At 41.0% G+C, this 72,089-nt stretch overlaps 2 protein-coding genes across 2 annotated transcripts; one reads left to right on the top strand and one right to left on the bottom strand.

Annotated features, from left to right (window-relative positions):
• Positions 1-24,172: 24,172 nt before the first annotated feature.
• On the bottom strand, positions 24,173-57,649 carry LOC116981408 (pancreatic triacylglycerol lipase). The gene is made up of 13 exons (XM_033034461.1): positions 57,571-57,649; positions 49,406-49,524; positions 41,415-41,463; positions 37,951-38,105; positions 33,376-33,501; positions 31,952-32,086; positions 31,751-31,859; positions 30,507-30,626; positions 30,302-30,421; positions 30,039-30,157; positions 25,565-25,694; positions 25,359-25,470; positions 24,173-24,362 (listed from the first exon to the last, which is right to left on the bottom strand). The coding sequence occupies exons 1-13, from the start codon at positions 57,647-57,649 to the stop codon at positions 24,173-24,175; spliced, it is 1,563 nt and encodes a 520-aa protein (XP_032890352.1).
• A 4,127-nt stretch (positions 57,650-61,776) lies between these two features.
• Positions 61,777-69,575, top strand: LOC116981407 (docking protein 2-like). The gene is made up of 4 exons (XM_033034460.1): positions 61,777-61,833; positions 62,631-62,924; positions 68,452-68,524; positions 69,538-69,575. Exons 1-4 carry the CDS (start codon positions 61,777-61,779, stop codon positions 69,573-69,575), a joined length of 462 nt encoding a protein of 153 aa, XP_032890351.1.
• The last annotated feature ends 2,514 nt before the right edge of the window (positions 69,576-72,089 follow it).

The raw sequence follows: 72,089 nt of genomic DNA, 5'->3' as shown, positions 1-72,089 counted from the left end.
GAGGAAGTGCAAGTGAACCTCTGCCTCGCCTGAAAAGACTGTTGGGGTCCTTGGACGGAGTCGAGGGGGGAGGTATAGGGACAGGTGTTGAATCTCCTGCGATTGGGGGGTAAAGTACCTGGGGGGTGGTTAGGGTGGGAAGGGACGAGTTAAACAGGGGGTTGCGGTGGGAACGGTCTCTGTGAAAAGCACAAATGGGTGGAGATGGGAAGATGTGGCAAATGGTGGGTGGGTTCACAGTTCAGGGCAAACTGCACCCTTGTGGCATCGAGGCATGATTCAGCAGGAAAAGGGCAACAATTTCACTGAAGTGGGTCCAAACCACTAGGTTCACAAGTCACGATTATGCAGAGAATTTTCATTGAATAATATGTAAATTGGTATTGTGGTCTAATACAATATAACAGAATGTAATTTGATGTAATTCCAAGTACAACCTTCTGATATTGTGCAATTTCCTTCTCTTAAATGCAGTAAACCAGAGGCTAATTTCCATTTGAAACCGGCAGCACAATTTAGAAAACAAAATGCAAAATGTATTGAAATTGATTTTTTTTTATAGGTAAGATGGGAAATGAGCTGTGGTTTAAAGGTTTGCAAAGCTCTTTTATTATCTGTGGTTTGCAGGAAAGCAAACTTGAAAGTTTGACATTCCTTGACAAACTACATGACACACAAGTTAACTGTATAATGCTTTATACAAGGGGTATAAGATGAAAGCATTCAATTAGTCATGGTAGGTGATTTTATATGAACCTACGATGGGTTTTGCATATAAATGACCATTTTTTGTTGAGCACCATACCCATAATATAAATTTGCTGCTAATGACAACTAAGTTGATGCTATTTTCCCTTTGCTTGTTTCATCTATCATAGGTAGAAGAAATATTTATGAGGAAATATTCATGGAAGTGACAACCCTGATTCACTAATGCTCATGCTGCAAGTGAAAGTCTGTCCCCAAAATGCATAATTTATAACAATTTCTCTGAGAAAAAAGTCTCCACTTACTGTTTATGGACACAGATTTATTTTTTCCTTTTCTCATATTGCAAAAATTCAGAAGCCAATCTGGTATTTGACATTGTGCATGTATCTTTGGGTCTAGTATATATATAATTGATATTTACAACCTCGTTGATGGACTAGGATGTTGCGGCAATCAAACTTCCAATATTGATTCAATGACCATTAAATTTATATGTGTAGGAAGGAACTGCAGATGTTGGTTTAAACTGAAGATTGACACAAAATGCTGGGAGATAGCGGGACAGGCAGCATCTCTGGAGAGAAGCAATGGGTGACATTTCGTGTCGAGACCCTCGTTCAGAATTTACCTCATTGGTTTTAAGCAGAACTTTAAAGTAAGTTGACATTTGATTGGAATTTGAATGGGGAGTCAGAGCCCACGTGGGTGGGATTTCTGCTTGGAGGAAAGTGTGAAGAACTCTGAATTACTTACCTTGAACAACTATTGACAACATTTGATAAATGAGGGACTAGTTGTCACCCTCTGTTGACCAGCCCACTGGATGTGGTGAGATAATGTCTGGCTTGTTCCCAGTCCTACATGAATTCAGGCACAGCCCCAATGGAACCAGATGAGACATGGTGAAGGATGCATTTCATGTTTTGAACAAACCCCCCAAAACCAGGGAATTGTACCTGATCTCTGTAAGGATTCAGAGGGAAGGACAACCTTGGCTCCCTGGTTGGAAGAGAAGGACATTACACCAATTTCACAGCATTTTGATAGGACAGGTGATCTTTGGAGATATGGTCATGTATTCAAATTATTTCAAAGGCCCAATCTCCAGAACTTAGAATGGAGGGTGACATATTTTCCAGATGTCACCATGGTTCCACAATATTTCCTATGTTTAGGGGGGAGCTGCAACTTTAGAGGCGTTTTTCAGGTCGTAGGCCGTAACTCAGAACCAGTTACGGCCTACGACCTGAAAAACACCTCTAAAGTTGCACTCTGCTGTTAGACTTCCAAATGCTTTTCACATAAGCTTGAGTGTAGTCCCAATCTTCCAACCTACCCCATGCGGACTTTGGAACTGTAATGCTCCAATGCTGAAAACTATATTCTGAATTCTAGTATTTTTCTCTTTGTCCCACCTTGTTGTACCTGTGTATGGCTTGGCTGCATTCATGTATAATATTGTCCGATTTAATGGAATAGCACGCAAACAAATGATTTTCACTACATATCAGTACACGTGACAATAATAAATCAATACCAATACTAATAATGATTTAAATGCAGGGTAGCAAATGATCAGAGTGTGCGTTCTTGAATTGTTGTTGGTTTGTGCACATAAGCACTGAGGGACACAGAAGCGTTTATGTGCAACAGTTTGTACTCATCAGGTACAGTTCACATATAAATAAGTCATCCCCCACCAGGATGGTCTCAAAGCCCTCCGGTTCTTCCTCGACCAGAGAAGCAACCTATACCCAGCCACTGACACTCTCCTCCGCCTAGCGGAGCTGGTCCTTACCCTCAATAACTTCACATTCGACTCCTCCTATTTCCGACAAATACAAGGCGTAGCTATGGGCACACGCATGGGCCCCAGCTATGCCTGCCTATTTGTCGGTTACGTCGAGCAATCCTTGTTCAATACATACCAGGGCCCCATCCCCGACCTCTACCTCCGCTACATCGACGACTGCTTTGGTGACACCTCCTGCACCCGCACACAACTGACTGACTTCATCCACTTCACCACTAACTTCCATCCGGCATTCAAATACACCTGGACCATTTCCAACACTTCCCTACCATGCCTTGACCTCACTATCTCCATTGCAGGTGATAGACTTCTGACCGACATCCACTATAAACCCACTGCCTCCCATGGCTATCTGGACTACACTTCTTCCCACCCTGCTTCCTGTAAGGACTCCATCCCCTACTCCCAATTCCTCCGTCTACGCCGCATCTGCTCCACGGATGAGGCGTTCCACACCAGGACATCTGAAATGTCCTCATTATTCAAGGAACAGGGGTTCCCCTCCTCCACCATAGATGAGGCTCGCACCAGGGTCTCTTCCATACCCCGCAACACTGCTCTCTCTCCCCATCCCCCCACTCGCAACAAGAGCAGAGTCCCCCTAGTCCTCACCTTTCACCCCACCAGCCGTCACATACAAAAAGTAATCCTCCGTCAGTTTCGCCACCTCCAACGTGACCCCACCACATGCCACATCTTCCCATCTCCCCCCATATCTGCCTTCCGCAAAGACCGCTCCCTCCATAACTCCCTTGTCAATTCTTCCCTTCCCTCTCGTACCATCCCCTCGTCGGGCACTTTACCTTGCAACTGCAAGAGATGCAACACTTGTCCCTTTACCTCCCCCCTCGACTCCGTTCAAGGACCCAAGCAGTCGTTCCAGGTGCGACAGAGGTTTACCTGCATCTCCTCCAACCTCATCTATTGCATCCGCTGCTCTAGTTGTCAGCAGATCTACATCGGTGAGACCAAGCGGAGGTTGGGCGATCGTTTCGCCGAACACCTCCGCTTGGTCCGCAATAACCAAGCTGACCTCCCGTTGGCTCAGCACTTCAACTCCCCCTCCCACTCCGTCTCCGACCTCTCTGTCCTGGGTCTCCTCCATGGCCACAGCGAGCAGCACCGGAAATTGGAGGAACAGCACCTCATATTCCGCTTGGGGAGTCTGCATCCTGGGGGCATGAACATCGGATTCTCCCAATTTTGTTAGTCCTTGCTATCTCCTTCCCTTCCTCAGTCCCCCTGCTGTCTCCTCCCATCCCCCAGCCTTCGGGCTCCTCCTCCTTTTTCCTTTCTTGTCCCCGCCCCTCCCCGCCCCCCCCCCCCCCCCCACCCCCGATCAGTCTGAGGAACGGTTTCGGCCCGAAACGTTGCCTATTTCCTTCGCTCCATAGATGCTGCTGCACCCGCTGAGTTTCTCCAGCTTTTTTGTGTACCTATAAATAAGTCATGTTTGCTACACCACTCGCCAAAATATAATTGCTCACCTGAGTACGGTGAAAACACACCTGAGGTCATCATTAACAAATGTTGAAAGATTTAGGTTTCAGGTTAGGTTTATTATTGTTACTGTACAGTGTAAGGATAATACTATACATAAATACAAACAAATCAAATTCAAGTACACCAGGGCAAGCAAAGGGGAAAATACAGTGTGCAGAATATAGTTCTCAATACTGTGGCACATCAGTTCAATGGACAAAGTTCAATGTCCACAATGGGGTAGAGGTGAATCGGACAGTACCCTAGCTTATGGAAGGACCATATGAATGAACTGAACATATTGGAGTTACTATATTACACAATGCAATTAATATGCTTTCAAATGTAAATATATAGCTTAAGAGGTACAATTTTTAAAAGATGACATTTTTTTGGAATCGGCTGAAGCTAATCATGTGTAAAAGACACTCTCAACTGCATTTATCCTTAAATAATGACAACTTTTATCACAATGGTCTTGTTTCATGAGTGGCATATTCATATGAATGATTTTTTGAAGTGCTAAAAATAAACTTAAGTGGGTGCTTAACTGTCATCGAAGTATAATGGAAAGCCCTCTTTCATTGCAGTTAATGTTTGAGTTATTACTAATACTCGTTCTTGCCTAATCGTTTTAAAAATCTATTACACACAAGGATTCCAAATATGTTTTGAGTTATAATTTACAATAACTTACTCTTGTGCTCTTTAATAAGTGAGGGTGTATTTACTATTCAAAAATGATTTTATATTCACCAATACTGGGTAGGGAACAACTATTCAGCCACAACACAACACATACAGTATAACAGAGTGAGATGAAAGTTAATTATTTTTTCTGTTTTATGTTTGGACTCTGGGGAACTTCAACCCCACAAAGTCACCCCCTCCCGCATCAGTGCCAAGTTTCCATTTCTCCATGCTGTCTTTCTAAGTGATTAGTTGAAGCAAGTTGGTTAATTGATACCAAGTTATGATAGCTTTCTAATCCACCGTCTTGAACTTAGACTGTCAGTTCTTAAGAGACTCTCTGCCCAAATGTTGATTTGGAGAAAGTAAATTGGATGTCGCTTAAAGATGCCACATGGTGAAAGGTCGTCCCGAGGTGCCGCAATCCATACCCAACAGCAAGCCTGGCTCACCGCAGCGTAACCGGGAACCAGTCCAGAGAGGAAGCCGCCAAGCCCCGCCCCTTCTCACCCCATGAACCAGAGAGGAGGGAGTTGGAATTGTGGGCCGGTAAGCAGACTGGCTGCAGGATGCAGTGCAGTGCACCTCGATGATGAAGTGGGCCGTTGGAGGCCCTGCCGCAGCCTGGGGCTCGGCTGGATTGGGTGCCAATCCAAAAGGCCAAGCACCCTGGACCAGGTGTGCTCTGCAGCTGCACGGAACAGTAGCACATTTAACATCAACCGGGACTTGAAATTGGTGCCAAATCAGGCGACTCTGTATACTGTTTCAGTGTACGACTGCTATACACTTGTACTGTATCCGGGATGCTTACATAAGATATATCTAAGTGCTTATGTATAGTGATACCTATACTGAAATATATACAAAAATGAATGTCACCGTACCTCGGTACATGTGACAAATAAAGTACCATTGACCCATTGAGGCAATCTTTTAAAGGGGACATGCACTCTAGTTGCAAATCATAGGAATTTTAACCAAGAGGAGAAGTAAAAGGGGACAATTTCTTGGATGAGTCAGTGGAGGTCCTGCTCTCTGAGAAGGGGGAGATCATTCTCCCTCCCCCCCTCCCCTCCCGCACCCCCTAGGATGATGCTTTACTTTGGAGTTTGGACTGTATTTGGAGGCAATGGTGAAATAATTTTAATAAGCACTTCTGCTGTCAATGTAAAAATCAAGTTCAAGTTCAAGTTCAAGTTCAAGTGAATTTATTGTCATGTGTCCCTGTATAGGACAATGAAATTCTTGCTTTGCTTAAGCACACAGAAAATAGTAGGCATTTACTACAAAACAGATAAATGTGTCCATATACCATGATATAAATATATACACACATGAATAAATAAACTGATAGTGCAAATAACAGAAAGTGGTTGCTAATAATCAGAGTTTTGTCCGAGCCAGGTTTAATAGCCTGATGGCCGAGGGGAAGTAGCTATTCCTGAACCTGGTTGTTGCAGTCTTCAGGCTCCTGTACCTTCTACCTGAAGGTAGCAGGGAGATGAGTGTGTGGCCAGGATGGTGTGGGTCTTTGATGACACTGCCAGCCTTTTTGAGGCAGCGACTGCGATAAATCCCCTCGATGGAAGGAAGGTCAGAGCCGATGATGGACTGGGCAGTGTTTACTACTTTTTGTAGTCTTTTCCTCTCCAGGGCGCTCAAATTGCCGAACCAAGCCACGATGCAACCGGTCAGCATGCTCTCGACTGTGCACCTGTAGAAGTTAGAGAGAGTCTTCCTTGACAATCCGACTCTCCGTAATCTTCTCAGGAAGTAGAGGCGCTGATGTGCTTTTTTGATGATTGCATTAGTGTTCTCGGACCAGGAAAGATCTTCAGAGATGTGCACGCCCAGGAATTTGAAGCTCTTGACCGTTTCATCCATCGACCCGTTGATATAAATGGGGCTGTGGGTCCCCCTCCTACTCCTTCCAAAGTCCACAATCAGTTCCTTGGTTTTGCTTGTGTTGAGGGCCAGGTTATTGCGCTGGCACCATATGGACAGTTGCTCGATCTCTCTTCTGTACTCTGACTCATCCCCATCAGTGATACGCCCCACAATAGTGGTGTCGTCAGCGAACTTGATGATGGAGTTCGCACTGTGGTTCGCTACGCAGTCATGGGTATAGAGTGAGTACAGCAGGGGGCTGAGCACGCAGCCTTGAGGTGCTCCAGTGCTGATTGTTATTGAGGCTGACACATTTCCACCAATACGAACAGACTGTGGTCTGTGGACGAGGAAATCTTACCTGTGATCACAGCTGCCTGTCAAATCCACAGTCCCACTGTTCCCCAATGCTATGCTTTTCCTGCAATCACTACACCACAGTCCATCCCACTTCAGAATCAGATTCAGATTAGTTTATTGTCCCAAACACCAGGATGCAATGACATTTCTTGTTTGTATGAAACTCGTAGAATAAACAGCATGCACGATGATGATAGCTACAATCATAAATACAACGACTAATGTAAAGTAGCCGAATGGCAGTGCAGTCTGAAATAGTATCAAATAAACATGTGCAATAATGCAATAACCAAATGAGTTTGAGTTAAGAGATGGAGTATATGGCAGCACCACCGGGAAGGGAATAAGATAGAGAATGAATAGTTCTGGAGAATTATATTGTTTGCCTTCCCCACTGGATGTTTGGGCTTTCAAATTCCTGTAGAAGAGAAAAAAGAGAATGGCCAGGGTGCCAGGCATCCTCGGCGATACTTCCAGGTTTTCTGATACAACATACATAGAAACATAGAAAATAGGTGCAGAAGTAGGCCATTCGGCCCTTCGAGCCTGCACCGTCATTCAATATGATCATGGCTGATCATACCATGAAGATGCACTTGATAGAAAGAAGTGATGAGCCAGTGATGGCTGTGTTTATGGAAGCACTATTTGGAAGCCTGATAGGGGAAAATGTCACCTATAAAAATGAACTAAATATATTGGAGTTACTAAATTACACAATGTAATAAATATGCTTTCAAATGCAACTGCAAGTCTGTGTTTAACACTCTCTGCAAATTCAGGCAGTCCAAGCTGAGATGCATTCTTTGATAATACTTTCTATAGCACAGCTGTGGAAGTTCCAGATAATCCTTGAGTCCAGAAGGATTCTGTCAAACGTCCATTGCTTTAGATCACCGCTTCAATGTAATGGAATCAAGTTAGGTTGCTGGATATTTAGAAACTTGAAGCTGTCGATTATCTCTGTAGCAGCTCCATTGATGAGGATGAGGTTGTGCCCAACCCCCCCCCCCCCCCCCTCCCACTTTCTTCGGTCAACAACCAGCTCTTTCATCTTGCTGATGTTAAGGGCTAGGTTGCTGCCCAACACCATGATGTAAGGTTTCAGATCATTCTCCTGTACTCCGTTTCATCATTGTTGCTGATTCAATCAACAGCAGTGGTATCATCAGTGAAATGAAATGTCAAGTTGGCGTTGTACTTGCCCGCACAGTCATGGGTGCACAGGGAGTAGTGGAAGTGACTGAACACATACCGTTGAGGAGCACCAGTGTTGAGGGTCAAGGTGGAGGAAATGTCATGACCAATTTTAACTGACTGAGGTCTGCTGGTCAGTAAGTCCAGAAGCCAGTTACAGGTGGAGGGTCCAAGGTCAAGGTCCAGGAGTTTATTTGGTATTATGCTGGTGAAGGTTGAGATGTTATTAATGAATAGCATCCTGACAGCTTTTCAAGTTGTCAAGATAACCCAGAGCTGAATGTAATGCAAAGGAGATAGCATATGCCATAGACCTATTTTTCCTGTCTGCAAATTCCAAGGGGTCGGGATTGTACCCAACACTGGGCAAATGTTGGCCCATCTCAATCTCTGAAAGCACTTTATTATGGTCAATGTTAGAGCTACTGAGCAGTAGTCATTGAGACGTCACTTTATTTTTACTTGTATGTTTCCTTGAAGTAGATATGCTTCCTTGAAGTAGATGGGGATAGTAGACTTTTGAAATGAGATATTGAAGGTGTCAGCCAGTTGGTTGATGCACAAGCTTAGAATCCATAAAATACATCCAGGCTGGCTGCTTTCCAAGAGTGTATCCTCATGAAAGCAGATCTAACGTCTGCCTTTGAGATGTATATATCAGAGCCAGCAGAAGATGGAGTGATGGGCCTTGGTGGAACCTTTTTTGTCAGTTCAAAATGGAGATCAAAAACATTGAGCTTACAGATGCGTCGTGGCCTGAGCTCACTCCCAATTTCACTTGTCGCCCGTAGTGGTATTCAGGTCCTGCCACAGTCGCCTCGTGATTTTATTGAATTGAACTTAAAGCTTAGTTTAGTTTAGTTTAGAGTTACAGCATGGGAACAGGCCCTTCTGCCATCGACTTCACGTCAACCAGTAATCACCCATACATTGGTTCTATCCCTACACACTATGGACAATTTATAGAAGCCAGTGAGCCTGCAAACCTGCACATCTTTGGGATGTGGGCATAAACTGGAGCACCCAGAGAAAGCCCATGTGATCACAGGAGAATGCACATATTCCACACAGACAATACAATACAATACAATTTAGTATTTAGACAACACCTATAATCAGGATCGAACCTGGGTCTCCACCACTGTGCCACTGTGCCACTTGTTCTGGAAGTTTTCTCACCATCCCTGAGAGCCCTGTAGAGATCATGTTCTTGTACAGTACAAGGCCATCCTTCTTGAAAGCTTCTTTTGCCTATATGCCCACCCTGCCTATCCTCCTCTCACCAATGTTGCAGACTTTCCACCCCCTCTTTGACTCATATCCTTCCGAAACCAACGAAGATATTCCTTTTGATACTTTCAACAATTGGAGCTGGATTGAATCACCATATTGAGCAATACCACCGCAGTTGGCAGACAAAAGGGATTTTAATCTGACGATGTAACATTAGATTTAAATTGAACTCTAAAGTGATTTTGTCTGTGGCATTGACCAGACTTGACCTTACATAAATGAATTATTTTGTTTTTGATTTAATTGTGGCCTTTCAATGGTCCTGCTGAAAGGCATGTGTTTGATTGTATAATTCCTGGATGAGTAAACCTTCCAGTAGCTGCTAATCATGTGGCATTGACCACAATTCAGTGACTGAAAGTGGTTGAGTAATTAGATTTTTCTGGTAATAAGCTGAAATATAAATGTGACATTCCAAGTCTTGATCAGTTAAAAAATATTACATAGAAACCTAGAAACATAGAAATTAGGTGCAGGAGTAGGCCATTCGGCCCTTCGAGCCTGCACCGCCATTCAATATTATCATGGCTGATCATCCAACTCAGTATCCCGTACCTGCCTTCTCTCCATACCCTCTGATCCCCTTAGCCACAAGGGCCACATCTAACTCCCTCTTAAATATAGCCAATGAACTGGCCTCGACTACCCTCTGTGGCAGAGAGTTCCAGAGATTCACCACTCTCTGTGTGAAAAAAGTTCTTCTCATCTCGGTTTTAAAGGATTTCCCCCTTATCCTTAAGCTGTGACCCCTTGTCCTGGACTTCCCCAACATCGGGAGCAATCTTCCTGCATCTAGCCTGTCCAACCCCTTAAGAATTTTGTAAGTTTTTATAAGATCCCCTCTCAATCTCCTAAATTCTAGAGAGTATAAACCAAGTCTATACAGTCTTTCTTCATAAGACAGTCCTGACATCCCAGGAATCAGTCTGGTGAACCTTCTCTGCACTCCCTCTATGGCAATAATGTCCTTCCTCAGATTTGGAGACCAAAACTGTACGCAATAATCCAGGTGTGGTCTCACCAAGACCCTGTACAACTGCAGTAGAACCTCCCTGCTCCTATACTCAAATCCTTTTGCTATGAAAGCTAACATACCATTTGCTTTCTTCACTGCCTGCTGCACCTGCATGCCTACTTTCAATGACTGGTGTACCATGGCACCCAGGTCTCGCTGCATCTCCCCTTTTCCTAGTCGGCCACCATTTAGATAATAGTCTGCTTTCCTGTTTTTGCCACCAAAATGGATAACCTCACATTTATCCACATTATACTGCATCTGCCAAACATTTGCCCACTCACCCAGCCTATCCAAGTCACCTTGCAGTCTCCTAGCATCCTCCTCACAGCTAACACTGCCCCCCAGCTTAGTGTCATCCGCAAACTTGGAGATATTGCCTTCAATTCCCTCATCCAGATCATTAATATATATTGTAAATAGCTGGGGTCCCAGCACTGAGCCTTGCGGTACCCCACTAGTCACTGCCTGCCATTGTGAAAAGGACCCGTTTACTCCTACTCTTTGCTTCCTGTTTGCCAGCCAGTTCTCTATCCACATCAATACTGAACCCCCAATGCCGTGTGCTTTAAGTTTGTATACTAATCTCTTATGTGGGACCTTGTCGAAAGCCTTCTGGAAGTCCAGATACACCACATCCACTGGTTCTCCCCTATCCACGCTACTAGTTACATCCTCGAAAAATTCTATAAGATTCGTCAGACATGATTTACCTTTTGTAAATCCATGCTGACTTTGTCCAATGATTTCACCACTTTCCAAATGTGCTGCTATCCCATCTTTAATAACTGACTCTAGCAGTTTCCCCACTACCGATGTTAGACTAACTGGTCTGTAATTCCCCGTTTTCTCTCTCCCTCCCTTCTTAAAAAGTGGGGTTACGTTTGCTACCCGCCAATCCTCAGGAACTACTCCAGAATCTAAAGAGTTTTGAAAGATTATTACTAATGCATCCACTATTTCTGGAGCTACTTCCTTAAGTACTCTGGGATGCAGCCTATCTGGCCCTGGGGATTTATCGGCCTGTAATCCATTCAATTTACCCAACACCACTTCCCGGCTAACCTGGATTTCACTCAATTCCTCCAACTCCTTTGACCCGCGGTCCCCTGCTATTTCCGGCAGATTATTTATGTCTTCCTTAGTGAAGACGGAACCAAAGTAGTTATTCAATTGGCCCGCCATATCCTTGTTCCCCATGATCAACTCACCTGTTTCTGACTGCAAGGGACCTACATTTGTTTTAACTAATCTCTTTCTTTTCACATATCTATAAAAACGTTTGCAGTCAGTTTTTATGTTCCCTGCCAGTTTTCTTTCATAATCTATTTTTCCTTTCCTAATTAAGCCCTTTGTCCTCCTCTGCTGGTCTCTGAATTTCTCCCAGTCCAGTATGCTGCTTTTTCTGGCTAATTTGTACGCATCATCCTTCGCTTTGATACTATCCCTGATTTCCCTTGTTATCCACGGATGCACTACCTTCCCTGATTTATTCTTTTGCCAAACTGGGATGAACAATTTTTGTAGTTCATCCATGCAGTCTTTAAATGTCTTCCATTGCATATCCACCGTCAACCCTTTTAGAATTAATTGCCAGTCAATCTTGGCCAATTCACGTCTCATACCCTCAAAGTTACCTTTCTTTAAGTTCAGAACCATTGTTTCTGAATTAACAATGTCACTCTCCATCCTAATGAAGAACTCAACCATATTATGGTCACTCTTGCCCAAGGGGGCACGTACAACAAGACTGCTAACTAACCCTTCCTCATTACTCAATACCCAGTCTAAAATAGCCTGCTCTCTCGTTGGTTCCTCTACATGTTGATTTAGATAACTATCCCGCATACATTCCAAGAAATCCTCTTCCTCAGCACCCCTGCCAATTTGATTCACCCAATCTATATGTAGATTGAAGTCACCCATTATAACGGTTTTGTCTTTGTCGCACGCATTTCTAATTTCCTGTTTGATACCATCTCCAACTTCACTGTTAGGTGGCCTGTACACAACACCCACCAGCGTTTTCTGCCCCTTAGTGTTTCGCAGCTCTACCCATACCGATTCCACATCCTCCAAACTAATGTCCTTCCTTTCCATTGCGTTAATCTCCTCTCTAATCAGCAACGCTACCCCACCTCCTTTTCCTTTCTCTCTATCTCTCCTGAATATTGAATATCCCTGGATGTTCAGCTCCCAGCCTTGGTCACCCTGGAGCCATGTCTCCAGGATCCCAACTATATCATAGTCATTAATAGCTATCTGCACATTCAACTCATCCATCTTATTACGAATGCTCCTTGCATTGAGACACAAAGCCTTCAGGCTTGTTTTTACAACACTCTTACCCCTTATACAATTATGTTGAAAAGTGGCCCTTTCTGATTTTTGCCCTGGTTTTGTCTGCCTGCCACTTTTACTTTTCACCTTGCTACCTATTGCTTCTACCCTCATTTTACACCCCTCTGTCTCTACGCTCACACATTTAAGAAACCCTTTCCCTTTAACTCCATCCTCCACTAGCCCATTCGACACCCCACCCCCCTTATTCAGTTTAAAACCACCCGTGTAGCAGTGGCAAACCTGCCTGCCAGAATACTGGTCCCACACCTGTTAAGATGCAATCCGTCCCTTTTGTACAGTTCCCCCTTACCCCAAAACAGATCCCAGTGATCTAAGAATCTAAATCCCTGCCCCGTGCACCAGTTCCTCAGCCACACGTTCAGGTCCCGTATCTCCCTGTTCCTGCTCTCGCCAGCACGAGGATCTGGAAGCAAACCGGAGATAACAACCCTGGAGGTCCTGCTTTTCAGCATTTTTCCGAGCTCTCTAAAGTCACGCTGCAGAATATTCATCCCCTTCTTTCCGACATCGTTTGTGCCGACATGCACTACCACTTCCGGATGTTCACCTTCGCCCTTGAGGATTTTCTGCACTCTGTCTTACCTTTGGAATGAGTGTCATAATGTCAGGAACCAAAATATTCATATGCGGTTTCCGGACCATATTAATGGCAGAGACTGGGAAGAATAAAAGGAAGGAATAAAAGCACAGTGACGCAGAGGTAGTGTTGCTGCTTTACAACGCCAGAGCTCTGAGTTCAATCCTGACTACAGGTGCTTTCTGTATGGAGTTTGCAATGTCTCCCTGTGACCGCATTGGTTTTCTCCAGGTGCTCCGGTTTCCTCCGAAGATGCGCAGGTTTATGGGTTAATTGGCTTCTGGAACTTGCAAATTGTCCCTAGAGTGTAGGATAGTGCTAGTTTATGCAGTGATCAAAGTTATCATGGACTCAGTGGGCCGAAATGCCTGTGTCCACACAGTATCTCTAAAAGTAAAAAGAAGTACAAGTAAAAAAAGTGTCGTGTCACGGTAACATCAAAGTACAAAGGGGAGAGAAATCAAGGGAAATAGAATAAAGAAGTGAAGCCATGAAAAAATACCATGTGCATAAGAATATTTATATAGCAACAACAATACAGAGGAATTCGCAAAACTGTTAAGCACTTTAAACAAAATTAAGCTAACAGCAATGACGAAGCATTGAGGTATGAGGCTTGGCCAAAAGAGAGTCAAGAGTCAAGAGTACTTTATTGTGATATGTCCCAGATAGAATAATGAAATTCTTACTTGCTGCAGCACAACAGAATATGTAAACATGGTACACTGTAAACAATATGTTAAATGAGAGAGAAAAACAGTTCAGTGTGTACACATACTCACAAGTACACACACACAAACATATATATATATGTATATATACGTAACTTCTGATAGCCCTTGCTTTCTCTCTCCATCCCCTTCCTTGTCCCAGTTCTCCCACTGGTCTTACTGTTTCTGACTACATTCTTTGTCCCGCCCCCTCCCCTGACATCAGTCTGAAGAAGGGTCTCGACCTGAAACGTCGCCCATTCCTTCTCTCCAGAGATGCTGCCTCACCACGCTGAGTTACTCCAGCATTTTGTGTCTACCCTATATATATGTGTGTGGGTGTGTGTGTGTATATTCATACACACACGCGCACAAATACATACACATAAAAAACAAACAATAGTAGTGCAATAATAATAATAATAATAATAATAATAATAACCATATAACCATATAACCATATAACAATTACAGCATGGAAACAGGCCATCTCGACCCTTCTAGTCCGTGCCGAACACATAATCTCCCCTAGTCCCATATACCTGCGCTCAGACCATAACCCTCCATTCCTTTCCCATCCATATAACTATCCAATAATAATAATAATAATAATAATAATAATAATAATAATAATGATAATAATAATAATAATAGTAATAGTCTATTGTAGTTCAGAGCTTATTTGAGGTTGTAGTGTTTAATAGCCTGATGGCTGTAGGGAAGAGCTGTTCCTGAACCTGGACGTTACAGTTTTCAGGCTCCTGTACCTTCTTCCTGATGGCAGGGGTGAAATGAGTGTGTGGCCAGGTTGGTGGGGGTATCTGATGATGCTGGCTGCCTTTTTGAGGCAGCGACTCAAATAAATCCCATCGATGGTAGGGAAGTCAGAGCTGGTGATGGACTGCAGAGAACTACTGAACAGGAGGAAACTTATTCAATCTTCATACTGGCAAACTAGGGTGGAAGCATTTTATCACTTCCCACAGCTTAAATCAGGGATGCAATTAGGCAACCCTGTGTTCCCCAAAGGATCAGACTGACACGTGGTAGGAAATGCTCGGAGCACATTCCAGCGTGTGATTGACAAAGGAAACATTGCCTGAGGTACTTTAGAGATGGGTCAGCCTCCTGCTGGGCCAGGCAGCATCCCTGGAGAGAAGGAATGGGCGACGTTTCTGGTCGAGACCCTTCTTCATACTGAACTGTATGTTCAGACCACTGTGTTTCTACATGCCTAGCGTTATAAATGAAAGTATCTCCCTGATGCCGTGAATTTTAATGAGCTTTATACTCGTCATCACAGCAGGTGGTGCTGTGCAGTCCACGTTGCCTGAAGGTTTATCTTTTAAGATACATTTCAAGGTGCCTATAAATGAATATAGTAATGGTGTAGAAGTGAAGGTGGGAAATCAATTACAAACTTAGAAGCATAAAAATTAAAATATTGAAACATAGACTTAATTTTTTAATTTAATTTGAAAATCTTCAGTCTGAAGAAGGGTCTCGACCTGAAACGTCACCCATTCCTTCTCTCCAGATATTCTGCCTGTCCCGCTGAGTTACTCTAGCATTTTGTGTCTATCTTCAATTCCTATTAAATCTTTCCCCTCTCACCTTGAATCTATGTCCTGTGGTTCTTGATTCCTTTCCCCTGGGTAAAAGTTTCTGTACATTCACCCTATTAATTCCCCTCATGGTGTTATACTCCTCCATATCATCATCCCTCAGCCTCCTGTGTTCCAAGTTAGTGCCAACATAATTACATTGCACAACTGTGCCCAATATAGCCTGAGAATACTATAATGCTTCAGACACAAAAGATACAGTGTGTGTAATGCAACCCACAGCCTTCACTTCCCAGTGATATGAATCCAGCTGTATCAGTGCCACAGCAAACGTCATGTGTTTGTTTTAAGTATTTTCCTGGTATTTCTGAAATCAACCCCCTTTGAGTATAGTGCCCATGCCTGACAGATCTGTAACGGTTGCATCGTTTATTCATTTTCCCGTTATCTATAAACCACTGTGTTTCTACATGCCTAGCGTTATAAATGAAAGTATCTCCCGATGCCATGAATTTTACTGAGCTTTATACTCGTCAGCACAGCAGGTGGTGCTGTGCAGTCCATGTTGCCTGAAGGTTTATCCTTTAAGCTACATTTCAAGGTGCCTATAAAGCTGTAGAAGTGAGGGTTTTTAAATCAATTACAAATTTAGAAGCATAAAAATTAAAATATTGAAACATAGACTTAATTTTTTTTATTTAATTTGAAAATCTCTGAGGTACTCTATCCTATTAATTACTGTGTAGTCTCGCAATAATTCATGTTAATGCAGCCTATTTAGTTCTCTTGCATACTTCTGCTTTGACCATTTCCCAATTATTTCCCATTACACACATACCAATTTTCTCTTTTTAGCAATTTATTTTGAATTCATTTAGGCTTTAGTTTAGAGAAACAGCGTAGAAACAGGCCCATCGCCCCAGAGTCCATGCCAACCAGCGATCCCTGTACACTAGCATTATCCTACACACTAGGAACAATTTACAATTTTACTGAAGCCAATTAACCTACAAACTTGTTGAGTTACTCCAGCACTTTGTGTCTTTCCACCAGTCTCTGCAAACCTGTACTGTCCCTGTCTGCTTCAAAGTCTTCATTATTGTCCCTGTACCCAAAAAGGCAAGGATTACTGGTCTTAAGCACTACAGGCCTGTCGCATTGACCTCTGTAGTCATGAAGACCCTTGAAAAGCTTGTGCTGATCAAGCTGAAAAATATCACGAACTATTGCATATTGGGCCAATAGATCTGTGGATGATGCAGTAAACCTGGGCCTGCACTTAATCCTCCAGCACCAAGACCGCCAGGGGACCTATGCGAGGATTTTGTTTGTTGATTTTAGCTTTGCATTCACCGCCATTGTGCCAGAGGTACTACAATAAATACAGAACAGATCAGTATGACCATATACCAATGAATATATATATACACACATAAGTGACAGGAAGTGACACAGCTGGTGTCCTGGTGCCATCACGACAACCTGGAGCTCAATGCTCTTAAGACGGTGGAATTGATTGTAGACTTTAGGAGAGCTCCCCCTCCCCTCACCCCAGTCACCATCAACAACACCACAGTCACATCTGCGGAGTCTTGTAAGTTCCTGGGAACCATCATCTCCAAGGACCTTAAATGGGGGGTCACCATCGATTCCACAGTCAAAAAGGCACAACAGAGGGTGTACTTCCTGCGGCAGCTGAGGAAGCACAATCTGCCACAGGCAATGATGGTCCAATTCTACACGGCCATCGTAGAGTCTGTCGTCACCTTCTCCATCATGGTCTGGTTTGGCTCAGCCATGAAGCATGACATCCAGAGGCTGCAGAAAATCGTTCGATCAGCTGAGAAGGTTATTGGCTGCAACCTTCCCTCCATTGACGAACTGTACACTGCAAGGGCCAGGAAGCGAGCGGATAAGATCATCTCTGACCCATCTCACCCTGGCCACAAACTCTTCGAAGCACTTCCCTCTGGTAGGTGACGCTGGACTGTCAAAGCTGCCACAGCCAGACATAAAAACGGCTTTTTTTCCACGAGTAGTGGCTCTACTCAATAACAAAAAACCTGTAGCCTCCTTTTGCTCTGGTATTTTATTTAATTCACATGTTTAATCGATAATGTTTTATTATTAATGTTTAATGTTTTATGTGTTTTCCTAACTGTCACTGCATGTCATGTTGTCACTTGAGGGCAGAGCACCAAGGCAAATTCCTGGTACTTGTCCAATAAACTAAACTTATTATTCTTATTGTTCATTCATTCTTACTTCAGTATAAACAAGCATCTGTTGTTCCTTTCTACACAAAACAACAATTATATTCCTTTCTCTTACTTCAAACTTGATTATCTCTTCTGAGACATCTAGCACTGTCCAACTAGAACAATGGAAAGATGAAATGACAACACTGACGTGGAACTTGTCATTGCACAAGCGAAGCAGCTAATTAATACGTTCAAAGGCTTCATTTATTTCTCTGTACTGATAATCTCCAGTGCCTCTCTGTAAGTGTAAACATCAGTTTACCTGATATTTGCAAAGAATGGAACTGAAAGGGATCAAAGCTAATTGAACAAATTATTCAATTTCATTTTAAAGATCATTATTTTACTGCAATCACAGTGAATCTTTTGTACAATGTTTGCAACATCTACTCAGAATTGGGCAAAGGATTATAGTTGTTTCTTAAAATCGCTTAATAATAATAATAAACTTTATTTCGGACTCAAGGTCCAGACAAGGGACAACATTACATAAAAATGCATTGCACATTAAAAATATCATAAAGTACATATAAAATCTTAGTATATCACTTATAAAAGCATCATAAATTATATATATTAAAAAAAACACAATACATGAATTAAAAACCAGAATAAAAGAATGATCAATGTCCTACAACGAGACAACGATACCAGTGTCTCCACAACTGGGATTTGTAGCGTGTAGTGCTAAACCTTATGGTTGACAAGGCCACAATAATTACATTTTTAGAGTCATTTATCCTGCAAATGAATTTATACATATGATTCCTTAGAATAGCTTCTAAAGTACTGACTCCTGCAGCCACAAACATGTTACTAGCTCTACACCATCTAGGTTTCCTTAGTAGTGTTCTCATGGCATCATTATATGGCATCTTTAGTCTCTGAATTCTTGTCTTTCCATAGTTCGACCACAGGTGCGCAGTGTAGAGTGGTGTGCAGTATGCTCTAAATAGCGACACCTTCACCACATCTGCACACGCACCAAACGTACGCAAGAGAATATTCGCCTGTACATTCAGCATGCGTCGTTGCCTATAAATATCCTCATCATCTGTAATTTGTTCTGTAATAAAATGCCCTAGATATTTTACCTTGTTACAGACACTAAGATTATTGTAAGACAATTTAAAATCAGGACATTTTAGACACAACAGCACTCTTACAAGCATTATATTTAATATCATGTTCCACACCATACACAGAACATATAGTAAGGAGCTGCTGGAGACCAGCGCTAGATGGACTAAAGACCACAAGATCATCTGCATACATAATATGGTTCACTAAAATATTACCAATCATGCACCCAGTATTACATGCTTTCAATTGTTTGGACAGATCATCAATATAAAAATTAAAAAGGACTGGGGACAAAATTCCCCCTTGTCTAACACCATTGCTAACCCCAAATTGGGCTGAGTCCCTATTGCCCCATTTTATTTGCATAGTCTGGTGGGCATACCAGTAGGCCAGAATTCTCACAATATATTTAGGCAACCCTCTTTGACTCATTTTAACAAACAGCTTTCTGTGATTAACACAGTGAAAGGCTTTGGAAGCATCAATAAAGCACATAAGGATTGAAGAGTTTTTGACTCTATATTTGTTTACAATCTCCTTTAAGACATATATGCACAAGTCAGTGCCATGTTTAGCTTTATAACCAAACTGGTTATCTGTGGAGTTAACAAACTCATTTATTCTATCCAGCAGAACTCTTTCTAAAACTTTTGACAATATGCTGGCTAAAGCTATGGGCCTGTAATTATTAGGCTAACTACTTTACCAGCTTTGCCCTAAATGACCGGCACTAACAGAACAGACAACATTGAGTCTGGTAACAAGCCATGAATCATAAAGCCAGTAAAACAAATAGCAAGGAGAGGAGCTATCCTCATACTCGCATGCTTAAGATGTTCAGCAGAAATATGATCCAAGACACTTGTTTTGTTGTTGGACAGCTTGTTCATGGCATGATACACCTCATGTGACATAATCACCATTGAGTCATTACTCTCAATATTATCCACCCTATACAAGTCACCTTGGACACAGTTGAATAAAGTCCTATAATGTTGTCGCCATAACTCCGCGATATTAGCTGTTCTGGAGATTCCAACTACAGTGCATGGTAGAGATGTTTTGCAACTGTTAAGAGCTCTCACTTCTTTCCAAAAATCAGTAGCATTGTTACTTAGCAGCTTCTTAACCATGGAATCAGCCCTCATAGCTTGCTCATTTTTACAGATGAAGTGAATAGCATACTTATACCTTGCATTAGTGAGCTTCTTGTACTCAAACACAGGCCCCTGTCTGGGCCTACCTGCCATAGCCCATAATTTAGTGGCTTCACGGGCTTCAGTATGATACTCAGCTACATACTGATTCCAGCCAGGCCTGATGTTATGTGTCTTATTTTTATGCTTGCAGTAGGGCTTACTGCCTACATATAGAGCACAATATATCATTATACATGGAGCAGATATCTCTCCTATGCTTCACATCCTTACAATTAACATTAATACACATTATTGCATCTTTAGGTAGATGAATACTGCTTAAGGATTTATCTGTATGGGCATAATAGGCTAGGATGTCTTTCTTTGTGAGGGCTGACCAGTCCAGTTTTTCTGTATTAAAGCTATTTCTATATCTGGATACCATTGGTATGTGTTCAACATTTATTGTCATAGCAACAGGTATATGATCAGTCATTGCTGCCCCGTACAGAATGCTCATACACCCCAAGGAGGCATGTGCATCAGCTGTACTAATACAGTGGTCCAGCCATGATGTGGTGTGCCAGGCCTCACTAATATAAGTATAACTATCTGTAGGTAAAAGCACTTTGCTTGACAATATTAAATTATTATCTTGGCAGAACTGAGCCATATGATTGGCAAATAATGAGTTCCTATCTGAGATATCGGCATTCATATCCCCAATGGCGTATACACTACAATAATTTTTGTTTTGAATGAAAGAATAGATGAAAACAAGCCTATTTAAATATTTATCCTCATTCTGATGGCATTCATAGGGTGTATACATATTCAGGATAACAAATTCCTTGTCGTTGTGAGCAAAGTGTATGGCAATACACCAGTCAACATCAAGCCGAATCACATTTATTGATGAGTCAAGCTTCTTGTTCCATAGAATAGCCACGCCCCCGGTATCCTACCTCTGATTATTCCCATGCCAAGGTCAGTTGTAGACTCCCCAGCCCCATGAAAGTTGCCATTGAGAGAATTGAGTTTGTCCAAGTCTTGCTTCGCTAAGAATGTCTCTTGCATATGTCAGTTTTCCTGAAGGTTGTCAACAACTGAGCGGCGAGCTTTATCCCCTGCGCTCTGGCCCAAACGCAGGCCACGACAGTTGTACGATAGTACCCGAATGTTCATTTAGCGAGACTAGTGAATGCCCCTAGCACCAGCAGGTACACTCATTCCCCCCCGCAGCAGGCGCAGTGCTTGATCCGATGACTCCAACCCTGCGCGGCTCGTAATAGCACCGGACAAATGCCCCTTCTGGCCAGAGCTCCGGTTTGTACATTTTGCCAACCTCATTACATTCCGCAGATACTTTAAATGAACTGTATCTACTGTGTACAGTGTAAATCTTTGGACAGGTAACCTCACGGCCAAGTTTTTCTTTAAGATACACAGATAAAGTTTTGGTGTCTGGGTCCGGTGAAAACTTGGAGTCAAAAACACTCACCAGCTTAGTCTTGATCATTTTGATGTTACCCGCAGCTCCGGTACCAATAATAGGCACAGCGTTACTGGATTTCTTTCCCTGCCCGGTGGTAATAGTGCTTAAGATATGTTATGTTATTGGTTGACTTTAATAGGTTGAATTCTGGCATTTGGGATAGCAGTTGGGCCAGATATCAAGGCATTTACCCATTTAAACAGCAGCAGGTTCATAAATTGTGCATATGTTCTGCAAGATGCATAGATATCTAGATCTTGCTGATGTTTGAAAACACATACCTCCAGATTCAGGGGCAGTTTCTTCCCAGCTGTTATCAGGCACCTGGGTAGTCCTCTCATCAGCTAAAGTGTGGTCCTGACCTCCCATCTACCTGATTGGAGACCTTTGATCTACCTTTAATCGGACTCTATATTGCAATAAACGTTTTACCCGTTATCATTTATCTGTGCACATCATGTATAGTTTTCCTTTGACAGGATAGCATGCAAATAAAAGCTTTTCTTTGTACATCGGTACATGTGAGATTAATAAACTAAAACTCCTGTTAATTTTCTCCGCTGTTAGTCACCAAAACAGAGAAAGTGATGGAACCCAGTCTTAATGAAATTGCCAGCAGCACACTGGAAGATTTTACTAAGCACTAAATTTATAAATATAATCATTTCTACATTTTTTTTAATGTTTTTTGTAAACAACTAATTATTTTTAAACCATATCCTTGAATCCTTTGAACAGCTCTGGATGTCAGAAATATTTAAGTTTATTAAAACAATTGATAGGTTTCACAGCTGACACAGCTGGGGAGACAGGACTTTGCCAGCAGTCAAAACTTTCATGTAAATTTCCAAGGGCTTCCTCACTTTGAGTTGTCTATCTTGTCACAGTCAGACTATAACCCTTGAGTTTGGGGCATTTTGAGCCAGTGAGATGGGTCCTGTATACCAATTGTAGGCGGGCACAGGTAGAGAGACACGCAGGCCAACACAATTAGGCCCAATATACTCAGAGAAACACAAAGCAAACTGCAATCAAACTGTATGACCACTTTTATTTCCAAAAGCTCAAATTAAATGAACAAATACATCTCTTTTAAGAATTTGAGCAAGGCAAAACAGTTTGTAGAACATCTTCACCTTCACCTCCAGACCCACAAAATTTAAATCTGAAACATAAAATATTATCTTGGAATAAATAAATGTATTTTAAATACACAAATCAACAGCATTTCGATATTTCATCAACTTTGACTAAGAAGGACTATAAAATAGTATGAATATGCTTTGATGTATTCTTGTGAGATCATTCATAACAGCAACTGAAACAGTACATACACACATATTTTTTTATGAAGAGTCTAAATTAATTATATTGCTCTAGTGAGAGTAGAGCAATTTATTTGGAAGCCATATACTTAAATGAATGTTGTGTCCAATGACTTTAAATTAAGCAACAAAGATCATAAATGTACATTGAATCTCTTTTATTGTTTGTAATGATTCCCTGGATGGAATGTCAGATGTATATTAGCCAAAACCCATTTAAAAATTTTACTGATCCGATTTTGGACAGATTCCTTATGTAGGTTTAGGTCCTGATTTCAACCAGTCGTGAGCTACGGGTGAAAGGAAATGAGTAGCAAATTCACCCTGAACCTGTTAGCGGAACCTTCCTGTACTTCAACTCTTCAATAGCTGGAAATACCGAGTGAAGGAAGGCAGCATTTGTGGAAAGTGGGGATCTAACCAGATTTATAGGTAGTCTCACTTTCAGGAAGGAACAGATCATGATTGGCTGGTAATGTTGAGTGGAGAACTTGGATTTTTCCCTGGTGTTAATGAGAAATTGTATTCAAGTTTTGAAGCCACATGACAAAGGTCAACATGTGCAGAGGATGATGAAGGGCTAACCTGGTATTGAGGGTAATGTTGAGAAACAAGCACTCAGAAATAACTCAAGAACACTTAAATACTCTGATGCAGAGATTCAGAGGAGGGATGAGTTGCTTCTTATTTCTGAATGAATTATATTTGAAGTTACGTTCAACATTAACCCTAAATGTTTCAACTTAAATCTGACCCTTAAAATTGTAGATATACTTGAATATCATTTCACTCAATCCAATCATTTCACTCGATTTCGCAACACAGATTTTTAAAATGAGCTAAGTGTTCAAAAATAAATTACCTTCAATATATTGCAATGATTTTAGTTTATTTTCAGGAAAAGTATATGGAAGTTTGACTTTTATGTGAGGGTGACTGGGCAATGTATCATGTTATTTTACACCAGCTAGTAAATGCAGTTCACTTGCACGTTTAATCATATTAGCAGGGTGTTTTGGGATTTCCATCTTCCAATATAATGGTTATTTACCTAATGGTGAAATGGGAACACTATCATACAACTTGTTTTTAACAGATTTCCTACATCTAGTGTACAGCAGATGTATTCTGGACATACAACTCACACACAATATTGTCAAAATGTCTAAACCAATTTTGATAAGTCAGACTTGTTCAATAATTTAAGAATAAAGGTGTACTTGCATTTTCTGATCCAATATTCTTAATACTGTGATAGATTCTGCTCCAATTTTGGGCCCAAAAAGATTTGGTAACTTATTATTCCAGAGAAATTTGACTTTCGTAATCTCCCCCACATCCTTCTCCACGTCAATGTCAGCTGTGAATGTTTTTCCAGTCTCTAACAGAGCTCTGCAGAGCAAAATATATTGGTCAGTGTCCAAAAATGAGCCAATTTAACATGCACAGATAATTTTCCCACACCGTAAACCCATGGTTTCTGACAAGAAACCACAAAAACAAAACTTCAGGATTCACTAGATTTATTGGGTAGGACTTTGGCAGATTCCCTCATCTACTGTTTGGCTGTTTCTCCAGGATTATGACTGATCTGTTGAAGTTGCAGCAGGAGGCCAGAACTACTACAAAAACTCCAGCCATGCAAACCTAGTAATTTGTAACAATGCATCAAAAAGCCAAGTAAAATGAAAACAGCTGGACTGTTGCTAAAAACCAACTTGATCACTAATGCCATTAATTGAAAGCAATTTCTCAGTCTCCTCCAGCTTGATCCATATATTCTGCACTTTGCCGTTGATTCCTAATTGCATGCTAAGTTGATGAAAAAATAATAAATTGCAAGAAATCTTAGCATCTAGAGTGTGCAATGAATATGCCCTTGTCAAAACAGCCCACATCATGGTCAACAGGGTGGTGTAGCGGTAGAGTAGTTGCCTTACAGAACCAGAGACCCGGGTTCGATCCTGACTCTGGGTGCTGTCTGTACGGAGTTTGTACGTTCTCCCCGTGACCTGCATGGGTTATCTCCAGGTGCTCCGGAATCCTCCCACACTCCAAGGACGTACGGGTTTGTAGGTTAATTGGCTTGGTAAAATAGTAAATTGGCCTTAGTGTCTAGGATAGTGCTAATGTGCAGGAATTGCTGGTTGGTGCGGACTCAGTGGGCCGCAGGGCCCGTTTCCGCACTGTATCTTTAAAACTACAAAAACTAAAACTAAAACACAAGAACAGTTTTCATATTATAATTACATAAATGATATAACAAAAAAACATCAGTTTTATTGAATGAGTTACTCCAGCATTTTGTGTCTACCTTCTTGAATGATATATAGCCACGCCATTACACTATTTACAGCATTGGCCTCCTGACTACAGTCATAAACTTACTGTGCGATTCGATATTGTCGACTGTTTCCATTGGGACCATATAAAGCCACATTGAAGAATCCTCTGATTTTCTTGGTACAGGTAATTTTAACCAAAACCCTATATCTCCAACCTGTGGTACGAGATCAAATTTAGAGATTTCACTGCAGTTTCCTTGTAGTGTATATTTAAAAGCAATCTGAAAATATTTGGGAAGATATACATACGTGCAAAAGATGGAGCATCACCAGTGATCAGATAAAAATCAGGCTCTGTTGTAGCATTTCCAAGAGGATAGGTGTCAGCATAGTGTCCCATTTGTGGGCAACCTTCTGGTAGACACTTGAAACAATTCCCCTTAGAAAAGAAAATACATAGTGAAGGCCTCTTCAATGGCAGCTGCCTTCCTTTGTTGTACATTAATAATCAGTCCTCAAAACCACAATGAAGTTTAATCTAATATTAATAAAATAATATAAAACCAACAATCCATTAAACTTTGATCTGTGAGCTAATAGTAAAGACCTTTTGTGCCATTTAAAGGAAAAAATGGACTTCAAAATCTCAGAGGCGCATAGGTTACAACAAGCTATGAAAGTACTAAAATATTACCTTCAAAACACCACAAAAAGCAGATGTGCACAAAGCAGATTTAGAGCTATAAAAATATGATCACATAAGTATTTCACACTGAAATGTCAACGTCAACTCTAATATTATGGCTTTATTATCCCCATTTGCTCCTTATTGCACTGTGGTGAACAACTGATAAGCAATAGTAGACCATGAAACAAAATTGAGCTAGAAATTTGGCTAACATATGTGTGTTGAACTCATTACCTGAAATTTAACACGTGACTTCAATGTTATGTCAGCTATTTTGTGCATATAATGTCTAAGGGTACATCTGTGCAGTGTGTTTATGGCTTATTAAAGATGGTTAGTTACTGGCATTATCAGATGCAAACTGCCTCCTACTTATCTATTTATAAAAAAACGCTTCAGCCCTTTGAAATAACAGTCACTATAAACATCCGCTAGACGGCTTCTCATAGGAAAATAGGATAACCTTTGATTGTTTCATTAGATTGGTGAAATGTTGCATGCTACATCATAGCATATTTTGCTTTCTAATATTTTTTAAAATACAGAAACAGGATATAAGTGCTGTGATATTGCAGCCCCAGGCTGTGAAATCCTACAAGGACCGTTTATATTAGTTGTCACCCCTTCGAGGATATTGTCCAGAGTTGTTGTAACTGTGACTTGTGGGTTCAGAAGTTTTGTATGTCAGTAGATCCTGTGCAACGCCTGTGAAAAATTAACCTGGCTGCTTAGGAAAAACAAATACTGATTGAATATGCGGCTTCTTAGACAAGCGGTAGGAAGTCATAAACCTTTTGCGTGGCTGCGTTCACTGTAAGATAGCTATAAGTCATCAAAGTCTCGTGAATGAATCTGCCCCAAATGAATGATATGTTTGAGTTGACAAAACTAAAGGAAACACTTTACAAGAAAGTATGGAGAAGAGGTCATAACTTCAGGCCAGAGACATGGGTTCGATCTTGACAATGGGTATTGGCTGTACAGAGTTTGTACGTTCTCCCTGTGACCAGGTGGGTTTTCCCTGGGTGCTCAGGTTCCTCCCACATTGCAAAGACTTACAGGTCTGTAGGTTAATTGGCTACTATAAATTGTCCCTAGTGTCTAGGATAGAACTAATGGGTGATCACTGGTTCGCATGGATTTGGTGGGCTGAAGGGCCTGCTTCCATGCTGTATCCCTAAAATTAAAACTAAAACATTGCACCCATTGTAAGGTTGCCATTGAGATGTGGATTTACAAGCTGTTTGTACACTGGAAGCTAAAGCAAATTTAATGGTCTGGAGCCATCATGGTAACATTACAGTGAATTTTTTTTAAATGTTAAAATAACAGCACACGCAAAAGTATAACTGAAAAAAGGTTTTGGTTTGATGTAAAAGCACAACCTTTTGGAAAGTTGTAGACCACCTACCAAATCAAGTAGAAGTTCACAATCTTCCTGCAACAGGCAGTATCAATGCTGACACATCCACACTGTCCCCTCCAAAGAAGCCCCAGAAACTCAGAAACACTCTCCCACCACATTGGAGAAGACAAAATCCTCATTGAATAGGTAAGTACACAATCGCTTCTCTTCTCTCTCTTAGGTCACATGAGGTAGCCTTTAATGACCTCTTCTAATCATCCTTCTCTGGGAATGATTAGAATTTCGGGAGGATTCCGCAAAAAGGTGTGAAAAAGGGTGTATCCCAATATATTTTTTCTGTCTTCCTGCCTCCCATCACCTGAGCTTTTCCCCCATGAAGAAACATTCTGGCAGATCTCGATTCCTGCCATGCTCCCTCCTCACTTGAGCTGCAGCAACTCCCTCCCCCCCAACCTCGGCTCAACCAGCGGCCACACCAAAAAACTGGCAAGACCCCTGGTATAATTTCCAATGTGCAGGCCCTCATGGTGCAGCAGTCTTAGAAAGTCATAAATTAAATGTGATTCATGAGTGAGTGGAAAGGCTTCAGAATAAAGAAAGAAAGATGGCTTGTTTTGTTTCGCAAAATCATAAATACTTTCCATTCAAATGTTTTTACAAGAGTGCAGCAGCTGGCTCCTAGAACAATTCATTATTTTAGAATCTAATATTGGCTAAGGAGAAAGCCACATAATTGAGTGTGCCAAGGATCTTAGTAGACTTTACCAATTGCAATCTTAATTCAAAGTTACTTAATTCAAATTATCTAATTATTACATTCGTTTTACCCAAATTCCCATTTTTCTATGTTGTTTATAATCATAGTCATACAGTTATACAGTGTAGAAACAGGCCCTTCGGCCCAACTTGCCCGCACCGACCAAAATGTTCCATCTACACTAGTCACAGTTGCCTACGTTTTAGCCATATCCTTCTAAACCTGTCTTATCCATGTACCTGTCTACATGTCTCTTAAATGTTGCAATAGTACCTCCTCCAGCAGCTCACTCCATACATTCCCCACTGTTAGTTCAAATTGGTGAATTATTGAAATTGGGGCATGATTCATTTTTAATAAAAAGTAATTGTTATAAAGTAGCAATGTTACAAAATTTTGAGATTTAAAAATTCAAGTCTGTAATTTATCCCATCAGATAAAGCATAAAAAGAAGTTTAATTTGACACCTAATTCACTTTCATATCTCAAGTATTTAAAAAGTTATGGCAATTTTCATACTTGGAAATTAGCATCTTGTTCCCTATTGATTTTCTATGGACATAACAAAAAAGCTGTGATCGTGTGCAGTCAAAAGCCCATAACTTTCTTAAAAATTAAGAGAACTGAATGAAATTTTCAGTTATCGTAGATTGAACCATTCTGAAACAAATATAAAATAATCTTACTTGGATGACCTGAAATTAAAGCATATAATTAGTTAGTTATCCAAGTGTAGCTAATTTCAAACTTCAATTACTAGATCTAAACATCTATCCATTTCTTAATAAATGATTAACATTTTTAAATAGCCTAAGTGTCCAAATAATATTCATAAATAATTCACAATAAAACATGATTTTAAAATCTCATTTACATTAATTTATAGGCCAAATGGAAGGAATTTAGTGTTCAATTGCTGCAAATTAAAGTCCATTTTAAATCAGCTTTCTAGTGGGTTCCTGTGAACGCGCTGGTTTAGAACGTTCACATTGCGGTAGATTTGTGCCCCCAAATGCCCAGAAAAATACTGCGGGATATAATGGGCCCAAAATGAGCTACTCGCAACATTAAACTTTGTATAAAGGGATCTTAAGAAGCCCTTTTTAATGTAAAAATAAGCAGCCTACCTTCAGTTGTTTGCTCTATGAGACCCTGACAGCTGCCGGTGGTCGCGGGTTTAGAGATTGATTTTTAAACTATTATAACTATTATACAAGGCCTTTAAAACTAATAATAGCTTTTGCGACGTGGTCTTCCAGCGATTTTTCGTTAATAATTATCTAGGCTGAACATCTTCGATTGGAACAGCCTAGAGAAAATCGCGTTTTAAACCCGCCCCCCTCTAAATAGCGCCAAAATCGAGCACACCCGCAGCGACAGATTTTCAGCGACGCTTCAGGTAGGCTTTGCAACATACCTATATAAAGGTATGCCTTACATTACTGTCTACAGATTTCAGCATAAACAAAGAAATGACTCAATGGTGTTTGAGGTTTGTTAAGATTTGATTATGAAGTCTAGTGGCAGGATTTTCCCATTGAAAATTATAGTATTAAATATTCACTGCACAAGATCACAAAATTCATATTTTTTTATCATAAAAGGAGGTCCTTTGGCCAATTAAGTTTATGCCAGCTCTCAGAACAATTCCATCAATCCTATCCTTCCACTTACATATCTGTTAACTAATTTTCTCTCAAGTACACATCACCTCTACCCATTTCTTCCCCATCCACTGAGACTTGAGGTGATTTGCAGTAATCATTTAAGCTGATAGCAAACATGTCTATGAGATGTGGATGGCAAATGGGGTCTAAACAGGCAATTGCCTGGAAAACATGCAAACGCCACATGGACATCGCCAGAGGTCAGAATGAAACCCAAGTCATTGGAACCATGAGGCAGGTGTGCAACTGTATAGTACCACTTCTAGTCATGCAATGATTAAGAGAAATTCAAATAAATAACTTACTGCTGTAAAATCATCATAGTTGTTACATGGAATTCCAATGAACCCATATTTGCTTGTGATGCTCTCTGTATAATATTTATATGACCGTAAGTGGTTACAAGCTGCAAAGTTACGAGTGCCTTTAAAAGAACCAGCAAACATTTGTACAAATTATTCCAAGAAAATACATTGGTAAATCAGTTCTTACTAACTAAAGGATGAGTACAATATGACAAATGATATTTGATGGTCAAAACATGCACGGTGTTAGAAAATACTTGTACCTTCCCAAATGCCACCAATGTCAACAATTGTTGAAATAATATTTTTGTCACATCCTGGCATAAATTCTCCACCATTTGGATAGAAGTCAAGATGTCCACAAGGTTCAATCATTCCAAAGCCTGTCACATTAATTAATTTACAATTAGAAGGCAACAAAAAAAGTCATGGTTTAATTACTCCATGATAGTCCACGGAACATCTTACCAATATAAGGAATCAGTGGAGCACCATTGGTGTGGATGACATCAACAAACAATGCATCAGAACGGTCCACTCTAACTTCAATAGGTGTTTTCTTAAAAAAGGGCTCGGCAGGATCCAGAGCTATGGTGGTAAATAAATTCAGGTCAAACTTTGGTCAAAGCAAGCAATTCCCTATAATTTTCCATAGGCATTTTGATTATTTTATGTTAGAAATATTACATGCAGAATATACTTACGTTTACATTTTATACCCAGATGCTCATTGCGCACATATTCTTCAAGGTGTAAGTAATTTTAAAAAGAGGAGGCTAATTCCTGAGCAGAAAATATTGAGTAAAGCTCAAATTTATTGCATAAATATCAATCCTTTTTTATGGTCCCAAGTAGCTTATATATCCACAGTTCCATGGGGCCCATGTTTCCTACCAGTACTGAGCAATATTAAATTAAAAACAGAATGCTGGAAATACACTGCAGATCAGGCCACACATTTCAGATCAGCCAACTTTAATCATGGACTCTGATTTAAATAGCAGGAGCTAGAAATTAATCTCATCTTTCTATTCTGCTCTTACACTCATTTCTGTTGACTTCAGTGGAATCATAATTCAGCAATAGCAGAATTTTGATTGTATCCTGTGGAATGTACAAATTTACAAGTTGCATCTAGTGTTAGTTTATGCTCCTGGCATGAGTACCATTCCCATGGCTGTTGTCATCAGAGTGTTCATCTCTCTGTCAGATTGCCAATTAGCACCAAATTATGTATAATTTTACACAGTGCAGACTGGAACCTAATTCGACAATTTCCAAAATTATTTCACACAAAATCCTTGAAACTGGCAGATGCAAATCACCTGATTCTCATCTAGATCCAAATCAAATTCTAATTCCACAGTTGAATGCCTAAATTCTAAACATTTGCATCAATGAATTCTCTTGGCTTTTATAAAGTATTGGTTCACATTTCTGTCTTTTGCACAAACTGTGTTGGCTAATTAGCTATCTGCTCTTAGACATGTATCGACAGACAAAATGAGTATGACAGCCCTCATCTATTGTGCATGCACTGAAGAACACCGACTCCTAGCACCAAAACATTACTTTGTTTTGTCACTGTGAAAGGAATTCCTTGGGGGACGATTCCAGCTTCGGGGTAGAAAACAAGTGCTTAAAATATAGGAGAATAACTTCTGATTTCAGTTAACATTATTTTAATAAGTTGTTTTTGCTGAAGTGTTTACCTGTGATTCTTCCAATCCCTGGGATTCGCTTCCCTGCTTCTCCGGCAACATGGGCGCCAAGGCTATGGCCAATGATGTGAGTCTCGGAACGATTATAGTTAAGATTTTTCTGTTCATACATGAATGTATAGATTTTAATGCAACAGTTCTATTCCTTTTGGAATTAAATTTATTGCAACCCTTCAGTAAGTCTAACATTACCTCTAACACCTCAATTAGGTAGGCAATTTCTGCACCAACAACCCGGACGTTGTTTACAGCTTGATCGTATAAAGTCAGTGAGCCACGTAACCAGTTAACACAAATGCAATTCACATCTTCCACTTCAAACATTGCCTTAAAAATAGATCAATAGATTTTAGACTTTAGAGATACAGTGTGGAAACACAACAATCGGCCCACCAAGTCCACCCCGACCAGCGATTATCCCATACACTAGCACTATCCAATACACTAGGGACAATTTACTACAATTTGCAAAAGCGGATTAACCTACAAACCTGTACATCTTTGGAGTGTGGGAGGGGGCACCTGGAGAAAATCCACGTGGTCACAGGGAGAACGAACAAAGTCTGTACAGTCAGCACCTGTAGTCAGGATCGAATCCGGGCACTGGCACTGTAAGGCAGCAGCTCTACCACTGTGCCGCCCTATAAATAATAATAATAAACGCAACCTGACCTAAAATCACACATTAAGATGATATGAGCAATGGGGCTTTGTTCCAGTTTTGTGTGGCACTTCCAAATTCAGCTATTCTATTGTGCATAAGGCCCAAGACTGATCTCCTGTAACTTTGAAAAGGGGATATTATGGAGAATGTGTAGAGTGTAGAGGCAAATGAGAGCAGTGTGAGGATAGCAAGACTGAATGCGACTGGGGAGAAAGATGAGAGGAAATATCATTGGTAGGTTAAAGGATAATGACACTACATGGAATCAATTGTAGTGGAAGGACCAGTTGCAGAGACATCTAGCAATAGAGAGTCTTTGGGGGCATGTTAAATTGAGTAGGTGATCAGGATGAGTTTCAGATACAATCTGGTTGGGGTGTTGGAGAGATGAGCACAATAGGGGTCAGAAAATTGAGGAGTCTTTCAAGGATACACTCTGGAAAAGTTTACGATTTGGAAGAGTTGACTGAGAGGAGAACAGGTGGGTATAAAATATACAATAGATAAATTTTGACATATACAAAATACACTGCAGCTTATTGTCTGGCCTATCCCAGCCGCACCTATTAAACCCATGGTCCCTCCCACTGAAGAGTGAATGAAAAGCAGGGAGGGAAACACTAGTGGTCACAGTCACAAACCATTCTGACTTGAAAAGATATCACTGCCTTTGGGCCTCAATCATGGAACTCCCTACCCCTTGGCACTGCAAAGATGCCTTCATTAAATGGACTACAGCAGTTCAGGAAGGAGTCTCACTGCCACTTTCTGAAGGACAATCAGTGATGGGCATTAAATGCGCGCCTTGCCACCATTGACTACATCCTTTAAAAAAATGAATAAATGCATATTAATAAGAAGATTATTAAAATTAATTTTGACATTAACTTTAAACATTATATAGACATAAATTCATGCTGCATGTTGTATGGACTCCATTTTGCTTTTGTACCTTGCACATGTCAGACAGCCACGATTCCTCTCCTTTGTCCATATAGCCATGAACAACAAACCGTGTTTTTTTTGTTCGGTCAAAATTAGAACTTTCAATTGTTGCAGGATTAACTCCCGTAATTTTCTGCAGAGAAAGTAAACAATAATGGAATTCTACTTTTATATTACATCACCGTTACCTGTTTATGTACTTTTAATAACATATAACATTACATGTAAAGATAGATACAAAACGCTGGAGTATTTCAACGGGTCAAGTAGCGTTTTTGGCGAAAAGGACGAGGTGACGTTTCGGGACAGAACCCTTCTTCAGATTGTCTGAAGAGAGTCTGAAGAAAAGTTCCGACCCAAAACGTCACCTATTCCTTTTCTCCAGCGAGGCTGCCTGACCCACTGAATTATTCCAGCATTTTGTGTCTATCTTCGGTATAAACCAGCATCTGTAGTTTCTTCCTAAAATTACATATAACATAGACATGACAGTGGCACAGTGGTACAGTTGCAGCCTCACATCGCCAGAGACTCGGGTTTGATTCAAGCCAACACCGACATTCAATATGATCATGGCTGATCATCTGAAGAAAGGTCTCGACCCGAAACGTCACCGATTCCTTCTCTCCAGAGATGCTGCTTGTCCCACTGAATTACTCCAGCTTTTTGTATCTGTTATCCAAAATCAGTACCCCGTTCCTGCTTTCTCCCCATATCCCTTGATTCCGTTAGCCTGAAGAGCAATATCTAACTCTCTCTTGAAAACATCCAGTGAATTGGCCTCCACTGCCTTCTGTGGCAGAGAATTCCACAGTTTCACAACTCTTTGGGTGAAAAAGCTTCTCATCTCGGTCCTAAATGGCCTATCCCTTATTCTTACACTGGTTCTGGACTTCCCCAACATCGGGAACATTTTTCCTGTCCAATCCCTTAAGAATTGTATGTTTCTATAAGAATCCCTCTCATCCTTCTGAATTCCAGTGAATATAAGCCCAGACAATCAATTTTTGCATCATATGTCAATCCCGCCATCACGGTAATTAACCTGGTGAACCTAAGCTGCACTCCCTCAATAGCAAGAATGTCCCTCCTCAAATTAGGAGACCAAAACTACACACAATACTCCAAGTGTGGTCTCACCAGGGCCCTGTACAACTGCAGTTGGACCTCCCTGCTCCTGTACTCAAATCCTCTCGCTATGAAGGCTTTCTTCACTGCCTGCTGTACCTGCGTGCTTACTTTCAGTGACTGATGTGCAAGGGCACCCAAGTTTTGTTGCAACTCCCCTTTTCCTAATCTGACACCATTCAGATAATAATCTGCCTTCTTATTCTTGCCACCAAAGTGCATAACCTCACATTTATCCACATTATACCGCATCTGCCATGCATCTGCCCACTCACCAACCTATCTAAGTCACCCTGCAGCCTCATAGCATCCTCCTCACAGCTCACACTGCCACCCAGCTTTGTGTCATCCGCAAACTTGGAGATGTTACATTTAATTGCTTTGTCTAAATCGTTAATATATATTGTAAATAGCTGGGATCCCAGCACTGAGCCTTGCGGCACCCCACTAGCCATTTTAGGATAGAACTACTGTATGGGTGATTGCACGGACTCAGTGGGTCGAAGGGCCTGTTTCAATGCTGTATCTCTAAACTAAACTAAACTAAATTTCCAAAGCAACAATGTCACCTTCAAGGAAATTCTTTTTAATACAACTCTCAAATTCTTAATGGTGTTTCAATGATGCATGATCACACTGCCTGCTATCATTCACATTTTAGATTTGTTTATGTCACTACATCTTTAAAAGCTGTAAAGTAAAAATGAAATAAAACTTTCCATGAGTAGATGAAATTGCTCCATGTGAGAATGATTTTAATTGAAATGGTAGTTGTACTGACAATTTAGGGGTGGAAGCAGTTACATAATGGAGGTTATGTCTAACGACTGTTGCTTGATGCTCTGTGTAAAATGTCACTAAATTAAAGATCAGGATTACTTGCATAAATATAAATTATTTCTGAATGACAATTCAATTTCTTTGTCAAAACCAGCTCAGATTTTCTCTGGCTATCCAATTTAGATCCAGATGTTACATTTGGCTGATGTCAACCTTGCTGCTACTCAGAGTTTGCAGGTTTACCCCACTCTAGGTTTTAAGGAGGTGAAGTAACCTCAATGCAGAGGGATTTGAAGTTTGCAGATGACACTAATGTGGGTGGTATTGTTGATAATGAAGATGGTTGTCAAAAATTGCAGCAGGATCTCAATTGGTTGGGCAGGTAGGCTGAGGAATGGTTGATGGAAATTAATACGGAGAAGTGTGAGGTGTTGCATTTTGTGCAGTATAACAAGGGCAGTATCTATCCAATTATTGGTAGGGCTCTGGGAAATGTTGTATAGCAGAGGGATCTAGGAGTGCAGGTGCATAGATCCTTGAAAGTGGCTACACGGGTGGATTGGGTGGTCAAGAAGGCGTTTGTCACATTGGCCCTCATCATCAGAGTACTGAGTATAGAAGTTGGGAGGTTATGATACAGTTGTATAAGACGTTGGTGAGGCTACATTCTGAGTATTGTGTCAGTTTTGGTCACCGTGTCATAAGAAAGATGATGCCAGGCTGGAAAGAGTGCAGAGAAGATTTACAAGAATGTTGCCAGGATTCTGAGCAGGCTAGAATGTTAATCTTTGGAGTGCAAGATGATGAGGGGTGATTTTATAGTGGTGTGCAAGATCACGAGAGGAATAAATCAGGTAAATGCACAGTCTTTTGCCCAGAGTAGGGGAATCAAGAAAAAGAGGACATAGGTTTAAGGTGAGGAGGGGAAAGATTTAATAGACCCCGAGGAGTTTTTATTCGCAAAGAGCAATGGTTATATGGAACGAGCTGCCATGACTCCATGGGTCTGCATCGGCAGAAATTATGCTTCTATTATTAGCTCACAGGCCAGATGGAATGGTAAGAGAATTAAGGTAGGAAATGTTGGGAGTTATTATAAAGGAATATTGGCAAGCAGGAAAGAAGTTGTCAATGCTCCAAGCAACAAAGCATGGAGATTGGTGCCACCCGTGTGTGCTGACGCTATAATTGTATCAGCCGTTTGACAGTAGAGCCTAAACGTACTCTGTCTAATTTCTGGAGTGCTGTGAAATGACCAGAAATGATTGGATTGTCCATTTGACCTTCCCTACTAAAAGATTGTGCACCAATCTTGAGAAATAGATTTGTTTTCTCATTTGGATTATATTTACTTTCTCATATGTACTATCCTTTATGATTCTTTGTTTGGCTTCTCGATTTGATTTTAAGTTTTGTCCTTGAGCTCACATGATTTTTTTTCTTCAGTATTTTTTAAAGTGCTTGACAATTTTCTTCCTCGTTTGCACTGATAATGCACCTTTATCCCTATCGTTTTGCTTAATTTTCCTTGTTTCTACTGCCTAATGTCTTTTCTTTACCTCCTCACAGATTAATATCTTCCTTTTCTTTTCTTTTTTATGATTGACGGCTATTTACCCCATTTATTTCTCCACTTCTGAGCTTATTTATACTCAGTGCCTGGTATCATTTGGAATACCCTGAAATCTCAGACCTGGGATTCACACTGACACATTGCACCAGTGCGTGTTCTGCTCCACCAATACACACTTCGACCTTATGGGGGCACTGTACCCTTGATTTTTTCTGTATCTAATTGGAATAGCTTGGTGTGCATTCACCTACATTTGTGTTTTGCTTTTTATGTTCAATGCCCTTCCCTTGTTCTGGCATTTTCTATTTCCCATAGTTACTCATTCCTCTTTCTGTAATTCTTTCATCCCACACCTTCTATTTTACATGACTTTTTACATCCTACACCTTTTTATATCTCTGCAATATTTTTCTAATGATCTTTAAAACTTGACAAGGTTATATATCTATAGGTTCATAGAGTTATACAGCATGGAAAAAGGCCCTTCAGCCAAATGTGTCCCTGATGACTTAGTCCCATTTATCTGCATTTGGTCTCTATTACTTCAAACCTTCCCTATCCATGTACTTGTCCGAATATTTTTTAAACATTGTGTGCCTGCCTCGACCACTTCCGTTCACACTTGTACTCATAACCCTCTATGTGAAAGCTTTGTCTTCAGATCCTCTTTAAATCTTTCCCTTCATAAACCCAAGCCAGTTAGTTTTAGACTCCACTACCCTGGGAGAAAGGTTGTATCCATCTACCCTTTCAATGCCCATCCTGACTTTCAATCCCCCGTAAGGTCATGCCTTATTGCCCATCGTTCAAGGGAAAATGGACCCAGCCAATATAGTTTTTAATTCTCTCCTCTTCCTCATTCATCTCAATTTTCTTTCCTCCCATTATACCAGTTTTCACTTCCTACTCTTTCCAACTCAAATAATATCAGTTTATTATCAAATCTTCCAATTCAGATATGGGGCAAAACGTTAACATTTTATAACCTTTTAGATGCTGGTGGATCTCTTGGATTTTCTGTTTTTTCTTTCAATATGTCAAGTTGTTATTGCATTCAACCTCATTTTAAGTTATGAAAGAAAAGAGTAACATGAACAGTACCTGAAAAGCTGCTGTATTTCTTCTTGTCCAAAGCAAAAACTGTGTGTTAATTTTCTCTGGAGACGAAGGTAGTCTTTTAGTTGGTCTTTCTAGTGTTCCACCCCATGGGACATCGTCAGTAAAGCAGCCTATTCTGTCGTAGCAGATTTCCGCCGCTGTAAAGAGAAGTTACTTCATAAGCAAATTTCATAAATTGGGATATATAAAATATATATATATAAAAGGCAATATAGCTCAGCCAGTGTTAGTAAGAAGTGAATTGAATCAATGAAGAAAATCTGTCAAAAAGAACATTGAATAGGGAGCTAGACACAGAGTGCTGGAGTAACTCAATTGGTAGGGCATCTCTGGAGTAAAAGGATGAGTGACATTTCAGGTCGGGACCCTTCTTTGGACTCTGAAGAACCAAACCATTATCCATCCTCTTTCTCCAGAGATGCTATCTGACCTGCTTAGTTACTCTTTCACTTTGTGCCTTTCTTTGTTATATACCAGCATCTGCAGTTCCTTTCTACACATTGAATAAGGAGCTATGGACATGGGCTCCAAGATCCCTCTGTACGTCAATACTGTCCCGCTGAGTTACTCCAGCCTTTTGTGCCTATCTTCGGTTTAAACAAGCATCTGCAGTTCCTTCCTACACAATACTGTTAAGGATCTTGTCTTATATTTTCACCTTGCAATCGACCTCCCAAAGTGCAACACCCCACACTTGCCCAGATTAAACTCCATCTGCCATTTCTTCAGCCATTTCTATTCCTGATCTACTGTAGATCTCGCGGTAAACTTTGACAGACCTTCCTCATTGTCTGCAACTTCATCAATTTTGATAATGTAATTAAAATTAAAACAAATCAAAAGCAATGTTTTGATGAATGGTTTTCAATAAACTATTTTTTTCTCAATCTGTCTGCCAGTATCAGAGGTAGCAATTTTGCACAGAAAGTTAATGATTTAAAAAGTTAACCACATAATGATGATTTCACACTAAGACATATATATGTCCAGTTACCTGGGCATAATAGGTTTAGGGAATAGTTGTATAACACTAGGGATAGTCTGGCTGATATCTATCCTTCAATTTATACCAAATGTATGACGCATTCACCCTATGACTCAGCCCAGACTATCACACAAACCAACCTCCCTTCCTTTGATTCCATTTACACCTCAGGCTGCCTCGGCAAGACCACCAGCATAATCAAGGACAAGTCTCACTCTGGCCACTCCCTCGTCTCCCCTCTCCCTTCAGGCAAGTGGTATAGAAGTGTGAAAACGTACACCACCAGATTTAGAGACTGTTTCTTCCCAGCTGTTATCAGGCAACTGATCCATCCCACCAACAACTTGATAGCAGTCCTGAGCACCTAATTGGAGACCCTCGGATTATCTTTAATTGGACTTTACTGGACTTTATCTGGCAATAAACATGATTCCCTTTATCATGTATCTGTACACTGTAGATAACTCAATTATAATCATGTATTGTCTTTACACTGACTGGTCAACACACAACAAAGGCTTTCCACCATAACTTGGTACATGTGATAATTAACTGAACTAAAAGTAAAACTAAAGATTACATCATTATTCATGTCTTTTCTGCTTGCAGGGACTTTGCATGCACGGAATATGTGCTCCTTTTGTCTCAAATTGCCTCAGTATCTGCATCGCCACCGTATTTTGGTCATAGGAATTGTGCTATTATCAATCCAGGTTCTATTCTTTCTTGGTCAAACACTGATCAGTAAACTGTAAGTCTTCTACATATATTTACGCCATCGATGGTACTAATTCTGAGATTTGAGCAAGTGCCTGAAGTGTTATTGACCAACGGTCCAGATCCAGTTTCTGATTTTCACCTTTTCCCCACATCAAAATTATTGAACCCCTTTTAACATTGTTTTGATTAGGTTACTTGGGGAAAGGAGTGTAGGGACCTTAAAAATTAATCTGCACAAATAATGCTATGCCTTATAACATGATTACAACAAGTAGGTATGTTACAATACTTACCTTCAGCGGCGCTGCAATTCTGCCACTGGCCGTGTGCACGATTTTGGCGCGTTTGAGGGGGGGGGTTAAAACGCTTATTTTTTCTTACCTTGTCCTGGATTATATTTGGTTGGAATGCAAGATTTTGTTGAATAATCGTTCCGACGGGCGTTCTGTCTATTTTTTTTTTTTTTTTTTAATCGCCCGACTTGTTCACTGCTGGAGTGATTTTAAAATCAGCTTCTGAAGCCATCTACACCGACAACGGGGACGGATTTCATGTAGGTGACAGGTAAAAGAAAGCGGTATATTTTTATGTATAGAAGTGTTCCTTAAGATACCTTTAGTTCATATTTTAAGTTGCGAAATGGTGATTTAGTCCCCATACCAACGGGCAGTGTTTTCCATGCAGATATGGGGATCTCAATCACTGCAAACCGCAACATTCCAAATGGTCGCGTTCCAGAAAAACCCACAGGCAAGTTGATTTAAATGGCCATTAATTTACAGGTATTAAACATTAAATTCCTTTCATTTGGCCTATAAATCCATGACAATGAGATTTAAAAATTATGTTATATTGTGAATTCTTGTGTGAATGTTATTTGGACACTTAGGTTATTTAAAAATGTTAATCTATTCTTAAGAAATTGATAGATGTTTAGATCTAGTAATTGAATTTTGTAACTAGCTACAATTAGGTAACTAACTAATTATATGCTTTAATTTCAAGTCATCTAAGTAAGATTGTTTCATATTTGTTTCAGAATGCTTCAATCTATAATAACTGAACATTCCTTTTAGTTCTCTTAATTTTTAACTAAGTTATGGCCATTTGACTGTCCTCGATCACAGCTTTTGAGTTAAGTCAATGGTAAAGCAATAGAGAACAAGATGCTAATTTCCGAGTGTGAAAATGGCCATAACTTTTTAAATACTGAAGATATGAAAGTGAATTAGGTGACAAATTAAACTTCTTTTTATGCTTTATCTGATGGGATAAATTACAGACTTGATTTTTAAAATCTCAACATTTTGTAACATTGCTACAACAAGGTAGAAATTGTTTTGTTGTATATTATATCTACACAACTTCTTTGCAGTTAATTCCTCTGCTCATTTGCCGAGTATTGCAACCTGTGACAAATATGTCAAAAGCTAATTTGTTAAACGGAAATGCCCAGATTCATTTGGAGAGTCAAACAGCGGAAAGAATAAATTATGGAATCATGCCATTTGGGAGAAGAAATATTAGATATAATGTATTGTTTTCTTGACAGTAACTTGATAACAGTAAGACGAGCAACACCTTTATTGGGAGACACGTGCTGCAAACTTGATCAAAAAAAGCACACTGCTGAAGGAACTCAACCGATCAGGTATCTCTGTGGAGGGAAATGGACAGGCAACGTTTTGGACCGGGACCTTTATTGGGAACACTGTTTTAATCTCTATTGTTCTGTTCTTACCTTTCACCACATTGCCCAAAGTAACTGCTACGATTACAAGCCACAACATCTGCAAAGAAATGTGCAAGAAGACGTTACAACATTATCTTGACTGAAAAGTAACATATTTAAAAATTCTACTTTACTGACATCAGCAGATGGCTCAGCTTGACAACAGCAACCAACTGAAGACTCTTTGCAACATGCTTACACATATATATACACCATGTTCTTGTTTGCTTTGTAGCTATTTTTATTCATGTGAAACAGACAGATGACAAATTAATTCCTGGAGAAACTTCAACCAATGAAAATAACTTTATGAGTGCAATATGTGGATGATGTCACAAATTGATATTTTGAATTTGGAAACATTTCATGTTTTGTTTTCAAATTGCTTATCTCTGAAATAATAAAGTGATTTATATGGGTGCAAGCTGCCCGATATTGTTTAAAGCTGCAATAAAAATTATCACGCTGCAGAAATAATAAATATTTTTACCTCCTATGTGCAAGCATTATTAATTTATGATATCTGTTTTCATAAGAGTTGGATCTGATGATAAAGAGAAAAACTTGCATTTCTTGGGCATTCTCAGTTTCTTTGATAAGGTTCCATAGTGCTTTACAGCCTATGATATAATCTCTTTGAAGTTATAATCACAGTTGTAATGTCAGACACATGGCAGAGAATTTTCACAAGATTCACTCCCACTATAATAATAATAATAACTTTATTTATAAAGCACTTTAACAACTGCAGTTGCCACAAAGTGCTGTACATGAGAACTCATGAACAAAAAGCTATTACAAATAATTAAAAACCATTAAAAACCGTAAAACGAAGGACTATAAAAAACACACTAAAAATTAAAAGACATTAAAAGCACTAAAAACAGGAGCAATGCCTCAGCCAGTGTCGAAAGCCAAAGAATAAAAATGTGTTTTTAGGGAGGATTTGAAGATGGACAGTGAGGGGGCCTGTCTGATGTGCAACGGCAAGGTGTTCCAGAGTGCCGGAGCAGCAACAGAAAAGGCTCTATCCCCTCTGAGCTTCCGCTTAGACCTTGGTACCTCAAGGAGCAGCTGATCAGCTGACCTGAGGCACCGGGCAGGAGCATATAGGTGGAGCAGCTCAGAGAGGTAAGGCGGGGCGAGCCCATTCAACGATTTAAAAACAAATAAAAGAATTTTGAAATGAACTCAAAAGTGCACTGGGAGCCAGTGAAGGGAGGCCAAAATTGGCGTAATGTGCTCCCTCTTTCGAGTTCTGGTCAAAAGGCGAGCGGCAGCATTTTGAACAAGCTGGAGACGAGCCAATGAAGCTCGTGCGACTCCAGAGTAGAGTGCGTTACAGTAATCCAGCCTAGATGTAATAAAGGCATGGATTACTGTTTCAAAATGCTGCCGCTCAAGAATGGGCTTCACCTTTGCCAGCTTCCATAGGTGAAAGAAGCTGGACTTAACCACCGCGCCTATTTGTTTATCTAATTTAAAATCACCGTCCATCCTAAAACCCAGGTTCAAAACGGTTGGCTTTACAGACAATGCCAGTGGACCCAAGTCAACAAAGGGAGGTTCACGGCAGCCATTGGGGCCAAACAAAATCACCTCTGTCTTCTCTTCATTAAGTCCCAGAAAGTTTAAGGCCATCCAGGACTTAATGTCCTCAAGACAAGACAGAAGTGATTTTAGAGAATAGTTGTCTTCTTTCCTGAGTGGCATATATAACTGGCTATCATCTGCATAAAAGTGAAAGGAGATGCCATGCCTTCTTAAAATTGAGCCCAGAGGAAGTAGGTATAAAGAGAAGAGCAGGGGCCCTAAAATTGAGCCCTGTGGAACCCCATATGCCAAGGGAGTGGAGGAGGATTCAAAGCCAGCAAGGCTTACACGCATGGTTCTGTCCGCCAGTAGGAGCAACAAGATAATCTTCCACGAGTAGCAATTACCAGATAACCCACATGAAATATATTGATTGAGGGATAAACACTGGCCAGTGATAACATCCTACACTTTGATGAAGTATAGCCATGTGTTCTTTGACAATCACCCGAAACAACTGGAGTGAAACAGCAGTTTAATGTCTCATCCAAAGGACAGCCAATGAAGCACTCTCTCGGTACTGCACTGGAGAATCAACTTAGATTATTGTGCTTGGTTCATCAGAATGTGACAGTTTTCATAGCTTCTGGAAGAACATCAACTTGGTGAAAGACGCTTTCTGATCCACCTGAAACTTGTTGGCCTCCCAGCACAGCTAAATGTCTGTCACGGCTTGTTGCCGGCTGGCCCATTCCAGACTGCAGGGGTATGTGCTGAAGCTTGGTGCAGCCAAGGCACTGTGGGGGAAGACCTCAACTTAAGTTCCTTCTGCTGCTGAACATTGAGGGGCAGAGTCTGGTGGTGACACCCCTCAAACAAGGGAATGGATATCACCCCAGGGAGCCACATGAGTTGCAAGGGTGTTTTGTTCTGTTTAAAGATAGGTGTGAACACTACTGGGTATGGTTCTAATGAATGAATAGACACTGAGAATGTCTGAAGAGTTTTTGCATAGTTTTTTTGTGTTGCATATATTTGTTATTCTGAATAAAGTTGATTTATGAAATAAAAATAAATCTTACCAAAACTTAGCTAATGAACAAGAACACAATTGTATCTCTTCAGCGCCACATTATTGTGGTGTTAAGATTTCACAGAACCTTTATTTAAAAAAATGGACACAGACTGAGGAAAAGGCGAAATGCGCAGGAGTGATTAAAGATTTGATTAATGAAATAGGTTCTGTGACCAATGGCGGATGACGTGAAGGACAGCGAGCAGAGTAAGAGAAACTGAGAACATAGAACAGTACATCATAGCAACAGGTCCATGACATATCTGCCAAAATGATGCCAAATTAAACTAATCTTCTCTCCCTGCATGTGATCCATATCCCTCCATTCCTTACATATCCATGTGCCTATTTAAAAGCCTCTGAAACACCACTATAACATATGTCTCCACTACCATGCCTGGAACCACATTCCAGGCAGCCATCAATCTTTGTGTTAAAAACCTGCCCGCACATTTCCGTTAAACTTTGCCCCTCTCACCTTAAAGCTATGCCCTCTTGTCTTTGATATCCCCATGCTTGGAAATGGGTTTTACCTTCTCTATGCCTTTCATAATTTTATATACTTTCAGGTCTCCTCTTAACCTCCAATGCTCAGGGGAAAACCAATCCAAGTTTATCCAACTTCTCCTTACACCAAATACACTGTAATCCAGGCAGCATTCTGCTAAACCTCTTCTAAACCCTCTTCAAAGCTTCCGCACCATTCTTGTACTAGAGTGACCAGAAATAATAATAATACATTTTATTTAATTTATGGGCGCCTTTCAAGAGTCTCAAGGACACCTAATGCACAAAATACTCTGAATGCAGTCTAACCAAAGTTTAAAAAAAGCTGCAATATGAAAGCAATGTTTTATAAAAACTCTTGTTGTTTTTCAGTAAATCTTTTCAATGCCTTTATAGTCAGGTGTGGTTGCAAGACTGGACCAGCTTATTTACTGTGGAACAGAGTCAAGGGCACTCGCTTCAAGGACAGACTCCAAGTTAAAGGGTCCTTAGAAATGTTCCTTCCAGCAGAGACTGACTCTCTCCATCCTTGACAATTTCACTGTGCTCTTGACTCTCAGCGGGATGAGCCTTGGGGCATTTGGACCAAAGGTGGTCTTGATAACAGCAAACAACGTTTGCCCATCATGATTATCAGCGGGTTGCTAGATCTCCTGCAGTCTTTCTGCTCACCATCTGTTCATTAGGCCATGGGTTTACTGTTGGATCTCTGCCATTTTGCAATGCCAATAACTACTAAAGGCAATTTTCCACAGGGCAAAGCAACATGATAACAATAGGCTAATGGGGCCTAAAGTACACAGCCTGCTTTACACGATTACTGCAAGCAGTCAGGGCTAATCTTGTTGTTTAATGGCTTATTGCCATTAACAGGAGGCCCAATGAGGTAAGCAGCTAGCAACCATTATTGTTACTGCTGATGCTGGTTTACAAAAAAAAAAGCATGATGCTGCCTGACCCACTGAGTTTAGACTTTAGAGATACAGCACGGAAATACACCCTTCGGCCCACCGAGTTGCGCCAACCAACGATCACCCCGTAAACTAGCTCTATCCTACACACAAGCAACAATTTACAATTTTACCGAAGCCAATCAACCTACAAACCTGTATTTCTTTGGCGTGTGGGAGAAACCAGAGCACCCAGAGAAAACTCACACGGTCACAAGGGGAACGTACAAACTGCATACAGACAGCCTTCAAGGTCAGGATCAAACACAGGTCTCCGGCGCAGGAAGGCAGCAATTCTACCACTGCACATTTCTACTACTGTGCTGCCCTGAGTTACTCCAGTACTTTTTTAGCTGGAGTTGCATCTGTGCACAGCAAGGTTTACAGGGTCTCCCAGCAGTTATGTGCTACTTCCTTCAACAGGTTACTAACATTACAAATAGTCTGAAACATTTCTGGTTTGGAGCCCTTCATCAGAACCAGCAAAGTGTCAAGGCAACTCTGTGTCTAAATTGTGGAGATGGGGAGGGATGGAAAAAACAGAGAGAATGTCTGACAGAGTTGGCAAAATAACATCTATCTATATCTATACATATATTACTAAAACACTCATCTTGTTTATTTCTATCTATGTCTGTTTGTGCGGGGTTCCTGGAACTACGCCAAAATGGTACACGATAGCGCCACAATTTTTGGACCACCTTACTCACAATTGTCTTGCCGTATCTTTTTTTAATAAAATTTTGTTCATATTTATGTTATATTTTACAATTTAATCACATTTTTAACTTTACAAAACCCCACTTTGAGAAATATGACAAACACTACAGTGGCAGTTACAGCTATGACATCACCATGGGCTTGCAGCCCTGCCCACTACATTGTTGCAAATCCCAGGACACTGAGTCCTGGCAGCAAGTGCAAGTGCAATTGGATTTTTTTTAAAGTTTAATGAGAGAGGGTGAATAAGGGGAAATGAGCCGCCCCTGAGCAGTTGGGGGCTATGGGTGAGTGGTGGAATATTGTGTTATGGGAACTGGTTGCGTTGGGGGAACGGGTGAGTGGTGGAATATTGCGTTCGGGAACGGGTTGCGTTGGGGGACCAGGCCTCCCATGGGGCTATGGGTGAATGGGTGAATATTGCGTTGGGGGGATAGACTGGGTAAATGCACAATCTTTTGCCCAGAGTATAGGTTTCGAGAATCTTCCTGATAATTCCTGACAAACAATCTTCCTGATATAGTAGTGGCCAGAGGATCTGGGGTGACAGATGAACTGAAGGAAATCCACATTAGGCAGGAAATGGTGTTGGGTAGACTGATGGGACTGAAGGCTGATAAATCCCCAGGGCCTGATGGTCTGCATCCCAGGGTACTTAAGGAAGTGGCTCTGGAAATCTGGATGCATTGGTAATAATTTTCCAATGTTCTATAGACTCAGGATCAGTTCCTGTGGATTGGAGGGTAACTAATGTTAATTTGGATAGCATTTGGATAGCATTAACAGGATCCGTCCTAGTCAGCATGGATTTACGAAGGGGAAATCATGCTTGACTAATCTTCTGGAATTTTTTGAAGATGTAACTAGGAAAATGGACAAGGGAGAGCCAGTGGATGTAGTGTACCTCGACTTCCAGAAAGCATTAGATAAGGTCCCACATAGGAGATTAGTGGGAAAAATTAGGGCACATGGTATTGGGGGTAGAGTGCTGACATGGATAGAGAAGTGGTTGGCAGACAGGAAACAAAGAGTGGAGATTAACGGGTCCCTTTCAGAATGTCAGGCAGTGACTAGTGGGGAACCGCAAGGCTCGGTGCTGGGACCGCAGCTATTTACAATATACATCAATGATTTGGATGAAGGGATTCAAAGTAACTTTAGCAAATTTGCAGATGACACAAAGCTGGGTGGCAGTGTGAACTGTGAGGAGGATGCTATGAGAATGCAGGGTGACTTGGACAGGTTGGGGGGTGGGTAGATGCATGGCAAATGAAGTTTAATACGGATAAATGTGATGTTATCCACTTTTGTAGTAAAAACAGGAAGGCAGATTACTATCTAAATGGCATCATGTTGGGAAAAGGGGAAGTACAACGGGATCTGGGGGTCTTTGTACATCAGTCTATGAAAGTAAGCATGCAGGTACAGCAGGCAGTGAAGAAAGCGGATGGCATGTTGGCCTTTATAACAAGAGGAATCGAATATAGGAGCAAAGAGGTCCTTCTGCAGTTGTACAGAGCCCTAGTTAGACCACACCCGGAGTATTGTGTGCAGTTTTGGTCCCCTAATTTGAGGAAGGACATTCTTGCCATTGAGGGAGTGCAACGTAGGTTTACAAGTTTAATTCCTGGGATGGTGGGACTGTCATATGCTGAGAAAATGGAGCAGCTGGGCTTGTACACTCTGGAGTTTAAAAGGATGAGAGGGGATCTCATTGAAACATATAAGATTGTTAAGGGTTTGGACACGCTAGAGGCAGGAAACATGTTCCCGATGTTGGGGGTGTCCAGAACCAGGGGTCACAGCTTAAGAATAAGGAGTAAGCCATTTAGAATGGAGACGAGGAAACACTTTTTCCCACAGAGAGTGGTGAGTCTGTGGAATTCTCTTCCTCAGAGGGTGGTGGAGGCAGGTTCTCTGGATGCTTTCAAGAGAGAGCTAGATAAGGTTCTTAAAAATTGCGGAGTCAGGGGATATGGGGAGAAGGCAAGAACGGGGTACTGATTGGGGATGATCAGCCATGATCACTTTGAATGGCGGTGCTGGCTCGAAGGGCCAAATGGCCTACTCCTGCACCTATTGTCCATTGTGTATTGAGAACCAGAGGACATAGGGTTAAGGTGAGGGGGGGAAATATTTAAGGGGAACCTGAGGGGGTAAATTTTTTACTCAAAGAGTGGTGAGTGTATGGAACGAGCTGCCAGAAAAAGTAGTTGAGGCGTAATGTTTAAGAAGCATTTAGACAGATACATGGATAGAGTAGGTTTAGAGGGATATGGGCCAAAAGCTGGTTGGTGAGACTAATACAGATGGGGTATGTTGGTCGGTGTGGGCAAGTTGGACTGAAGGGCTTATTTCCATGCTGTATGACACTATGACTCTACAACATGGGCTCAAGCTCTGCCTGCATCTTTGCTGATACATGGTGCAATGTTTGAGTTCCACTCAGAGACTGTCCCTCAGCCCTCCTTTCATTACGATGATGTATGGAGAATAATGTGGAAAATTGCCAAGGTACATCCTGTTCACAAAAAGAGGGACAAATCCAATCCAGCTGATCACCACCCAGCCAATCTCAATCAACAACACGATGATGGGAAGTGCTACTGACACAGTGCTGTTAGACATCATTTACTCACCAATCAGTTGCTCACAAATGCTGACTTCAGCTATCACCAGGGCTGGTTGGATTTGGTCCAAAAATGGATAAAGAGCTAAATGCCAGATGTGAGGTCAGAGCGATTGTCCTTTGTATAAATGCTGCTTTTGGAATCCAGAAATCTTGGTGCAATTGATGGATATCAGTGCTTAGAGTCATACTCACTCATACCTCACTAGTTAGTTTAAGAAAGAACTGCAGATGCTGGTAAATCGAAGGTAGACACAAAATGCTGGAGTAACTCAGCGGGTGAGGCAGCATCTATGGAGTGAACGAATTGACCACATTTCGGGTCGAGACCCTTCTACAGACAGTTAGTTAATTAGTTTAGTTTACTGTCACATGTACTGCGGTACAATAAGAAGCTTTTGTTCCGTGCCAACTAGTCAGCGGAAAGACAATGCATGATTACAATCGATTGTTCCACAGTGTACATGATAAAAGGAATAACGTTTAGTGTAAGATACTGTAAAGTCCAGTAAAGTCCAATTAAAGATAGTCCAAAGGTCTCCAATGAGATAGTAGCTCAGGACTACTCTCCAGTTGGTTCAATTGCCTGATAGAGTTGTAGTTGTTGGAGGCTAATCACCACACCCCCAGGCCAATACAACTGGCATTCCTCAAGCAATGCCCTAGGCCCAACTATTTTCAGCTGCTTCAACAATGATCTTCTTTCTACAGCAAGATCAGAAGTGAGAATGTTCATAAACAATTGCACTATGGACAATGCTCAAGCCCATCTATAATTTATCGTCAATGAAGCAGCACATGCCCATATGCAGTAAGACCTACACAGCATTGAGGCACACTGATAAATATCAAGATATGATACGAGATACAAGGTACGAAGGCAGCATCTATCATGAAGGAACCACCATGTGGGCCATGCCCTCTCCTCGCTGCCACCTTTGGGCAGGAGGTAAAGAAGCCTGAAGGCACACCACACCAGGTTTAGGATTAGCTACTTTCTAACAACAATCAGTTTCTCAATCTAACCTGCACAACAGTAATCCCAGGATGGAAATGTCAAAGACTATAGGTCATAGCAATTCAGCTGAAAGAGACAAAGTTTAAAAGTGATGTATACGGCAAGTTTATTTTTACACAAGGGGTGATGGGTGCCTGGAACATGCTGCCAGGGATGATGGTAGCAGCAGATACATTACAGATACAGTGGTATTTAAGAGACTATTAGATATGCATATGGATATGCATTGAATGGGGGGATATGGATCATATGCAGGCAGATGAGATTAGTCCATCTCAGCGTTATGTTCAGTACAGACATTGTGGCCGACAGTCCTTGTTTCTGTGCTGTATTTTTCTATCGAAGATAGACACAAAGTGTTGGAGTAACTCAGCGGGTCAGGTAGCATCTCTAGGATAAAAAGGATGGGTGACATTTCGGGTTGGGATCCTTCTTCAGATCCTTTTTACACACTGTATTTTCCAATGTTCTATTGACCTGAACAGGCCTACTTCTGTGTCCTAACAACCGAGTAAGCAAGGTCTAGGTTCAATAGAACAGCAGATTTTAAGGGACTATGGATGTCCATTCTCCCATATCTTATTCTTATTTTTGACAGAGTACTTTCTAACAACAATCAGCTTACAAGATGCTGGAAACTAATTTTATGATTAATGACTTAACCATTGCCAAAGAAGGAAATGAGGAAATTTACAATCGGAATTTATTTACTGTCATTATTAAACCAGTTTCCATTTACGAATATCATTGGAAGGATGGAAGAAAAAAATTATCTTTCAAAATTGAAATAATTTAAGATTAAAATGAAATTCAACAATTTACAACATTTAGAATGACTCCTCTATTCCTTTGCAACTTCTAAATGAGGCATTATTAATGCTGTCACTGGCATCAAAGCGAATGACAGCTATAAAATATCTCATGCCTTGTTTGTCGGGAATGGCATTTGTAGCATGCTGCTGACACAAGATGGACTTGGTGACACGCCTGCTTGCGAGATGACGTGTCCCACATATTCAATCTCATTTGGGTGCATTACCGACTTTCTGGGATTGAGCTTTAGGCCGGATTCTTTCACCCGTTCGAGTAGGGCTTTCACCCTTGCGTCATGTTGTGTGCGTTCACACCCCAAACGAGAATGTCGTCAACAACTATCTCCACCCCTTCTAAATCGCCAAACCCTTCCTGCATCGCCCGCTGCCAAATCTCACTTGCGGATGAGATTCCAAATGGAAGCACAAGGTATCGGTATCTCCCAAAAGGAGTATTAAATGTGGTCAGACGTGAGCTGTCATCGCTTAGTGGGAACTGCCAGTACCCACTTGTAGCGTCAAATTTCGAGAACTATTCTGCATTTGGCATGTGGGCTGCCATGTTTGAGACCACATAAGGACCTGTTGTGACGAGCACAAAGAAAACACGTCCGACATCTTGTAAGTAAGATTTAATCTGTACAACCCACGGAAACTTCTCGAAGGTTACCTGATCTCAAGCACGAGGTACAGGCATTTATATTAAAGGGGCACTGGCATTTATATTACATATACATCACACCCACTACAGGCGACTAGGCTGTCGCCACATGGTTGCGGGGTGACGCCTGTATGGTCATGGCCTACAGGGTTCTGGTGATCATCCAGGTAATAGGAATAGCTCATTGAATATGTAAAGTGGGTAATTTGGTTTGTTCTTCTATAATGGCCAGGAAATTTAGGCAGTGGAATAAAGATAGAATTTTATTTACGTAGCATCACTGAGGTCCCTTTCAGGAAATCTCACAGTATCTTAGAACCCAAGCAACTGTGACTGCAGCCAAATTGAGCTAACTCTGACAGATAGCAATGTGATAGTGACCAGGTCATCTATTTCAATAACATTGATTGAGGGATTGTTATTAACCTGGAAATAATGGGAAAAGGAATAATAAAACATAAAACAGTACAGCACAAGAACAGGCCCTACATGTACTTAACCTATATCATAATGGAGAAGAGAAGAACAAAACATAGAACAGAACATGGACACAAAAAGCTGGAGTAACTCAGCGGGCCAGGCAGCATCTCTGAACAGAAGGAATGGGTGACGTTTCATGTCGAGACCCTTCTTCAGACTTCAGTCTAAACATTGCCCCTTTGACCTCTAGTATTTGAATTTTCCATTCTGAGAAAAAAAATCTGACTGTTACCCTATCTATGCCTCTGATGATTGAAGGTAAACATTTGAGGAAAGATTGCAGACTTTTTAATGAGGGTCACAAAAAACATATTCACCCAGTGTAGCCTCAAAAAAAAAGTTCACCACAGTTCTGAGTAGCCACAGTGGTGCTGTTAAGGAAGGTTGGTTATGCTACTCTATACCAAATAGCAATATGTGAAGCTTGTGTGCCATGTATTCTGCCCATTGGCACTTCCAAATTGCTGTCTGATTTGCAATGGCTAATGACTTTCATATCTTTCTGACAAGATCCAAAAGCACCTTTTGCACACCCCTCCAACGCTGGGAATTCAGGCAGGTGTACAGCTGGCCAACGGATTGAAATTCCAATGAGGCTGAAATCTTTATGCTATGTTTATTTATACTGATAACTTTTTCAAGACATTGTTGATAAAGGCAAAAGGACAGACCAGTTTGAGGAGCTCTGTTTTAGGGATATTAGGGCAATAATAACATAAAATTGGGCCGGTATCCCTTACCATCCATTAGCTGACTAAAAGGCAGGTGGCCTCTCCCATGCTCACTTATCTCAGCCAGATGTTCTTTCAGCTTGATGAGAAATGGAACAAAGAGCCTTTGTCATAATTCACACACCAGTCCTCAGATGTATGTGAGTGAGCAGTTCTTCGTAAAATGGGCTGAGCTGAGAGTAACTTTGCAGTGTGTGAACTTGGTGCTTAGATCTCAGATGAGTTGTCCACCTGATGTTATATTTTTTATCAATTTCAACATGGTGGTTTTAGCCTGACTGGGCACCTTTCCTGGTCATATAAAGTCAACCCATCTCTGAAGATTGGAGTCACACTGTTGGACAGAATTGGGTGTTTGACTTCTACCCTAAATTTGGCTTTCCTGTGGAGCCCATTCTCCCTCTAAATAACTGCTTAGATCTTGCAAAGTAAACAGTGGTGAGTTTTTCCAACTGGTCAGTATATTTAAGGCCTTAACAGCATGTATTGGGAAACACTCTGAGTGAACACAAAATGCTTAAATGATTCACAGCACCTACTTCTTTTTTTATCCTGTGAAACATTAGTTACATGTGGATTTTAAATTGTTGAAATGAGTCATCAGTGATCAACCTTTGACTTTCTGTCTCTGTTAATTCGAAAAACATTCTCCCATTCTCTTGCAAAGCGGGGTCAAAAAGTGACTTTTCTTATCTTATGATCTTATTTATTGCCCTGAACATGGGTTATTACCTCCTATGGTTATCTTTACTTCAGATAGCTACTTCTTGTACTATAAGCACCTCATAAATCTATTTATTGCCTCTCCTATCATTACCTTTTAAGTAACCTCAGTACAATGGGCTCTTTTCCCATTATGCTTTTCCAGTATGTAAGTTCTTGGGTTAAATGTATTACAAACTTACTCAAATTGTCCAGAATTTAGAAATGCCCTGAAAGAACCCAAAGTGCTTCAATGATTCATAGCACTAGCATTTTATTATACCCTGTGAAACATTGATTGCATGTGGATTGTACATTTTTGAAATGAGTGGTGGATTCAACCTTCAACTTTCTGTTTTCTTTTAATTCGAAAAACATTCTCCCATTTGTAACTTGGTGGTCAAAAAGTTACTTTTCCTAACTTACCGTATGTTCAATTTTATTGTCCTTAGCCTGGTTTACAACCTCCTATGTTTATCCTTACTCCAGTTAGCTATGTCTTATAATCTAAACACCTCCTAAATCTATTTATTGGCTCTCCTATCATTATCATTATGATGTGTGTAGGTGATGTAGGTGATGTTGTGTGTAGGTGATGTTGGCCTCTTTTCCCATCATGCTATTCCAGTATGTACGTTCTTAGGTTAAATATATTTCAACCTTACTCAAATTTCTCATAATGTCCAGAATTTCCTCTATCACACACAGAGGCTGGAATGGGTAAGAATGGCAATGAAACAGATGGACTTTTACAAAAAAAAATACCAGTTCTTGTGATCGTCATAACTCACGTTTACCAAGTATCAATATTAATTGCTCCTTTGGAGCCACTGTCCAAATCCATTCCAGCTACCAGTGCAACCCAGAATAAACATTTGTTTACTGTGTATGTTATATTATGGCAAAGCAGTTGCTGTGATTCCATGTGTCTGAGCTTGTTAATATCCGGTTGTCAAATGATGTGAAACTAACTATTAATTAATCAATGAGGAACAAACTGTAGATGAAAGGGTGGTTGATGACCATGTGAGAAAGGGAAATATAGAAATGGGACTGATACGATTGCTCCTGTGGGAGCTGACATGGAACAGTTGGGCCAACTGATCATCTCCTGTGTTGTATTGTAACAGTTAGTGAATTGAGAATTTCCATTACATTGTCATCTCCCGTATTGTGCTGTAAGCAGCTTAGTGAATTGAGAAATGGCAGCGATGTTCCAAATTAGTTTTGTGACCAAGCCTCTTTATTAGTGAGAGGGTGCGTTCTGCGTAGGCGGACCAGTCTAGACCTATAATGGAAGATTCAGAGTTTCATATTTGAAAGAACATCTGGGTGAAACACACGACATCCATGGGACCAAGAGAGAACATCTTCAATAAGGTTCCAGCCTCTAACCTGGTAAGCATCCCAGCCCAATGTGATGCTATTATTGCCCTAATGCCAACAGTTGATAATGAAAATCAATTTGAATATGATTCCAATAGCTATTTCAGTTCATTTCTGCCTGCAGCTTGACTGTCATGTTAATGAGGATAGTGCTGGAGTAACTCAGTGGGTCAGGTAGCATCTCTGGAGAACATGGATAGGTGAAGTTTGGGTCGATTAAAAAACGGTCTCAAAATAACATCCAGCTTTCCACTGTGGTTCTGTGTGTTTCGGTGACATAGTACCTGGTTGGCCATACAAATATAACTTCTACCACAAACAGCTAACATGCATGTCACTGTCTATCTTCAATGGTTTTAAATAGCACCTAAGGCTGATTTTTCTTCTATTTTCAACTACCACTGGACAGAACTGGAATGGACTTGAAGGTCAGAAGTAAGTTGTGACGCAGATGTAAAAAGCTACAGGGGATATAGATAAGTTTGTAAATGGCCAAAGATCTGCCAAACAGAATATAATTTGGAGAAAAAAAGCAGTATCTAATCTCAACGATGAGAGGTTGAGCAGTTGTGCAGAGAGATCAGAGTGGCCTAGATGATTCACAAAAGACTAGTATGCAGGATTGCAAGCAATCAGGAAATCTGACAGAATGTTATTATTTGCTCCTGGGGATATTAAATACTAAAGTAAGAAGAATACATGTTCAATTACAGTGCATTCAGAAAGTATCCAGACCCCTTCACCTTTTCCACGTTTTGTAACGTTACAGCCTTATTATAAAATTGATTAAATTCTTTTTTTTATCATCAATCTCCACACAATACCCCAGAATGAAGAAGCGAAAACAGGTGTTTAGAAATTTTGCAAAGTAATTAAAAAGAAATAATTGAAATATCACATTTATATATGTATTCAGACCCTTTGCTATGACACTCAAAATTGAGCTTAGGTTCATCCTGTTTCCATTGATTATCCTAGACATGTTTCTACAACTTGATTGGAGTCCACCAGTGGTGAATTAAATTGATTGGACAGGTTTTGGAAAGACACACGCCTGTCTATATAAGGTCCCACAGTTGACAGTGCATGTCCGAGCAAAAACCAAGCCGTGAAGACGAAGGAATTGCCCGTAGACCTCCGAGACAGGATTGTGTCGAGACACAGATCTGGGGAAGGGTATAAAACCATTTCTGCAGCATTGCAGGTCCCGAAGAGCACAGTGGCCTCCGTCATTCTTAAATGGAAAAACTTTGACAACACCAGGACTCTTCATAGAGCTGGCAGCCCGGCCAAACTGAGCAATCGGGGGAGAAGGGCCTTGGTCAGGGAGGTGACCAAGAACCCAATGGTCACTCTGACAGAGCTCCAGGGTTCCTCTGTAGAGATGGGAGAACCTTCCAGAAGGACAACTATATCTGCAGCACTCCACCAATCAGGCCTTCATGGTAGAGTGGCCAGACGGAAGCCACTTCTCAGTAAAAGGCACATGACAGCCCTCTTGGAGTTTGCAAAAAGGGTTGTTTTCTCTGGTGCTCTAGTCTGATGAAACCAAGATTGAACTCTTTATGCCAAGCATCACGTCTGGAGGAAACCAGGCACCTCTCATCACCTGACCAATACCATACCTACGGTGAAGCATGGTGGTGGCAGCATCATGCTGTGGGATGTTTTTCAGCGGCAAGAACTGTGAGACTAGTCTGGATCGAGGGAAAGATAAACGGAGCAAAGTACAGAGAGATCCTTGATGAAAACCTGCTCCAGAGCATTCTGGACCTCAGACTGGTGAGGAGGTTCACCTTCCAACAGGACAAGTACCGTAAGCACACAGCCAAGGCAACGCAGGAGTGGCTTTGTGGCAAGTCTGTGAATGTCATTGAGTGGCCAGAGCCCGGACTTGAACCCGGTCGAACATCTGGGTTCGAGGGACCTGAAAATAGCTGTGCATCAACGATCTGCAGAGAAGAATGGGAGAAATTACCCAAATACAGGTGTGCCAAGCTTGTAGCGTCATACCCAAGAAGACTTGAGGCTGTAATCGCTGCCAAAGGTGCCTCAACAAAGTACTGAGTAAAGGGTCTGAATACTTATGTAAATGTGATATTTCAGTTATTTCTTTTTAATAACTTTGCAAAAATTTCTAAACACCTGTTTTCGCTTTTTTATTATGTAATTTATTGTGTAAATTGATGATTTAAAAAAAATGAATGTAATCAATTTTAGAATGTAACAAAATGTGGAAAAAGTGAAGGGGTCTGAATACTTTCTGAATGCCCTGTATATTTTCTAAGGTTATCCACTGGGATCTGAGGAGCGGGAGCTACCAGGGATAACCATTGTACAACAAGATCTTGACAAACCAAGTTCAAGGCCCAGTGGCAAGGATGTCGAAGACGATTAGAGGCGTCGCTCTGCTGCATAGACTTATCTTGTGTACGCACATTCACCCACATACTCTGACCACCCACTCAAAATGATCACAGACACATAATCTTTCTCTCACCTCTATAACACCTCACCATGATGTGTTTATCACACCCCCACCAATACCTTCCCTTGACCCACTACACCAAAATCACTTCCCCCTCAGTCTCTTTACTTCAAAGCCCTTTCCCTTACTATTTGCCTCTGTCTTCTGACTTTCATCAACCTCACCTTTGTCCTCCTATCCCCCCCCCCCCTTGTGCCCCACATGTACTCGCACCTATTCCTCCCCTCCTCCTCACACCCACATTCCTTCCTCTAGTTTCACAATTTGCAATTCTTCAATCCTTTTGTATCTCACCTGTCTTTTCATCTCTGGCATTTATCCAACGATCTACCGATCTAAAATACCCTAATCTGTAACCACCTATTACCTACCAGGCCTTGGCCTACTCCTCCCCTCTTCCTGCTTTCTTCCACCCCACAATCTCCCAACACCTTTGATTCCTGTTCCTCTCAACTCTCTCCCCTCTCACTTACCTCCTTCGTGGGTTAATCCATTCCCTCTTTCTTCACTTGTTGATTCCCAGAAATCCACTGCACTCTCATGGCTTCCCATCTCCCCAATGGATGTTGCCAATCAATGGCAGATGCAGTTTTTCATGGATAAACGTGAGGTCATCCACTTTGGTGCTCAAAACAGGAAGATAGTTTGCTGACATATTAGGAAAAGGAAGGGACAATGAACCACAATGTCATTGTACATTTGTGACAGACAAAGGCTCAAATGCAGTTAGAAAAACAGAGTTTGTTGGTCTTCATTGGACAACATATGGAGCATTAGTGGGTCAACAACTAGAATACAGTACAGTAAACCCTCGCTATAATGGACCACGGGGGAGGAGGGGGAGGGGAATCCAGTAATGCTGATTGTCTGCTGAAATTGAATAATGGGGTTAATATCAAGAGTCAAGAGAGTTTTATTGTCATGTGTCCCAGGTAGGACAATGTAATTCTTACTTGCTGCAGCACAACACAATATGTAAACATAATACAAAACGGAATATAAAAGTTCAATGTGTCTATAGACCATAGACCATATATACACAATACATAAACAGATATAGTGCAATAATAATAATAATAATAGATTGTTATTGTTCAGAGCTTATTTGATGTCGTGTTTAATAGCCTGATGGCTGTGGGGAAGGAGCTGTTCCTGAACCTGGATGTTATAGATTTCAGGCTCCTGCACCTTCTTCCCAATGGCAACGGTGAGATGAGTGTGTGACCAGGATGATGTGGGTTTTTGATGATGTTGGCAGCCTTTTTGAGGCAGCGACTGCGATAGATCCATTCGATGGTGGGGAGCCGGTGATGACAACTTTCTGCAGTCTTTTCCGCTCCTCGACTTTCAAGTTGCTGAACCAGGCCACGATGCAGCCAGTCAATATGCTCTCTACTGTGCACCTGTAGAAGTCCGAGAGAGTCCTCCTTGACATACCGACTCTCCGTAATCTTCTCAGGAAGTAGAGGCATATAATTGCATCAGTGTGCTGGGACCAGGAAAGATCATCGGAAATATGCATGCCCAGGAATTTGAAGTTTTTGACCCTTCCCACCATCATCCTGTTGATATAAACAGGTTTGTGGGTCCCTATCCTACCCCTTCCAAAGTCCACAATCAGTTCCTTGGTTTTACTGGTGTTGAGAGCCAGGTTGTTGTGCTGGCACTATTTGGTCAATCGATCAATCTTACTTCTATACTCTGACTCATCACCATCTGTGATTCGTCCCACAACAGTGGTGTCGTCGGCGAACAGATGATGGAGTTCGCACTATGTCCGGCTACACAGTCATGAGTATAGAGTGAGTACAGCAGGGGGCTGAGCACGCAGCCTTGAAGTGCTCCCATGCTGATTGTTATCGAGGATGACATTTTTCCACCAATAGAGGGACTGTGGTTTGTGGATGAGGAAGTCGAGGATCCATTTGCAGAGGGATGCGTAGAGATCTATTGGAAAAACAGCCAATAAACATGCATTATGCAATAAACAGGAAAGAACACTAAATACACAATATCTTGGAGGCTCCCAGTGCTGCTGTTGAAGAGTTGCTACCTTACAGCACCAGCGACCCAGGTTCAATCCTGACTTTGGGTGTTGTCTGTACGGAGTTTGCATGTTCTCCCTGTGAAGGGCCTGCCCCACGATGCGAGTTTACCCAAGAGCTCTCCCGAGTTTAAAAAAAAATCAAACTCGTGGTAAGTTTGTAAAATGTATGTGGCGGATACGTCGGAGCTCGTGGATGTCTCGTAGCGGCTCGTAATGCTAATGGCAGGTACTCGGGAAACGCGGAAACTCGTGAAGTTTTTTCAACAGTGTGAAAAATTTCCAAGAGTAAAAAAATACTCGTGATGAGGTACCACGAGTTTGATTTTTTTTTAAACGCGGGAGAGCTCTTGGGTAAACTTGCATCGTGGGACATTACCCCGTGAGATTCCTCTGGTTTCCTCCCACATTGCAAAGACGTACAGGTTTGTAGTCTAATTGGCTTCATATTCAATTGGATTGTCCCTAGTATGTTGGATGTGAAAGTGGAATAACATAGAACTAGTGTACGGGTGATTGCATGTCGGCACGGATTTGGTGGCCCAAAGGGCCTATTTCCACGCTGTATGTCTAAACTTAACTAAAATGGTTAAAAAATACAAATTCAAATTTGTATTTCTCCAAAGTATCCAAAATGCTTCTATTAGTAGAAAGGATGGCGGAAGAAACCGGGCGACATCAATGTACAGTATGTCTAAGACTAAAATAAGGTTCGATTCTACCACCCAGCAGTCATTCCGTGAAACAATGGACTCGATCTACAAGATTGCCCCATCTACACCTGTCCCACCTGTTTGAATTTGGCCTATATCCCTCTAAACCTTTGTTACCCAAGTACCTGTTCAAATGTTGTTTATAGTTTAAAGTAAAATGTCTTTTAAATATTGTTTATAGTTTAAAGTAAAATGTCTTTTAAATATTGTTTATTGGTTATAGTACCTGCCTTAACGACCTGGTATGGCAGCTCACTGCATATACCTACCACTCTGTGGAAAAAGTTGCCCCTCAGGTTCCTATTAAATCCTTCCCCTTGTAGCGGCACCTGCTGGTGCTCGCAAGTATCGAACCCGTGGTTTTCAGGGCTCTGCCCTTCAGTCGTAGTGAGACCACCGTTGTGGTTAATTGTGTTAGCGGTGAATCACATTGTGAATAAACCTGATTCAAATCAACTGTCTGTTGTCTTCATCCGCAAAACCCTCAACTTAATAAATGTCCTCTGGTTCTTGATTCCCCATACTCTGGGTAAAATACTCTGTGCATTCACATTATATATTCCCCTTGTGATTTCAATCTCCTCTATAAGATCACCTCTCATCCTCCTGCACTCCAAGGGATAAAGTCATAACTGCAATCTGTTACAAAGGTTAGCTGCATAGGTCCATATTCCTCTAAATTATTCCCATCAATATATCCATCCAAATGTCTGTTAAAAGTCAGACTTGTCTCTGGTTCTGCAGCTCCTTCTTGCAGCTCATTCCAGATACCGACTACCTTCTGAGTGAAACGGTTGCCCCCGCAGGTCCCGCTTAAATCTCTCACCATAAAAAGCCTATTCCCTCTACTTTTAGAATCCTCTACCATGAGAAGACTTGCTGATTATTTTTTGTTTTGTTATTTGCAGGCCACTTTTATTGCAAATGTCCATAGAAGTGTAAACACCAACACACACTGTTCCCTTTACACTACCAGATAAAAATTGGGGGAGATTTATATACGGGGTCCTTTCTGCAAGGGATCAACAATTCAAAGAATGTTACTTTCGCTTTTGCATCTACAATTGCGAGAGAGCGGCAGTATAAATTAGCAACAGTGGAGTCTTTGGGGAAACAGTGTGCCAGAGTTGTGGCATGTTACTCTATATGAAACCAGAAGAGAAGTGTTGGAAGAAATCAAGCAGCAAAGATACTAGAAGCAGTATCCGTGGAAGGAGAGACCCGTCAATGTCTCAGAGTCTGCTTTATTCCAGGACACCCTGGGTCATTACCAGCTGCCACCCATTGGTTGAGTCTTCTAGGTCCTACTGCTCATCCCCCAAGCCGTGGTCTCCAAACCCTAGACCTTAATACCGACTCCGGTGGGTCTTCTTGCCTTCCCCACCCATGCTAACCACGCCACAAATACTACACCGTACCCGCGCACTTATCTCACCTCTGCACTACCATCCCAAAACAAAACAGCCTGAGGAAGAGTCCCGTCCCGAAACGTTGCCTGTCCATTTCCCCCGCTGCTCCGCAGATGCTGTCTGACCCGCTGAGTTCCTCCAACACTTTGTGTTTTGCTCAAGATACCAGCATCTACAGTTCCTTGTGCCTCCAGTCAAGGTGTCAGATCAGAGTCCCTGCTTGATTTATGTTGATTTATGACAAGGTCAAACCCAAAGATCCTTTCCTAGAGGAGCTAGTATCTTTGGTCAAAACTAACCGATGTCTAGGTTAGCTGCTAACAGAATCATAGATCAGAACTCATGTGGTACAACATGTATTTATAACTTCCATCTGTAAACAATGGTAACTTGGTATCACCCCAGTTACTTCGACAGGTGAATTATTGCTTTGTATTTAACGAACGGAAACTGGCTGCGGAAATGAAGCCACAATAAGTAAAATCCGCCTCTGCAAACGATGCAACGCATAGCATGGAGGACACGGTGAAGGAAGGTTTGCTTTACATGCAGCAGAATAAGTTTCGGAAGGTATCCAACTTTTACTTAGCATACGTCGTTAAACTTGCACTGGGTGCAAATCGTGCAATCGTCCCTGTCTCTGTGTTTGCGCCGAGACTTTCACCCAGGGCTCAGCTGCTGAGTTCCAGACACGGTGAAAGGGTTTTTCCACCAATGCACATTGCATTAATTTGAAAGGCATTTGCAATGCTTTTATTTTTAGTTTAACTTGTCGTTTTACCAGGGGCGCAAATCATGCCTACGGTACGGTCCTGCAAAAAGTATTGCACGACGAAGGTTTTTGTATTGTCGAAATGTTAAAATTGATATACCAACGTATTAATGCTTTCACTGCAGATTTTAGTTGCGTGTTTTGTGTGTGAGGACATTGCGAAACATTGATGCATTTATCGGTTTGTTTTAAATGGTTTAGTTAGGTATTTGACAAACACATGAAAAAAAGTTTCAAAAAATCTCGAGATGAAGTTGCAGCATGTAAATAGATTTTCGAAAATGCGATAACACGAGTGAAGTGTTCAGATCCATTCATTCATTTATCTTTCCCTTGATTATCATATTTTTTCCCCAATGGTTGACAGTAAATCTTTGAGATTTGTACTTCTGCTATGTATTCAGATGCACAATAGAGTTTAAATATCAGAGAGGCACAAGGAAACTGCAGATGCTGGAATCTTGAGCAAAACACAAAGTGCTGGAGGAACTCAGCCGGGCAGGCATCATCTGTGGAGGGAATGGACAGGCAATTTAAGGAGCTATTTGAATCCTGCTTCTTTCTTAAAATGGAATGTGTTCTCTTCTCTCCCCAGAAATGGAAAAGAGTTTGGCTCTTCCTGTATTCTCAGAGCAACCAGTCCCTTGCTCGCCTAGAGTACTTTGAGTTCAAAGAGGGCTCATTTTTATCAGATAAGCACACCACCAGAAGGATGGACAGAAAGATGATCCGAATGACGGACTGTGTAAGGATAGTTGAGATCGCTGAGTACTCTTCCAAGGATTCAAGCGCCTTTTCGGTGGAGACGACCACAAAGGTTTATACATTTTCAACTGGAAAATCGGACTGCATGGAATGGGTACAGAAACTCTCAGAGGTTGCATTTCAGGCAAGTATGCAAATGTAATAATTTGCACCCCATCTGACATTACCCTGTGGTTCTTACTCAAAGCCTTTTAATTAGACTTTAGAGATACAGCGTGGAAACAGGCCCTTTGGCCCAACGAGTCCACGCCGACCAACGATCACCCCGTACACTAACACTATCCAACACATTAGGGACAATTTACAATTATACCAAAGCCAATTAACCAACAAATCTGTATGTCTTTGGAGTGTGAGATGAAACCGGAGCACCCGGAGACAACCCGCACTGTCACAGGGGGACCGTACAAACTCCGTACAGACAGCACCCATAGTCAGGTCCGAACCCAGGTCTCTGGCTTTGTAAGACAGCAATTCTACCACTGCGCCACTTAGGCCAGGCCTCTTTAGCAGCCTTCGTTGGTAGGGTTATCAAGGAAAGTAACAGGAGAGCCCATTGGAGTTTGCCATCACCCTTACAATTTTCACATGATTATAAGATAATGAGCAGAATTAGGCCATTCAGTCCATCGAGTCTGCTCTGCCATTTGATCATGGCTGATCTATTTTTCCCTCTCAAGCTCAATCTCCTGCCAGGAAATTATAGTGTTGTGAGTCTTGCATCAGGGAAATTATTGCAGAAGATTCTTAGGATCATGATTTACTCGCATTTGGAAAAGCATGGACTTATTAGGGATAGTCAGCAGGTCTGTGTCTGTGGGAGATCCCGTATCACAAACTCAATTGGTATTTTTGAGGAAGTGATGACGGTGATTGATGAGGGCGGAGCGGTAGATCTGCATGGTCTTTAGTAAAGCATTTGAAAGGTCCCTCAAGGACAGCAAGTCTAGAAGATGAAGTCATATGGGATATGTGGTAAATTGAATCCAATATTGACTTGGTCTCAGAAGCTGGAATGTTTTGCTGACTAGAGATTAGTGGTGTTCCACAAGGATAAGTGCTGTGACCTCTGTTGATTCAAACATGGAAGAATATGTAGGTGATCTGATTAGGAGGTTTGCAGATGACATGAAAATTGGTGGAGGGAGGAAGATTGACAATGGATACAGCTGGAGGTTGAATGTAAGAGGAAAATAGACAGTATATAGCAAGGCCCTTGAAAGCATTGCTATACAGATGGATCTTAGGCTGAAAGTATGATCTGTAGAAAGGATGTGGAAGCTATGGAAGTGCAGAAAAGATTCAGCAGGATGTTCCCTGGACTAGAGTGTATTAGTTTTTAGGAGAGCTTGGACTACCTTGATTGTATTCTCAGGAATATCAGAGGCTGAAGGCTAGCAGCATGTAGGATTTAAGAAAGGCATAGATGGAGTAGATGGTCAGTCTTTTTCTCTGCGTGGAAATGTAAAATTCCAGAGGGCATATTTTTAAAGTGAGAGGAGGGAAGTTTAATTGATACCAGACCAAGTGGGACCCGTTGGGCCCAGTACCCCAATGCAATAATCCACCACTCACCCGTTCCCCCAACGCAATCCGTTTCCACCACTCACCCATTCCCCCAACGCAACCCGTTCCCCCAATGCAATATTCCACCACTCACCCATAGCCCCCACGGGAGGCCTGGCCCCCCAACGCAACCTGTTCCCCAACATAAGATTCCATCACTTATCCGTTCCCCCAACGCAACCCGTTCCCCCAATGTAATATTCCACCACTAACTCATAGACCTGTGCAGATCGGCTCATTTTTTCACCCTCCCTCATTTTAAACTTGATGTACCCATTTCCCTCAACGCAACCCGTTCCCCAACGCAATTATCCCCTCCCTCATTTTAAACTTTAAAAAAATGCAATTGCTCTAAGATTTAATGTGATGTTGGTGCCACTGACAAGGCCATCTTTTGTTATCCAAATCTAATCATCAAACATTGCTGTGCTGGGTTAGGCTGGCAGATTCTTCCCCTTTGTTATCCAAATCTAATCATCAAACATTGCTGTGCTGGGTTAGGCTGGCAGATTCTTTCCTTGAAGGACATTTGCTGTGAAGGACTGTTCTGGGATAGAAACATTGTAGCCATTAGGGCATTGTGACATCATAACTGCCTAACTGCCAGTGCAGATTTGCAGAACTCCAACTTTTAAATTAATTTAAACTCCCCTACTACTTCCCTCTTGTTATAACAATGTAAAAACACTCTCATAGCTTGTGTATTGGCAGCAGAGATCACATTGTGATGACATTTTCGGTTATCGGAATGTTCACGGCAGCTTGTGTAAATGAGATCCCATTGTGATTGGCGGACTGTGAGATGCCATTGTGACATCATCACTAGAAGCTGCTAAAAAAGTCTCCCTCTCACAGGCAGTTATTATTTTCAAAGTTGGCTTTTTTAAACCTTTAAATATCAATAATGTGAAATATAACATCAAATCTGAAGGAACCTTGATGAAGGGAAAAAGCTAAGGTTCTGCAAATTTTTTTGCGCTATTGTGTACCGTTTTGGCAAAAATACAATCATACATACGCGCGCACACACGCACGCACACGCGCGCACACACACACACACACACACACACACACACACACACACACACACACACACACACACACACACACAAAGAAATAAGACAAGACTTTTTATAAAGATAGATAGATAGATAGATAGATAGATAGATAGATAGATGTACGTCAAGTTTTTTTACACAGTAAAGGATATGGTCGAAGCAGATACAGTAGCAATGGTTCAGAGGCATTTCAACAGATGCATGAACAGACGGAGAATAAAGGGACTAACGAAGTGCCAACTGATGGGATTGGTACAGACATGGTGATTCGATGGATCTGTTCCTGTGCTGCATTGTTCTATGTTTTACAATATCAAGTTTCAGACGCTCACATAATCCACATATAAAGCTAAAGCTGTCAGGAAGAAAGCCTCATGCTGGTTTAAGACTGAGAATCTCATTACTCAGCCACCTCGAAACAGGGAGAGATCCCATCCATAAAATTCTCAGTGACTGCAGGTTGCTTAATTGGCCACAAAAGATTCAGTGTTTCATTTAGTCATCAGTATTTGCCAATTCTGATGTAATGTTATCAATCTTCACATTAACTCTATTTTTCTACCCGCATATACCTCCTCACCTGCTAGTTCTGGGCTTATATTCACTGGAATTTAGAAGGATGCGAGGGGATCTTACAGAAACATTTAAAATTATTTTGGGATTGGACAGGCTAGATGCAGGAAAAATGTTCCCGACATTGTGAGAGTCCAGAACCAGGGGTCACAGTTTAGGAATAAGCTGTAGGCCATTAGGACTGAGATGAGGAAAAACCTTTTCACCCAGAGAGTTCTCTGCCACAGAAGGCAGTGGAGGCCAATTCACTGGATGTATTCAAGAGATATAGCTCTTAGGGCGAACGGAATAAATGGAAATGGGGAGAAAGCAGGAACGGGGTACTGATTTTGGATGATCAGCCATGATCACATTGAATGGCGGTGCTGGCTCGAAGGGCCGAATGGCCTACTCCTGCACCTATGTTTCTTACATTTTCTGGTTTTATTTCACTCATCTATGCCTAATCTGCTCGGTAAATGAGATTTTGATTTGGATGTTAATTATTTGGAAAAGAAAACTCAGATTACATTTTACTAAACTAACTGGATGCTGAATACCACAATGCAATGTGGTATTTTAATTTACCTTTGGAATTCAAGATTTATAACCAAAAAGTGGCAGGCACTGCTGACTGTGAATATTATTAAATATATCAACTGAAGTCCTGATGGAGGACTGATGTCTGCGGTATAGCATTTCAGCAAGGGTGGAAAAAGTAGTAGAGAGACATATGTACATCAAAACACATTGGTTGGGTGTGGTAAATCGTAAGCTGCAGCCGTTACCTCAGCTAACCACTAGAAGATGCACGTAGTGAAATGTCACCCACTCAAAGTCAAAGGTGTATACTATTTTTAGGATGTAAGGCATCTGCAACGTGAAATGGGTTAGGGGCTGTTTTTGTTTGTTGTATCTCACTACGATGCTATGAAATCATCACATGGTCCTAAGCTTGCAACTGGGAACCTATTCTTCTCAGGGCTGCTTACTTAATGTCCATGTTGTGGTGTGAAATGCTCACACGGGCAAAAATCCCTCTTGACAATGCAAGAATTTTAAATGTGATTGGGATTCTGGGATGTGGGGTGTCAGCTGCGCAGGTCAGCTGCCTGTAGATATTTGTGGAGTGTGGCAGCTGGTTGGTGGGAAGAAAGTGTGGTGAAGGAAACTAAACTTTCCTTATGGAGTACACAGAGTTACCCTTGCTCCACTGTGCATGCAAGAAAAGTAATCTAACTTTGCTGAATGGCTTTTTCTGGCTAATCAAATAGATGCAGATTCTGCATTAGTTCCAAGCCCCAGAATGAGGCGCTGGGGAAAATCTGTAACTTCACATTCCATTGCTGGTCAGCAAGTTAATGAATTGCACATTCATGCGCACATGAGCAGAATTTCAAAGCTTGCTTCCATTTTCATGGGGAACTTCTGGCAGAACGGCTGGGATTCTTCTGTAATGTTCAAGTCATTGTGCTATTGTGTAGGAAGTGATAGATAAACCTCTGAAGAAGGGTCCCGACTCAAAAAGTCACCTATCCATTTTCTCCAGAGATGCTGCCTGATGCGCTGAGTTACTTCAGAATTTTGTATCTATCTTTGATAGATATACCTCATATAGAAAGTTGTATTTCATTTTATATACTTTATATAACATAAACCATTTTTTCGGTTTATAGTTAACTGATTGAAAAACTAAAGGGGCATGTCCCACTGCGGGGACCTAATTTGCGAGTTTAGAAGAGTTTGCGCTCGACTCAAACTCACAGCATGTCGACACGAGGTCCGAGGAGGTCACTGTTACTCTCCTTCATGCTCAAGAGAAGTTCCTGCATACTCTAGTTTGGCCGGCTGAAATATTTTCCGCGAGTAAAAATTGGTCGGCATGGTTCTTTTGAACTCGTAGTGCAGTGGAGTGGGGACGCTATGTAGTTATAGGCAGTCGAGGTAGCCATAGGCAATCTACTTCGCTGACCGGGCATTAATTGACTCATTGGAGTTTTCAGAACCAAGGAAAACCGACCGGTAATGTTAAATGCCCAGTAAACTTTATTAAAAGTTGTCTGGCTTCTTAAAAGTGTCCCCCCCCCCCCCCTTCTCTCCCCCCCTTCTCTCCCCCCCCCCCCCCCCCCGGAATACCTGGAATAGCACTGGCTTGCAGCTAGTGAATTCCTATTTCAGTAATGACTTGTAGAGGTAATAAAGGTATTTCAAAATACTTCACACTTCACAAATGGTTTACAAACTAAAAATATTCAGGTTTATGGTGATGGGTTTTTTTCACTTCTGTCCATTCATTTCCACAGAAAAAAGGGTTTTGAGTTTTTGCATGTGGGTGAAAATCACACGATTTAATATTTTACTTTATGACAATAAATAGACATAAATTCCTGGTGATTTTGTTGTTACCCATTTCACTTTATCTTCCTGCAAATGTAATGACTAATTGAATAACTTTGGAAATCTACTTTTATTTAGCCTTCTCAAGAGGATTCAGACGATATAGCCGTGCGAATGAAAGAAAATGAGCTCTACAGTTCACACGAAGGAGGTAAAACACTGCTTCATGTTTTCCATAATCTTAGTTTTATTTAACAATGATCCACGTGCTCTGTCCTATCTCAGCAACAGAACACTACCGCTCTTGCACACGGAGGATTTGATTTCCATTGTGTTTTGCATTAATGTCTTGTTTTTTTTACACAGCCTTCTTTTCACTGTCCTATAGAATTTGAATATAATTTATATTTTGTGTGCCATCTGAGTCTATGTTTTAGTTTAGCTTTTAATTTAGTGTATTATTGTCACATGTACCGATGTACAGTGGAAAGCTGTTTTGTAGTGTGCTATCCAATCAATGAGAAGACTGTACATGATTACAGTCGAGCCCTTGACGATGTACAGATACAGGATAAAGGGTATATTATTTAGTGCAAGTTAATGACCATTTAAAGATAGTTCAAAGGTTTCCAATGAGGTAGAAGGTAGGTTGGGATTGCACTCTGGCTGGTGAGAGGACAGTTCAGTTGCCTGATAACAGCTGGGAAGATACTGTCCCTAAATCTGAAGTAAGACATTTTCCAGCTTCTGTACCTCTTACCTGATGGGAGAGGGGAAAAGAGGAAATGACATGAGTGAGACTGGTTCTTGATTGTGCTGGTGGCTTTGCCGAGACAGTGTGAAATGTAGATGGAGCCCACGGAAGGAAGATTGGTTTGCATGATGGTCTGGGCTATGTCCAGAACTCTCTGCAATTTCTTGCTGTCTTGGATGGAGCTTGGCCCAAACCATGCTGTGACGCATCGTGGTAAAATGGTTTCTACATTACAGAAGTTGATGAGGGTTGTTGGGAACGTGCACAACCTCCTGAGCCTTCTAAGAAAGTAGAGGCATTAGTCTGCTTTCTTAGCATTTGCTTTGTTGTGGCTGGTCTAAGACAATGTATTGGTGATAATTACTCCTAAGAACTATAAGTTTTTGCCCGTCTCTACTTTAGCAATGTATACTGGGGTGTGAATACCGCTTCGCTTCCTGAAGTTAATCAAAATCACCTTTGTCTTGCAGACATTGAGGGAAAGGTTGTTGTTTTGGCATCAGGTTAAGATGTTCTCAATCTCCTTCCTGCACTCCATCTCATCATTATTTTATATTCGGCGCACTAGAGTGGTGTCCTATCGAGTTGGATTGGTATTTGGCTGCACAGTCATGAGTGTATAAGGAGTATAGTAGGAGCCATCCTCCTTGCATCCTACAACATATCCTTGTGAGACACCATTGTTGAGGATTATCATAGAGGATGATTTCTCACCTATCCTCATTGATATTTATTACTGATTTTAGATTGTTTCCAGCGTGTTATGTTTACATATTCTGTGGGGCTGCAGCAAATAAGAATTTAATTGTTCTGTCTGGGACATATGACAATAAAACACTCTTGACTCGTGATTGTGGTCTGTTGGTCAGGAAGTCGAGGATCCAGTTGTAGAGGGGAGTGCTGACTCCTAGTTCCATGAGTTTGGAGATGAGCTTGGTTAGATGACGATAATGAAAACAGAGCTGTTGTCTATGAATAGAAATATGTGCCCATAATGCTGCTGGGAGCAAGATTTTCATTGTTCCTGTACCTCACCATATGACATATGACAAGAAAACTGGACCTGACTTGACTTGATAAACTAAGCCTTGCTTTTTAATCCTTGTGGAACATTCAGCTTCAATTATTCGGGATTAAAACTCAATTTTTTCAACTGAATAAAAAGTTGCGGCATATTATTATCTTTACCTTCACATCATTCAAGATTGAGCATTTTAGACTAGATTAGTATATTCAAACCTGTTCAGATAAAAGACTGCAACAGAAAAACAATTCAATCTATCATAGTGTCTTCATTAAGGGCAGGGCCTAATAGAGTTTATATTTTCAGACTTGTAAGGATGTGGAGAATGCAGCTTATTAATTATTGGGTGAAAGCAATTTAGAATTTACCTAGGTTATGGAGGTTAATGTACAAAAACAGGAAGATGTTGTAAGTATAGAATGACCTGCGATGGTAGAACTTTGATGAAGCACATGATGGTAGATGTGTGTAACGAGAGATGAAAGCTTCTCAGACGTCAGTAAGATGCAAAGGAAGCTCTTGCACATGAGGCAACAATTACCAAGCAAGAAAGGGGAGGTGCAGGGATGAAAGGCGCATAGTGCAGCCAAGGCAGTTTGTAGTTTGGTGTTAGTGGAGTTTGTAGTGTTGTTGGGAAAAGGACCGTTTTGTTCTACTAAGTACGAATGTTACAAAATTTTGAGATTTAAAAAATCAAGCCTGTAATTTATCCCATCAGATCAAGCATAAAAAGAACTTTAATTTGATACCTAATTCACTTTTCATATCTTCAGTATTAAAAAAATGGTCATTTTCATACTCGGAAATTAGCATCTTGTTCCTTATTGCTTTTCCATTAACAACACAAAAGCTGCAATCGAGAACAATCAATTGACATAAAAGCCCATAAATTTAGAGAACTGAATGAAATGTTCAGTTATTATAGAATGAAGCATTCTGAAACAAATATGATACATCTTACTTGGATGACCTGAAATTAAAGAATATAATTAGATAATTACCTAATTAAGTAGCTAATTACAAAATTAACCATTGTGACGGAAATAGTAAAAAAACACTCAGACAGCCTTGAAAATTCAAAAATGTGATATTCTCAAGATCAGAACTTTAATATTATTGTAACGTTAAAACAAATAGTAAATACCCAACAAAAAATTCATATTCGTCAGTCATCAAATCAATTAAATTCATCTAAAGGCAATTACTAGATCTAAACATCTATCCCATTCTTAAGAAAAGGCTAAAAGTTCTCACAGAGAGTTGTGAGTCTGTGGAATTCTCTGCCTCAGAGGGCGGTGGAGGCAGGTTCTCTGGATGCTTTCAAGAGAGAGCTAGATAGGGCCTTTAAAAATAGCGGAGTCAGGGGATATGGGGAGAAGGCAGGAATGGGGTACTGATTGGGGATAATGGCACCTAATGTCTATTGTCTATAAATGTTTAAATAGCCAAAGTATCCAAATAACAAACTGATCCCATTCACACAAGAATTCACAATATAACATGATTTTTAAATCTCACTTTGTCATGAATTTCTATGCCAAATGGAAGGAATTGAATGTTTAATTCCCTTAAATTTTGTTAATAATACTGCAGCACGCAAGGGTCGTTTTACACAGACATTTGTTCAAAATCCAGAAACATCCACTCTCAAGATAAACAAAATCATTATTTTTTTGCATAATCATGTCATAATAACATCTAAATTATCTATATTTTGTGTTATTGTCTATCCATGATCAATATTTTCATACTAAACATCTGACTAAAACTGTACTGTGGAAGTTTTCAGTAGGATTTTGTAACAACGCTATACAAAGTTAACATTAAAAATGTATGTTGTCGTTGACAAAATGTTTTCAGCTACTTGTTAATAAACTCATAATTCAGTTATCCCTTGGGAATCCTTTTTGGCAAATCCACAGGCACCATTCACACAGTGGGCATTACATCAGAAGCACATAATGTTCTTGTTTTGTGCGTGATAGATGGAATATGGAT

Source organism: Amblyraja radiata, chromosome 15 (assembly GCF_010909765.2).
Source record: "Amblyraja radiata isolate CabotCenter1 chromosome 15, sAmbRad1.1.pri, whole genome shotgun sequence".
Lineage (NCBI taxonomy): Eukaryota > Metazoa > Chordata > Chondrichthyes > Rajiformes > Rajidae > Amblyraja > Amblyraja radiata.
Note: the sequence above shows the minus strand (reverse complement) of the source record. Positions and strands in the feature narration are given on the sequence as shown.

Excerpts from the sequence above, each read along its gene's own strand:
- LOC116981408 (XM_033034461.1), bottom strand. The coding sequence starts at position 57,649 with ATGGGAAGCCATGAGAGTGCAGTGGATTTCTGGGAATCAACAAGTGAA. Across the intron at positions 49,525-57,570 it reads TGGATTAACCCACGAAGGAG|AAAGAAGATCATTGTTGAAG; the intron begins GTAAGTGAGAGG and ends ATCTTGCTGTAG. Across the intron at positions 33,502-37,950 it reads GAAATACAGCAGCTTTTCAG|AAAATTACGGGAGTTAATCC; the intron begins GTACTGTTCATG and ends CTTTCTCTGCAG.
- LOC116981407 (XM_033034460.1), top strand. The coding sequence starts at position 61,777 with ATGGAGGACACGGTGAAGGAAGGTTTGCTTTACATGCAGCAGAATAAG. Across the intron at positions 61,834-62,630 it reads AGCAGAATAAGTTTCGGAAG|AAATGGAAAAGAGTTTGGCT; the intron begins GTATCCAACTTT and ends TTCTCTCCCCAG. Across the intron at positions 68,525-69,537 it reads CTACAGTTCACACGAAGGAG|ACATTGAGGGAAAGGTTGTT; the intron begins GTAAAACACTGC and ends TTTGTCTTGCAG.